Genomic DNA, 72,089 nt, shown 5'->3' on the forward strand with positions numbered 1-72,089 from the left:
AGGCTCTTTTTATACCCAATCATGTTGCCAATTGATCTAATAAGTTGCAAATTGGTCCTCCAGCTGTTCCTTATATGTACATTTAACTTTTCCGGCCTCTTATTGCTACCTGTCCCAACTTTTTTTTAAATGTGTAGCTCTCATGAAATCCAAAATGAGCCAATATTTGACATGATATTTCAAAATGTCTCACTTTCAACATTTGATATGTTATCTATATTCTATTGTGAATAAAATATAAGTTTATGAGATTTGTAAATGATTGCATTCACACAATTTGTACAGTGTCCCAACTTTTTTGGAATCGGGTTTGTATAAAGTGATCGAGTCTCTTCAGAAAAACTGGATTAACTGCTTGATTCATTTGGATTCGTTTTCCAATCTCTTTATGAACTTTATGAAGTGTCAAAGTGTGAGTTGCAAAGGCAGTCAATGGAGGAACATCTCTCAGATTTTATCAAAAAGATCTTCATATGTGTTCCGAAGATGAACGAAAGTCGTATAAGTTTGGAATAACACGAGGGTGAGTAATTAATGACATAATTTTCATTTTAGGGTGAATTAACCCTTTAACACAACCCCTCATTATATGTCGAACTTGGCTAACTTAAACTTGATATTCTTTTAAAAATAAGCAATTTGTTTTGCTCTTATTGACCCTGTCTATTCATTGTCTGCTGTTTTCTATAAATATGTTTGTATTGGCTAATGTTTATTCAGCTAATGCTTGACCTGTTTATAATGTGTAATCAAATGCAAAAACAGCACGTCACAAATATAACCCCCTTTTTTTTTCTTTGGGATTTATTATATCATATTTGGATATTGAAATAATAATTATTTTAAATTAATCACATGTACACAATGTTCCTATTTTTCCTATTTTTTACTGTTCTCTAGGGGTTTCTTAATTTTAAACTAGTTGACTAGTCATTACAAAACCTCCATTTAAACGACCATCAACTAGTCATAGCGCACATCCCTAATGTAAATACTTGAAACTGCAATATATATATACAGTGGGTACGGAATGTATTCAGACCCCCTTAAATTTTTCACTTTTTGTTATATTGCAGCCATTTGCTAAAATCATTTAATTTATTTTTTTTTCCTTATTAATGTACACACAGAACCCCATATTAACAGAAAAACATAGAATTGTTGACATTTTTGCAGATTTATTAAAAAAAGAAAAACTGAAATATCACATGGTCCTAAGTATTCAGACCTGTGACACTCATATATTTAACTCAGGTGCTATCCATTTCTTCTGATCATCCTTGAGATGGTTCTACACCTTCATTTGAGTCCAGCTGTGTTGGATTATACTGATTGGACTTGATTAGGAAAGCCACACACCTGTCTATATAAGACCTTACAGCTCACAGTGCATGTCAGAGCAAATGAGAATCATGAGGTCAAAGGAACTGCCTGAAGAGCTCAGAGACAGAATTGTGGCAAGGCACAGATCTGGCCAAGGTTACAAAAAAAAATGATGCTGCACTTAAGGTTCCTAACCGTGCATTCACACCGCCGCCGGCGAGAGCGTCAACAGTCGCCTTGGCCGCCCTACCAACAACGCTGTACTGTTCGTTCAAACCGCCGCCGTCGGGAGGATCAAAGTAAATGACAAGTCGCGTCAACCAATCGGAAGCCTCTCAAGCGAGGACCTCTACATTCCAATTGGTTGCCGCCAAACCACGTCATAGCTCATTACCATAAAGTTAACCTGATTTCAACTCTCCTCGCCGCTCTCACCGTCCAAGACGCGCCGCTCTCGCCGGAGCTCGCCGCCGGGCTCTCATTGAAAATGAATGACTTCCTGTCACTTTGACGCTCTCGCCGCCGGCGGTGTGAACACACAGTAAGAGCACAGTGGCCTCCATAATCCTTAAATGGAAGACGTTTGGGATGACCAAAACCCTTCCTACAGCTGGCTGTTCGGCCAAACTGAGCTATCGGGGAGAAGAGCCTTGGTGAGAAAGGTAAAGAAGAACCCAAAGATCACTGTGGCTGAGCTCCAGAGATGCAGTCGGGAGATGGGAGAAAGTTGTAGAAAGTCAACCATCACTGCAGCCCTCCACCAGTCGGGGCTTTATGGCAGAGTGGCCCGACGGAAGCCTCTCATGAAAGCCCGCATGGAGTTTGCTAAAAAACACCTGAAGGACTCCAAGATGGTGAGAAATAAGATTCTCTGGTCTGATGAGAACAAGATAGAACTTTTTGGCCTTAATTCTAAGCGGTATGTGTGGAGAAAACCAGGCACTGCTCATCACCTGTCCAATACAGTCCCAACAGTGAAGCATGGTGGTGGCAGCATCATGCTGTGGGGGTGTTTTCAGCTGCAGGGACAGGACAATTGGTTGCAATCGAGGAAAAGATGAATGTGGCCAAGTACAGGGATATCCTGGACGAAAACCTTCTCCAGAGTGCTCAGGACCTCAGACTGGGCAGAAGGTTTACCTTCCAACAAGACAATGACCCTAAGCGCACAGCTAAAATAATGAAGGAGTGGCTTCACAACAACTCTGTCACTGTTCTTGAATGGCCCAGCCAGAGCCCTGACTTAAACCCAATTGAGCATCTCTGAAGAGACCTAAAAATGGCTGTCCACCAATGTTTACCATCCAACCTGACAGAACTGGAGAGGATCTGCAAGGAGGAATGGCAGAGGATCCCCAAATCCAGGTGTGAAAACTTGTTGCATCTTTCCCAAAAAGACTCATGGCTGTATTAGATCAAAAGGGTGTTTCTACTAAATACTGAGCAAAGGGTGTGAATACTTCAGTTTTTCTTTTTTAATAAATCTGCAAAAATGTCAACAATTCTGTGTTTTTCTGTCAATATGGGGTGCTGTGTGTACATTAATGAGGAAACTTAAATGATTTTAGCAAATGGCTGCAATATAATAAAGAGTGAAAACTTTAAGGGGGTCTGAATACTTTCCGTACCCACTGTATATTTATATAAATAATTGAATGCAATTCACCTATCAGTATGGTTATCAGTTTATATAAGCACACATTATGCAATGCAATATTAATCATGAATTTAAAAAAAAGGTTTTTAGATGGGATGTAACTATCAGATACATCCATGCAGAAAGAGAGCTGAAGCTCAACTGATGTGAAGAAAATGCACCTTTATGTTTTAGCCTTAGATGGCAATAGTGAGTTCAGAGTTCTGTAGAGCACGTTTAATAGAATAGTTTTAATAGATTGTTGAATAATAAAATAATGTTAAAGTAGTATGTTTTATATATGATGTTAGCTGTTTACTATTTCAACATAATTTGAGGCTAGCAACTTTTTATGCTGATTTATCCTAAAGTCTAAATCCTTGCCTCAATACAATTTTCCAGATTCAAGACTCAACAGGTGCACTGCACCCTCAATCAAAGGGACCAAACCACCAAAGAAGGTACTGCCTCTGTCGTCCCGATGTCTTGTACTGGCACAGTGTAGAGACTTGTTGAATTTTTGTGGTCTGCTATCTGCAGATGGTTGTTGGTGGGAATAATGGGTGGGGTTTGGTGTGTGTGTAGTGCGGGGTTTTTGCACAGATCGCTCTTTATGCTACTGTTTATTATGGTCAGGACTAAGTCATGCCTTGTGCAGTGCACAAGAGCTGCCATATGTCAACATCTTGCTGGTGGTTCTTGGACTTCCAAACAACAGATAGGGTGCAATGAACCTGCCATGTAAACTTTGGACAACGCATTTAGCAGAACTGTAATTATTTACAAAGGCCAGTGCATGGGATTTTTCCCCCTTTTTTCTTGGTTGCTGAGGGTAGTAAAACTAATTATATTTGTTCATCTAATTCTATTTTGCACCTTCAGTGCTTTAACAGCTTGATAAATAGTTCTTACAAAATGTGATTCATCTTTCCATAGGAAGTGTTTGGCATGGGTTCTGTGTATGTGTGTGTTTGTTCGTGAGAGGTTGTTATTGGGGGGGATATTTGTGAGCACTCCTACAATGCCCCACCTGTGCCTCAGCCATACCCCCTCGGACCACCCACTTAGGGGAGAGACAGGACAGTGGGGAAGGCCTATAACCTCTCTGGGTGGGCAATAAGACCTTGAACTCAAGTAGAATATTTCAGACAACAAATCGCAGAGTTGTGATCAAGAATCTGTATGTGTCTGTGAGATAATTGAAGTTTTGATTTCATAGATAGGACGTGTTGTATGTATGTGAATAATGATAATGTAGCTGGTTTGAAGTGAGTGTAAAGACATAAGTCTGTTTCTACTTGGTGTAAACAAATTTTACATTGAAATAACCTGGTTTTCAAGGGTAAAATGTCACCTGCTTGTGGATCTCCAAAACAAACCGGCTAAAATTGTACCTCTTGGACTTTCACTTGCACACAAAAGGGTAGAGAGGGGATTAACTATTGCAAGAAGGACAGGCTCTTTAAATGGGGGAGTTAAGCTTCTGGTCAATGGTGATTAGAGTGCTGTTTGTTTCTGGATTTTAAGAGGTCATGCAGTGGAAACATTGGTCCTAGATCTGCTTCTGTATGATTTTGTTGGCTGTAATTGGAGTGATAAGGCTTGCTGTGTACTTGAGGAAGAGGAGAACAGGCAGGGTGATGAGCAGAATGGCCGAGGGTAAGAACCCCGCCACGGTGGTCTGAAGACATGCTGAACTCCCACAGCCACAGTGCACTGACTGCTAGTGACCCTGATCACTCTAGCACTGACATGGAACTGATGCTCTTGTACTCGTGCCTCTCACTTTCTCTATTTCTATGCCATCCATCCGTCCATCCATCCTTATAAAAATAATTTCTCCTTGCCGTTGCATAGCTGTGGTTTTAAAGGGATAATTCATCCCCCCCAAAAAAAAAAAAGTGATAAACAGGTATGCTTTGTTGAGTTTTGCACACAGATTTTTACTGGAATTGGTACTGTTGAAAATTATAATTCTGATTTCAACTTAAATTGTTTTACCTTGTATATTCAACTGTGGAGGAACAGTTCAGCCAAAAAATACAAATTCTGTCATTATTTACTCACCCTTGTGTTGTTCCACACCTTTTTTCTGGAACTGAAAAATATTCTAGAATATCCTGATATTCCATGTATTCTGAAGCCAAACAACATCTTTGTGTGAGGAACAGACACATTTAAGGTATTATTCAAGGCTGACATTTGTGGGTATTCATATGTAACGCTTACGTATAATGGATGTATTGACAGCATTTAGTATTTACATATACACACATCAATATGAATCCATTATATTTATATTTTGAATATACATATTTTAATAACTACATTTTATTATGTAGGTATAATAAACCTTACAACATTTCAACAAAATAAAGAACATTATAGGTAAATAAATGTATAGTGATGATTATTTCAATTTATTAGATTGTTTTTTTTTTTGTTTTGTTTTTTTACTTGGTTGACAAAAATACAGTAAAAGCAGTAGTATTGTGAAATAATATAACAATTTAGAATAATCCTTTTCTATATGTTAAAAAATGGAATTTATACCTGTGATGGCAAAGCTGAATTTTTCTGCAGCCATTATTCCATCCTTCAGTGTCACATGACTTAATATGCTGATTTGCTCCTTAAGAAATATATATGTTTAATATTTTAAAAACAGTTAGTGCCACTTTGTATTTTTGTGGACTTTTACTTTTTTCAGAATTCTTTGATGAATAGAAAGTTCAAAAGAGCATTTATTTTAAAAATAGAAATCATTTCAAGTCTTCACTGTCACTTTTGATCAATTTAATGAATTTTTGCTGAATAATGTATTAATTTCTTTAAAAAATAATCTTTCTGACCCTAAACTATTGAACAGTAGTGTTTAAACTTTTATGACACTTTTTTTTATTATTATTTTAGCTTGACAGCCCAGTGAAAATCTAAAGTATTCATGTAAAAATGTGTGTTTTGTGTTCCATGGAAGAAAGAAATGCATATGGGTGTGTGAATAATGATAAAATGTTCATTTTTGTATGAAATGTGTTGATCTATCCTTAGTTTGACCTGCAGTCCAGGCAAGAAACCGATATACAGTACATCTTTTGTTGTGGATTGGAAGATAAAACTAATTCAAGCGTACTTTTCATGCTCAAATAAACACAAATGTACTTGTGTGGAAGCATGGGACAGAGAAGAACAAAACACACATTCACCAGCAATACAGCAAATGAACCCTGACTAAATAAGACAATCAAACACTTCTACTGACCCTTGCCGTGCCCAGTTTGGTTGGTTTACACCCGGGCCACCAGCCACCCCCCTCTTTTTACCCACAGCCAATCTTTGCCTTGACTGATGGATTGTATTGTTTGGCCTTCCTTGACTATAATTGGCTGTGTTGTATAGATTAACGCTTGAGATATACTCAGCAGATCCCAAACATGCCACGCATGGCCCCTGGGTCAATAACACTTCTATCAGTCTAGGGGCCTCTAAATGATAAACAGGGTCAACTTCAGCTCCAACAGAGGTCCGCTCCACGACTCCAGTCCTCCAGGACCAAACATACAGAGCCGATGGAACAAATGACGCTTTTTCCCCCTCTCTTTTCACTGAACTGATAAATATTTAGTCAGCCCTAAGATGATGTGACAGACTGGTAGTCCAAACAATTGTCGAGACACGATCTGTATACTGTTCAGCTTCTTTGTGGTGAGTGTTGAAAATAATATTCCTAAACAGAGGGGCATTTGTATTCCCTTATCGCTAAAGGACCACCGGATTTACTCGAAATTATACATATAAAGTTATACAAATGCAATCTGAATTATAACAATGCTCCAGGTCGAACATGCAACCTATGCGGCCAGGACATTCCAGTGCAATGTGAGGTCTTTGAGCATAAATCCTTATATGGAATGTGCGGGAAAGGCCTCACCTGCCATTCAGCACAGGGCGTGACTTTGAGGTCCACTGCAATTAACATCATGTCTTACGTGGAGCTGCAATGTGACAATAATTGTCTGCGCAGACCTTTCAATGCATTCCATTCATAAAAAGGAGAAAAGGAAGCCTGGGAAGAAGAAAAGAGGCAAAAGCAGTTAGGTGTGAGGTAACTGCTTATGAGCTCACAAAACAGTTCACTCAGAGTTCGTCCGGTCTGTCTGCAACCTAACATCAAAGGAGAAAGCCATCATTTCGCAGCGACAATCCCACAATCTCATGTTAACAAAGATTACAAACTACACTGCTACAAATAGTCCTTGCTGACTGTTCCTAAACATTGGAAATCGGCATGTTAAACTATTTTCCACCATGAAATTCAAGTCAAATGATCTATATCTACATCTTATCTCCACCTATATCCTTCATCGGAGTACTATGGCATGCAATTTAAAGAGTTAATTCTCGGAAAGCTCAAGAGTGTTTGGACATGACTCGTGGGCTGCAACCGCAACAGTACACTGTCCAATTGACCATACAAATATTTGGAGTCTGCAAAGTGCTCATATTTGGCAGGCGACTCTTCCTCAAAGCGGCTTGGAAACCGCAGGTTGAGAGCGATAGAAAAAGGGCCCTCCTAAAGGAAAGACAAGTGTTGAAAGGTCTTTGAGAGTTCCTCTGCGCATAGCAGTGATTGATGATTGATCAACCGCTTTGTTGCTGCATCAAAACAGGCCGTGTGAAGCAGATTCGTTGAGAGAACTCCACAAACTTGGTGGGCCAAATGCATCCGATTGTAATGTCTCAGCTCATTAAACATTTAATAAAAAACACACCTTGTGGCCTTGTTGCTTGGCACACGGAACACCGGAGACGGCCTTGGTTTGTAAGAATCAAAGGGGCGCATGCAAATGCTACATTGATTTGGAGATTGATTAGAAACACTGGAAGGATGTGTAATATGATGCATGCACACACACAAACCAAGATCCTAAGATTAATACCTTCTGGATTAGAAATTTATGCCTCATTAGCTGATTCTCAATATTTCGTATTCAGGCCATGCATTACCATGGAAAATTCCCATCTGTGGCACACAGCACTCAAAAAGTGATGACAGCACTGAATAATAGAGTATGTTTCTTTTCTTGATCCATTTTCACATACTGTTCTCCCGATGTATTTATGTATTTGTATTTGGATTCTTCTGATATAATCTTCTGATATATTATTCTGATGTCTATGGGAACTTCCAGGAGCATTTCTGAACAACACTGTTATGCTAAGTTTCACTCAGGTACTTATGACATGTGATACTCTACGCCAATATATAACATGCACATAAATTATAGCTGCGGTTTAACAGGGTATACAGGTTTCCTTCTCTTCACATTAAGTTTCTGCTTCAAGAGAAAGAAAAGAACCAGAGGCAGCGACAGAACACTGCTCTGCTCGGGAAGCATAGACCTCACTGTCAAGTATGGGTGGGCGATATACTGATAACTGATAGAAATTTGTCAAATGGTAGAGATTTTGGACTATTGTTTCTATCGTGGTTATGCGCACGTGACGTTGCTGTGCTGTGTCTTCCTCGAAAGCTTATCATTTGCATGTGTTTTTAAGCATTGCAGTTTAAAAACAAGTGATTTTAAACCGTTGAAGTGTAATAAGCAGCAAAAGACAGGTCATTTTGCTATATTTCGCATGCACTGTTTCTGGTTTCTGAGCGTTGTATGAGAGATGCACATGAAGCCGCTGCTCATAGAGCTTATGAGTACTAAACTGAGTTCTTTTTTCCGCCTAATTGGGCTTGAACAGTTAAATACACATACTTATGTGTATAAATGCCCATCTTTGCAAACATCCTCGTAAATACTTGTCTTAAGTGAATGTAAACAGTTGAGAAAGAAAACGCATGTGTAACAGTATATCGGATCCGCACATTCAGTCTTAAAGTGACAGCAGCCTAATATACCTGCTGCTGTCATTAATGTTAATCATACAACAAAAGAGAGAAAATCTATCACTGCTCCTGACTGAATCTCTTTTGTAACTTTAATAAGACTAGATGTATATTTAACTTATGCAGTGAAGACTGTGCAGTTTTTTATACATTTGATTACTTTATACATTTCATGTATTTATGTTTGTTCTATTGTAGTTTGTTGTCCTATTGCTTGTAATTAGTGTCTTTTACCACTTGTCTTTAATAAGCTTGAGAGTTTTTTGTTGTTTGTTGTAATATTGAAATTGATGACAAAGAATTATGAAATTTCAATGGTATCAACAATTTTGATAAGAAAAACCTTATTTAAAGCAAAAATAACTATATTGTGATATATATGTATATATATACATCATTATCGTGAAATAAAATTACTCATATCGTGATATAAGTTTTTGGTCATATCGCCTAACCCTACTGTCAGGCCATAAAACGGACAGCCAATGCAGCAAAGCCCTTTATCTGAGTCTATATACATCTTAAGTCAATAAAGGGTACTTTGTGTCTTTGGTGGTCCGCTGGTGCTATCAGCATCTGGAATGCAGCAAATGTGGCATGGACCACAGCTAGCTTAAGCTACAGCCCTGTGTCTTTGCAATTAGTTTAAGATAAACCTGGGGTTTGCATTTTTCCAGATTTATACTTTGTTCTCTTGGATATTTACAGAATGGGCTTTCCAGCACAAAAGCAGCAGGACCTAGTGTCTGTTTATAGTTATTGGCACTTCTTAATTTATTGCCAGGTTGAAGTGGTCTGCAGATGACAGAAGGGGATGATGTTTGTTCAGAAACTGAGTGTATTTGTGTTTAATAATGTTTTTGTAAGAAAGAATTTTTGTGTCAGCCATTTTTATTTTATTGAATTTATGTATGTTAATTTCTGTTTCCCAAATATGATGATCCCACAGGGATCCTCTTCCTAAAATACAAAGGCACCTATATATCTTAATGTATGGAGACCCATTTATAGGGTATTATTTGTCAGATTAAATAGTTGTTTTAAATAATTTTTATTGAGCCAAAGCATATTTTTGAAAATTGTTTGGAAACCCCTGCCCTAGACTAACACATCTTACAAACCCATTTCTAGAAAAGTTGGGACATTTTGTAAAATTCAATAAAATCAAGAATATGTAATTTGTTCATTCTGTTTAACCTCTATTTAACTGACAAATGTAAAAAGAAAAGATTTCCAATGTTTTCACTGACCAACTTAATTGTATTTTGTAAATATACAGTGCTCAGCGTTAATGAGTACACCCATTTTAATATTTTAAACAATATCTCAATTAACACAAAAACAATTTCCAAAATGTTAACAAGACTAAGTTTTATATAAACATCTGTTTAACTTATAACATGAAAGTAAGTTTAATAATATAACTTAGATTACACATTTTCCAGTTTTACTCAAATTAGAGTAATGCAAATATGAGTACACCCCACTGAAAGTCTCCTGAGCAAAGCTAAATTTTAGACTACAATTGTCTAATTTAACAAGAATTCAAGGTGAGTCTAATTATTCTTTACAAAGGTGTCCAGCAGACAGCTGACTATAAAAGGGTATTAAAACCCCTTTCCCATTTCATGCTGTCAGCAATGGCACCACATGGAAGAGAAATGTCACGAGACCTGAGAAAGAAAATATTTTTTTTTACACCAGAAAGGTGAAGGCTACAAGAAGATCAGCAAAGCTTTACTTATCAGTCAGAATACTGTAGCAAAAGTGGTAGAAACATTTAAAAAAAGATGGACATCTCCATCTCACAGAGACGTCCAGGTCGTCCACAGAAGTCAACACCTCGACAGGAGCATCTTCTGATGAGAAGGGTTGAAGAAAATTGCCATGCAAGTTCACTGCAGTTATCTAAAGAACTAAAAAGCCAAACTGGGGTGATACAATATGGCGTACACTGCAGAGGAATGGCATGCATGGGTGTCGTCCACGAAAGAAGTCTCTCCTAAAGCCCAGGCACAAAAAAGCCAGCCTAGAGTTTGCTAGGGCCCATGCTGACAAAGATGAAGACTACTGGGACTCTATACTCTGGAGTGATGAGACCAAGATAAATGTTTCTGGAACTGATGGCTTCAAAACTTTATGGCGTCGCAAAAGTGAAGAATACAAAGAAAACTGCATGGTGCCTACAGTGAATCATGGTGGTGGCGGTGATTCCCTGAATCTTTTTGCATTATTATATATGATAGATGGTGTGGCACAAGGTGGTGAGCCATGACCCATCTTTGCTTGGAAAAACTGAGCCTGCTCCTTTTATACCCAAACACGATGCTCTCACCTGTTACAAGTTTACCTGCTTATCGTGGCCTGTTTCAAAACCGTTTTAACTTGGACATTCTATCATCTTTTCGTCATCTTTTATTTTGCCTCTGTCCCAACTTTTTTGAAGTGAGTTGCAGCCATCAAAATCAAAAATTTGTTTATATTTCCAAAATACAATTAAGTTGGCCAGTGAAAACATTGGAAATCTTTTCTTTGTACTTTTGTCAGTTAAATAAAGGTTAAACAGAATGTCCCAACTTTTCTGGAAATGGGGTTGTACATATAAATAAACTATAGTCAGTTGAAGGACATGAAATGATCATATGCCTGCTAAGGTTCAGCAGAACAGACTGTCCCATGGCTCTCTCTGGCTCCATGACACAGCTAAGGAATGAGAGAAGACGTGTGGTTGTTAGACAGGGTGATGACCCCACTGCTTGCGAGGGTGAAGGCCCTGCTGGGAAAAGTCTGAGGCCCCGGTCCCACTAGCGCAATCACATTGGCTCAAGCCACCGCTTGCTGGGCGGACCTGGAGGAACACCCTGACACCCGCGTCACCCGGGAGCTAATGAGAACCTTCAGGCGGGCCTCACTAACACCCATTTGTATAATAGAAATAACAGACGCATAAATAGCAAACGCTTTGGCTGTCAGCATCTTTTCGAAGTACTCAGGAAAACACTTCGGACCAAATGTAGTGAAGCAACACAGGAGGGTACAAAAGAAATTCAATGTGAATGCTTGACCTGCACTGTCTGTACAACTAAATACCCACCATCAGCAAATACAACACCAGCCACAGTTTGTGTTTTATTCAGGGTGGCAGAATGGAAAAAATACTCAGAAGCTGTTGTTCTATGGTTTCTGTTGGACTTACCTTCTGCTTTAAGGAGAAAAAAAGATGTAACAAAAACATATGGATGTAGAAAGCTGAGCTTACTAGTGGAATGAGTCATTCCTGGTAATAAGATGCACGTCAAAGGGAAGTTTTCACTTTGGTTTTTGATATAAAAGAATAGCCAGAGGGCTAAGCTGGGAAATATTATTCTGCGAATGAGACCTCAGACCCTTCCCTGGGACAATAAAACATGGTGCAGTTACAAACTCATGACCTTTTGAACTGAGATGAAAGTGAGAGCTCAGCACGGAGCACACTGGACCAATCCACCGCCTGCCCACTGTGTATCTGAGCCTCTCGGCACTATCTGATCTGGGCACCCGCTCTTACTGGAAAAAAAGGCAGACTGAGTCAACATTGTTTCCATGTCACATTTCAGATTCCCACACACATTGTAGATCAGAACCTTACAGTGTTTAAAGTGTTAGTTCACCCAAAAATTTCAATCTGCCTCTCATCCTCATGTTGTTCCAAAGCCTTAAGACTTTCGTTCATATTCGGAAAACAATTGAAGAAATTTGTAATATTATCTGAGCCTTTTTGTCCATAGAAAGTCCATCTCTATTTTTAAGCTTCAAAAAGTTCATAAAGACATTGTAATAGTAATCCATATGAATTTAGCAATTAAATCTAAGTGTTCTAAAGACAGCAACAGACAGCCAGCCTGATAAAATTGTTCATTTTAAAAGAAAATTTCAGATGCTTTTGCATCTGAAGTCTTCATATATATATATATATATATATATATATATATATATATATATATATATATATATATATATGTATATACATACCCATACACACATTGATACAATACAAATACATAAAGTACATGAAATGAGTTTTCACACTTCTTCTAAACCCGCTTTTTACCCCAGGTAAAGGAGTGTTTCATTCTTGTAATTTAGAAGTGGGCATTATACCGTTTTTACCGGGGTTATGAAGCACTGCTCTGGAGCAGGGTTAGCACTAGGGTTAGAAACGATGTGGTGTTAGAATGTTACAGTTATAGGTGCTAAGCAACAGACAGCCAATCACTTGCCTTGTGTTCTTGTGCTTTGGACAATCACGGAAACACTGCACATTGTGTATATAAACAGTCATTTCTTGACTGCAGTCAGCAAATATATAATGAGTAAACAGGTCACATGATGTGTTTGTCTAATCAGTGACACTGAAAATATGCAAATAAGAATGTTAACCCAGGGATTAGTGTAAAACGTCAGTTTATGAATTTCACTTTTTCTGCCTCTACAGACATCTGAAGACCCACAAGTAGACGACCCAACAGAGAGGACAGTCATACTCGCTTTGAGTGACTGCTGAAGATGATGATGATGACCCAGGATTAACCATTAACACTGGGTAAATTAAGCAATGTGAAACATGAAGCAAGATAACCCTGGATATTTTTTTTTTTTTTTTACCAAGAGTTAACTATTTCAAGTGTTAAAAGCCTTAAAATGTGATAAGTGGAAGCTCAACAGTACTCAACAGTTCATGCTTGATGCATGAGAACTAGTGAAGTTTGTTTTCGCATGCCACACAAGTACCATGTTTGATTTGGTTCCTTACAGAACTGCACTTCCTGTAAGGAACTGAATCCAATACCACACTGATACATTTTCTTCCCTAGATGTTTTCCTTTTACTCACCCTCTTGTTGTTACAAATGCGTTTTACTTTCTTTCATCTACAGAACACAAAAGAAGATATTATAAATAATGTTTCAACTGTATTTGTCCACATAGAGTCAATGGGGTCCTTAAAACATTGAACCCTATTGACTTTTACTGTACTGTATGGTCAAAAAAAAATTTTTTTTTCAGAACATATTGTTCCACAGAAGAAAGAAGGTGAGGTTATGGTTTTATTTTTAGAGTGCTTTAAAATATGTTGCTGTGCTAATATTGTATGTACATCTTTTATTTTTCTCATATCTGAGGAGCAGTGGACTCCCATGTCGTTTGTGTGCCACTCACTCATTTGTCACAAGCACATTGGCGGTAGATATGGTCAGCACTTGTGGAGTGTCCTGCCAGTCTGGGTTTCATAAAACAGTAGAAGTCTGATAGAGATTTGAGTAGGCCGAGTCGGAACAGATGGGCCAAGCGTGGGGCACTGGTGGGATCATGTTGAAGGACCACCATCAATGCTGCTACACACAGCACAACATGCTCGTGGCCCATTCCTCCCTTTCAACTCATTTGCAGTAAAGCCAGAGATGCAAAATCAGAATGAAGCCCCTGCTGCAATTTGCACTGACATATGGGAGGCAAATCTATGGGTCTACTTTGGGTAGTGCCGTTGGCCCCTACTGGAACCGTTTACAAATAATTAGCCTAGGGACAGGAAAAAAAGAATGAGAAAAAGAAAATCCATCTGTGTGCTAACCCTATGCTAACCTTTCAGGATGGGAAGCTTTGTGTGATCAGAATGAAATTTGGGAGGCCAAGCATAAAATGGACATAAATGATGTGGTTTATTTGACATTATCCAATCCGCTAGACCTCATAGTAAGCAGCGCAGGTTCCCTCTGGTCTGCGGAGGAATCAGAAAGAGATGGTCATGGATGATGAAAGGCATGTGTGAGTGTGCGTGTGATGGGGTGGTAGTGGTGTCGGGAGTGTGTGTGTGGTAAATGAATGCCTCTATGATGAAAAACCTGCATTACGCACAGGTCAGGGAACAGCTTTGGGTCACGCTTTGGTGGAGTCTCTAGAGAGGCCTGGTTTTGCCATACCGATCACTAATCTGTGTTCTTGATAGAACTGCGCTTCCTGTAAAGGAACCGAATCCAACACCACACTGATCCGTTTCCTTCCCTTGAGCAATGTCTACCATCTTGCTCCTAAAAAGAAGTATCACTCTTTGGCTTTAACATGAAAGAGGGGGAACATTGAAAAATCAAGTGTCGTGTTAACAGTTATTGAACTAATTCAGCATCTTGACTTGCTGCTTTCAAAAGGTTATGGTGAGGCACTTACAGCTACTTTTTGATGGACTTAAAAGCAGATGTGTGAAGCTTATAATTTTATAAAAACACTAACAGTGTTTCTTCTGTTAAAACCTGTGTAATATTTGAGCTATAAAGCTGTTTACATTTTTTACAATCGTTTTGGTGTTTACATTGTTACGTTGTCATGTTGATATTGCCTAGATGTTTTCCTTCCCTAAAACACTCATCCTCATATTGTTACAAACCAGTTTGAATTTCTGCAGAACACAGAAGAAGTGTTTCAACTGTATTTGTCCATGCGATGGAAGTCAATAGGAAGTCAAAAAATGTTTTGCAGAATATTTTGTGTTATAGAAGAAAGAAAGTGAGGGTGAGTAAATAAAGCATTTTTGAATGCTTTCAAATATGTTTGAGTGCAATATATGTGTTATTTTTGCAATCATTTTAGGGTTTACATTGTCCAAATTGTAAAATTGGATATTGGAACTTTACACAGAAATAGTACATGAAATTTTTTCATGCTAAAATTGTTAACTTGCATATTCAGTATTTTATTGTTTACAGATTGTCCATGTTACAGATTACCATTTACATCCGTTGTAAATAATTTGGTGTAACCCAGAGTTTAGCTGGGATTTAATCTGTTGTGGTAATTAATATTATGCCATTATTCTTCTATTGATCTTAACTTGAATTTCACCCAGAATATTCCTTTAACAGGAAAATAAATAAATAAATGAAAGAGAAACAGGGGACAGGAGATGCAGGAGAAAGATAGAAGGAAATTAGAGAAGAGGAGTTACGTACAGTACACAGATGCCAAGGTGAAAGATGAAATGGGAGAGAAGGATGATGTGACTAAGTTTCGGGAAAAAAAAACAGAGCGATACGAACAGAGGCAGGTAGTCAAACTGAAGCGGAGTAAAAGACGGGAATGAAGGAAACTTCGTGTGGTCCAATGGCAAAGGCCAATGATTTAGAGGTTGTTGATCCCGGGCAAGCGGCCCAGCGCAACCAATGACTCACTCACTCTCTCACACACTCGCTGGGAGCTGGCTCTCTGTCTAAGTCACCGCACTTAAAACATCCTTATGTGTTTAGAGTCATTGAAGTGGAAACCAGGGCCTGCACCCATTGCTGGAAAGAGCTACTGAATCCCTCTCTCTCCCACTCTCTCTCTCTCTCTCTCTCCCTAGAATGTTCATAAACAGATGGCAGGACCTCATTAGCCATGTCACAACTACTGAGAACATCATGAACACATTCCATTCTCTCTGAATATGAAAGCCTGTACATGAAACCGTAGACAATTACCATTAGTGCTGAAATAAGATAAAATTAGAGTAGGTTAAAGTAGCATTTTTTTTTTTATGATGCATACTCCCAAATATGATCCCCTTGCGAGGGACCCTAAAACAGAAAGACGGCTATATAGTTTCATGTACAAAGACCCATTTATACTGTGTGAGAAAAAGGTACAATATTATACACTATTAAAAAGACAGCATTTTGTTTATATTGATATACTTTATATTATTGTTGTACTAAAGCCTGGAATTTGAATAATATTTTGAATTTAAGGGATAGTCCACCCAAAAAAATTCTTAATTTTGTTCCAAAACTGTATGCATTGTTTTCTTATATACAAAATACTGTATATAAATATATTTCTTATATACAGAATAGAAAAGAAGATATTTTTGCAATTAAATGTTGTCCATGCAATGAAAGTCAGTAGGGTCATCTGATCTACTATTGTGTTTTGCAGAAAAAAGAAAGTCATACAGGTTTGGAACAACATGGTGATGAGTAAATTATGACATTACGTTACATTATGTTAAATGTATAAACCTGAAAAGAAACATTTCCAAATCAAAATGTATATAATTCTTTCACAAAATATATACTTCCAAACCATTAAGCAGCAAAAACTGTTTACAACATTGATAATAATAAGAAATGCTCATTGAGCACCAAATCAGCATTACAGTTTGAAGGATCATGTGACACTGAAGACTGGAGTAATGATGCTAAAAATTTAGCTTTGCCTTTACAGGAATAAATTAGATTTTAAAATATAGCCTATTGAGAAAAAAAAAAAAAAAAAAGTTCTTTGAAATTGTATTAATATTTCACTATATTACTGTATTTCTAATCAAGTAAACGCAGCCTGCGTTTCTCACTGTACATGCGCTTCTTGAAAAATGTACAGTAATGGAGGCAAATGGTTTGCAGTTTCCTGATAGGCACCACTTAAGAAGAACTTTGACAAATGGGTGTCAACAGGACATTGTCACCTTTTCTCATGCCTCTTACGATATTTTCTTGAGTGTGGTTTGCCACCTCTGATCTGTGAGTTCAAGGGTGTTACTGGATTCTGTGTGGTCAGGGACTATCCACCCCTTGGTGGGGAGTATTTTTCTTCGAGGGCTATTGGACCAGAGCTGAGCCTTGTTATTGCTGAATGAGACAACAGATCTAACCCAGGGACTTTCCCAAATGACAAAGCAAGAAATATCCAGCCATCTCCAACCTCAATTGACGACTATATATTAGGTTCTGGTTAGGGCATAACTTCTCGTATAAAACCAAAAGGATAGTGCATATTGTTGTTAATGTCCTCTGTACTAAATCAGAGCATATGTGAAATTGCGGTTTTGCTTGAAATTGAAACTTTAAGAGTTCTCATAACAAAAACTCATTTCACCATCTGTTGTTTGTAGAAACGGAGACCTGGAAAGGGTTACAAATTACTCAGAATGTCTAATAGAAAGCTTAAATATTACTGATGGTGTCGTAATAGTCACAGTGTCACAACAGCACTGCTGAAAATGAGAGCTTAATGCACCATTTTAGAGCTCATAAATTCTTATTGAGTCACCCAAATAAAGAACAGTTTGTTGTTCTCAGATGTGTGTGAATATATGTTGCCTTATGAAGCCATCATATTAGTGCTTTAAGAAGGCGATATGATGCCAGCGGAAGAATATTGGAGCTTCTGCACAGTGGGAAGGGTTATATCTCTCCGAGCAGATGTATTCCCAAACCACAGCTGTATCGCACATGTTTTCATGTCACTCGTCAAGGTGGCAATACTGGACTGATCACAAACAAGTCTAAGCCATCTCTCAAGGACCTTAGCTTCTCCTCTGCACCATACTGTATGTGAATCATTGTCATTTTTACCAAGCAACGAGACAGATCAAATAGGTCGGGCCCGCTTCTGAACGCAGAACAGGCCTGGCTGGATATGATGGCAGGCTGTTCAACGCTCAGGGCCATTTCCATAATTACCCAACAGTCCAATCACTGTGAATTCCTGCAACTCCTGATCTCTGCTGATAATCAGCCAGTGTTCTGGTCAGTGCTGGACCCCCAAGGATGAACAGGTGCGGTAATGCGACTGATTGCAACTAATGCAACTGAGGTCTGTTCTGAGAGGACATTCCCCTCTGGACCTGCAATCTCAAGATCTCTCTATAGATGAGAAGAAAAGAAGACTTGTCCTGCATTTGGCTCAGTCTTATCAGAAACCCTCTGAAGAGCAAGAATGCCAGACATTCTCACAACTCTGTTAACGTAAGAGTGTCAGGCACTCAGATCAACAAACTGTCCAGCTGTAGCCCCTGATCGCCAACAGAGCCGTTGGATGTTAGCATCTAATAGAAATAATTAATTGAGCAAGCGCATAAATAAATATACAGTACGGGAGAGATAATGTATTAGAGAGATACAGATTTACATTATCTCATATAGGTTATTCAGTAACCATTTTTGCGTATAAATCTTCAAAGAGCATGGCTGTGTCTATGACTTTGAACTAAAGAGCAAATGCAAAGGATGTAAATTATTTTCTTAAAGGGTTAGTTCACCCAAAAATGAAAATAATGTCATTAATTACTCAGCCGCATGTCGTTCCACACCCCTAAGACCTTCATTTATCTTCGGAACACAAATTAAGATATTTTAGTTGAAATCCCATGGCTCAGTGAGGCCTGCATAGACAGCAATGTTACTACACCTCTCAAGATCCATAAAGGTACTAAAAGCATATTTAAATCAGATCATGTGAGTACATTGGTTCAATATTAATATTATAAAGCGATGAGAATATTTCTTTTGTGCCAAAAAAACAAAATAACAACTTTTTAACAATATCTAGTGATGGCCGATTTCATAACACTGTTTCATGAAGCTTCAGAGCTTTATGAATCAAATCAGTGGATCGGAGCGCCAAAGTCACGTGATTTCAGCAGTTTGCCGGTTTGATACGTGATCCAAATCACTGATTCGACTCAAAAGATTCATAACGCTCTGAAGCAGTGTTTTGAAATCGGCCATCACTAGATTTTTGCCGCACAAAAAAATATTCTCGTCGCTTTATATTATTAATATTGAACCAATGTACTCACATGAACTGATTTAAATATGTTTTTAGTACCTTTATGGATCTCGAGAGAGGAAGTACCATTGCTGTCTACGCAGGCCTCGCTGAGCCATCGGATTTAATCAAAAATATCTTAATTTGTGTTCCGAAGATTAACGAAGGTCTTACAGGTATAGAACGACATGAGGGTGAGAAATGACAGAATTTTCATTTTTGGGTAAACTAACCCTTTAAGACTTTGTTTTTGTTGCAATAACAGTAATAAAATAGACTGGGAAAAATTTACTCACCCTCATGTTGTCTCACCCTCAAAAGAAAGAGGTTTGGAATGATATGAAGGTGAGTAAATGATGACAGAATTTTCATTTTTATAATCCCTTTAAATTTATGGTAAAAAGCAGGTATCAGTGGTTGCTATAAAACTATACTGTACTGTAGGTGACTATATTTTAGAACCATTTAAAGGTGATTGATCCTCACTTAACAACATTCTATGAAGTAATTTTAGTAATATTAATATTAAAAGAAATTGTAATATTACAATAAGAAATTGTACACCATTAGCTTCAACGTAAAAAAAAAAAAAAAAAAAACCAACAAAAAAAATGTAGTAGTACTAGAATTTCTCTTGAAAAGTGCAAGCATCCATTTAAATGCAAAGAGAGTGTGTGCCAGAGGTAGACAGAGAAAACACACAACATCTAAAGCTAAAGGTGACGTTTATTATGATAGACTTATAGATTTTTGGGGGATTTGATATTGCATGATCACAGAGCACATTGCCACACACAAAGACACAATCAGAGTGACACATGACAATTTCATAATGCTATAAACATGAAATAAATAATATAAATTGCAACATAAAACATTCCAGTGTAACTGATAACAAAAAAAAAAAAAAACAAACAAACAAATGTAATGGTCTGGTAATGTCCTTTCCGCCAAGTTATAAATAAATTCTTACAGCTAAAAAGTCAGTATTTTACAGTCAGTATAAAGCTAATTGGTTTGTATTGTTGAAATCAAACATTTTTTCTCCCCGGTAAAATTACTAACACTTTTATATTATGACGCGCGTTCCCGTACTGGATAGACGTCATCGTGCGCGTTCCCCTTCTCGCGCGCTGGTTAAAAAGAAGGTGGAAAGAGCAAAGAGAAACATGTGAGTGCACTGAAGAGCATGCAACAGACAACTTAGTGCAACTTTTGATCACACGCATCTACCTTTGTGCACCAACGGGATTTAACTTTTGGGCAAGGAGACGTACTACGATTTCTGTATATAACCTGATCACTTTTTTTTTTTTTTTTTTTTTTTTTAAATATGTAATTTCGCATTAATATACAATATCATGTTTTTCCCTTTTTAACAACATAATAACCAGCACTTGTCTTAATTTATTATCGTATTATTATTATTATTATTATTATTTTAATAGCTTAACTATTATTTAATTCAGACTACTTTATTAGCGAATAGTTGCTTAATCTAAATTAGTTATTTTATAACAACTTTCTGGGCGCGTGGGGACTGTCATACAGCACTCCTGTTTATTTCTGAACAGTCGCGTGTTTCGCTTTTGGTTTAATCCCTGTAAAATGAAGCATTTGCAATTTGTGCTCTTGTTGGCCATCGCGGCCAATTTTTGGGAATGTGGTGATGCGAAATTCGGCGAGAAAGGAGAATTAAGTCCAAGGAGGAGGAGATGTTACGATGGAAGTCTGCCGAAACGCCTGAAGAAGAAGGAGAGAAAACTGTCACTGGAGGGAAGCGGTGGAGGGGAGGTTTGTCACAGGCTCTATCCTCGCGTGTCCTGCTGTCCGTCCAGGAGGGCTCCGTATCAAATACTCCATCGGAGAGATGCTCGGGTATGTTCAGGCTTCTTGCAACCTCAAATTAGTCAAGTGATTCTCATGCGTGTTTTGTTATGGCAACTGGTTCCTAAATTGATTATAAGATGTGTGTAACAGCAGTATGCAGAAGAAGCATGGGCATTCATGTAATGAACTTATGGATACATGTAAGCAGCGCGGACACAGTAGCATGTGCATTTAACGCGTGTATGCGTTCAAAAATAGAACGCACGAGTCTCGAGACGCGTTTTTGAAAGTTGAACTTGTTTTACCTTGACACGGCGTCTTATAAACATGGCACGAGACACCGATAAACACAGCGAGACCTTTCGCAATGGCCATACATGTACGTCGCGCGAGTGTTTACATTGAAAAACAATTTTAAATAACCCAGCTCGGACGGAGGTAAGAACGCGTGCGGTGTTTCCACTCGCGAACACGAGGCGTATGAATGAAATCGCTTCATACTCTGCTGGAAAAAGATTGTTTGTGTAATCCGAATCGCTCTCAAAAGCTGTTTCTGCTGTTAAATGTTCGTATGTATACACTTGATATGTTGCGCAACTTTTCACGCTGATGTTTCAGTGACAGCATGTGCTTCTCGTAGTGATGGATATGCTTTACATAAAACAGATGGGACACAAATGTCTCTTGATCGGCAATGAATCGCACCTTTCTGAGGCTTTCAATAGACGTGAGAAGATGCATTTCAATAGTTTTATCAATGAACACATTCTATGCCGAGAAATCTCCCTCTTTTCTCATGTAAACAACCTCCGCAAATCGACATACGCGGCTGGGTGGCATCGCACGTCGGTTTGTGACAAAAAGCCATATTGCATCATTTAATTTGCTCAAGTCATGCAAATAAGAGCGAGGCTGAATGGAACAAAAAAGAGTCGACATCTCCTCCTCCCCACTACACTGCCCACACACGGAGTCTTTTTGCTTATGGCAAAAGAATAACAACAACACCATTGTGTTTGTTAGTTTCACTAATGGGTGAAGCTGGAGAACATCATTCTCCCCCAGTCCTTGGCTCTGTCCAAGTGTTAGTTAATGCCTTTGAGAGGGAGTATTTGTCCTGCTCCCCACCCCAAACTTACTTACACCAATTCCCAGAGGGCCAAAATGGTTTCACTTAAGCGGTTTAAAACAAGCTTACAGGTTTTGCGGGGAAGTTAGCTCAGTTGTGGTTTCATTTTGGGGGGGGGTTGAACTGCGAATTGTGTGAATCGTGTCAGGTGATTCATTCGTTAAATCATCTATTTGTTAACTCTTACGGTTGCGGTAACTTGGATCATCGATCACCTTTCCTGGCACCTCAGTGAGAGCTTGTGAGGGTGTAGCTGCCCTCATTGTTTGTCGCTTAATGACGAGCGATTCTTTTTCAATGAGTCTTTGTGTGTTTACGCTTGTTCTGTCAGTTTCAGTGACAAAGGATATTGTGTGGTGTGATGGATAATCCCAACATCTGCTCAGATTTCACTATATAAACATGACTATCAATAGATTAGTCATCTAACTGTAGACACATTACCATTTTCATGCAGAGAAACACCATTTCTAAGGATCTGCTATTAACAGGCCTCCCAAAATCTTTGTTGAGTAATGGACAGTTGGAGCTAAACTCATATATGCCTCTTATTTGCACTGGCAAGTTTCAACGGTAGTTACATATGGCATTAAAGGGCTGTGATGTAGACCGTGGTGTGATTTGAAGCAGCTTTGAGCAACTTTTGGCATTTTTTGGAAAACACAAAAAACAAAGGTCCTCTTGTTGCTGGTGAGGCTGATGGCAACATTGGAGCCCATCCCAGCAACATATGGGAAGAGTGCATGGTTGAGAGCACACAAATGCTTCTCTCCATGGACCATGTGCCAGTCCATGGCTCACTAAATCAATGGGCAATTTAAAGCAGGAGAGTTGCCACTCGCAGACCAGGGTAACACACCAACCACTGCAAGACTGAGACCATAGATTGAAAATTCACAAAAATCCAAACTATCTGGTTCACGTAGAGGCGTCAATACATTTTTGGACACCGTTTTATCTTCCAGGCACAAAGATGGTTTTGATTCACTCGAAAGAATTTGGAGAATCAAAATCAAAGAAATCTGCCCAAATGGTTTACTACGCAGAGCAGTGGGCCGGGAAGGAGGTAGGCTGTCTATACGCTGTCTGCTGGGTGTGTTGGGCTAATTGACTTGGACAGACTGCTAATTTGTTGATACCAGCACGGGAATGATGTGCCCGTCTATCTGTAAATTGGTGTTTACACATGGACCTCACACAGAGAGAGAGGGAGGTTTACCAGACTGCTGCAGCACAGGCATATGTCTGAGGAAGGGAGCAGATTACATTGTTGTTTTATTACAGCTAATTTGTTACATAAATAAGCCTGCTCATTTTCACTGCCCTAATCTACTGTTTACTTTTGTTTGGTGTCTTAAGAAACATTTCGAGTCTCCTCATTTCAATCCGTTTGCTCCAGCATGGGTTCAGCTGCCATGCGAGGTGCAATTTTGGCTTAGCTGTTTGTGAGCTCAAATAAACAAATCAGGAAAAATCAAGTCCACATGGATGTGTGGTGTTTGTTAAGAGAGATGTTTAGAATGCGAATTGTGTCCAATTAACGAGAAAACATTCCAAAAATGTGTGTCAAACCGCCTAGTTATTTAAAAAAAAAAAAAAAATCTCTCTCTCTCTATATATATATATATATATATATATATATATATATATATATATATATATATATATATATATATATATATATATATATATATATATATATATATATATATATATATATATAGGAACAACACTGTAGCATAAGTAAAATATGGATTCGCCATGAAGTTCTACCCTTTGCTGGATGTTTTCTCTCCTCAGATCTTCTCGACCAATAACACAGAGTGTTCTAGACTTCTGGAGGAGATTAAGTGTGCCCATTGCTCACCACATGCCCAGATGCTCTTCCACTCACCCAAACTTGAAAAAGCACCACACAGAGAACAAGACCTACCCCGCTTATGCCACGACTACTGCCAAGAGTTCTACTACACCTGCCGAGGACATGTACCAGGTAACAAACAAAATACAGAGTTTTGCATAAAGATCCTCAGAAACTTCATAAGGAACTTCTCTTCAACTCTTCTGACACATGTATTGCAATTATTCCAATTGAACAAATTACCACAGATTGATTAATGCATCAAAATGGAATAAGCTTTATGACAAACGTCACATGAACAAACAGGAAAACAGGTCTCATGGCATCCACTTGTCGAAGGAAGTGTTAACGGCAGTACGAACTGACGGCGATATCAATGGACTTTTAAGATAATCGGCTAAACTAGCTGCCGTTTTATTTGATTTAAATAACCAAAATGTTAGTGAGAAGAAGAAAAATAAAACTTTTACATATGCGATGGACATCGGTGCTCATCTTTGCTTGCTTGCTTTGAACGTTTCTTGAGTAAAACGGCTCTATTTTTAACAAAGCACTTACAAAAGAACTGAACCAGAAGAGATGGAACCTGTTTTACACACTACGGAAGTTTGTAGAGAAAAATCTGTTGCAGATATGCATGGCAAACTTACTTTGAAATAGAGAGATTGTTTAATCTGATGTTTGGCAGATACCATTCAGGAACCACTTGTTGCAGGTTCTTTCCTTTTTGTCCCTTGCAATGACTTAAGTATCAAAAATTAATCAATTTTAATATATTAAAATGGCTTAAAATTAATATATTACACAATTAATTACAAAATATATATATAAATGATAATAAACAATTTGTATTTTATTTTAAATATAAAATATTTCAAGTATTTTAAAATAAAATATAAGTTTAAATTTAGTGAAATACTAATGAACCCAATGGCAACAGAATGGAGAAGTCAAAAACAGAATCAAAAACATGCCTTACTGCAGAATCCACCTTGAAGCAGTTTCATAAGACAATCTTTATTAAATCACATGAATATAATGTAAATGAATACCTTTAATTCTTCTTTATGTTGCTTCACTGGCATTGATCATAGAGGTCAATTGAGTGCTCCCTTTTTTTGATTTCTCAAAAAATCCTGTAATAGCTTTACAAACTCTATCATAGTTGTTGAGCTCACATATAAACACACATCGGCGGACACACACCCCAAACAAAGCTCGAAAATCTGTAATGAATGAATGTAAATGAATGATTTTATGACCTGTTTCTTCCCCTCGGTCCTTTGGCAAGCATTTTATTTTAAGTCAGCACAGCCTGCCAAGATGTGTTTGGTGTTTATGTGCGTCTGTCTCTGGGTATGTGTGTGTGCGCGGTCTGACTACGGTCTAGACATGACTGACACTCACACCTCAGCTCACCAGCAGAACACACACACTTTACAGGATGCAGTGGAAAACGAGGCCTGTTCAAGGCAATGCTCACATAATCAGTTTGTTTTTCTTGGTGGCAGCCTACGTTCAATGAAAAGACAAACATTAAGGCCTCTGAAATGTAAGGGTGGTGGTGGTGGGGGGGGGAACAGATGGCAGTGGGGAGGAGTCCAAAGACCTGAAAAGCTCTAAGCCATCATGAGGTTTGTATTTTCTCCCAAACATGAATGACATCAGTAGCAAACATCCCATAGCTGCTCTATAGTGTTGCAACAGTCGCTGCACGATGCATTCCATCAGATGGAATGGTATGCAAAAGCTGGCCGCCAGACCAAACCTTCTTCCTATCAGCGCAGCCATAACAGATTAGATGGGGGCCGATTTACAAACAGAGAGAAAACGCAAGCCACACGCACATCATGCATCACACACACACACACACGGAATTGCGAATAGAGCAACAAATCAGACACTGTATACACACTTGGTCTTCCTCTACAAAACAGATAAATAAGGGTGTGCAGTCTGTTTCGACTTTTTGCTGAGGGAGGAAGCGTATGGGAAGGAGAGCAAGAGAGAAAATTGTTGTAAAGATTCTGAGAACAGGAGCCAGGGCCAAAAGACTTTACCCCCTCCCCTCTCCGCCTCCCAAATCAGCATATGTGGTGACGAATGACACATTTATTTTTCTATAAAGGTTGTGTATATGTAAAACTGCTGAAGTGCATCAAGATGTCAAGTACTTTGGGTGGCCACCCAGGTTGCTTTGGAAGATAACCAGATGGAAGTATAACTATAGCGCTGAGGATGTGGAGTCTTTTTCTCTCTGTCCTGTTTTTTCGTAGGCCAGTACAATAAAAGTAGAACGTATTGTGGAGGGGCTGAGACCATAGTTGAGGCCACACAGTGTTTTTGCCATGTTTGGGGAATTTATAAATTGTTCAAATTAGACAGTTCATGTGATTCATTCATATACATATTTTTTTAAGCATGTTTTTAGACCATGATTGCACATTGGTTTTCAACAGTAAAACAAGCCTTCATATCTTCATGATGTTTACTTTCAGTCCCCTTAGATTAAGGAAAAGCATTTCAGTTTCAAAGTATTAATTTTATAGCCATTCTGTCTTTTAAATGTATTGATCTCATTTGATTTGGTAAAGATCAATTATATGATTTGTATAACACATTTGAAGTATTCAGCAATGTTATTGCAGAACGGGATGAAAAATCTATTCAAATAGAAGTTTAAGACTTTGCCTTTTGCTCCAAAATGTTTTAAGCCTGAAACACACCAAGCCGACGGTCGGCCGTCGCCACTAGTTCATCTGCATCGGGTTGGTGTGTTCCGGGCTTTAAGAGGATATATTCCCACCCCCTCATCCACACAGACCCTTGTTTGATGACCTTAAACACTCACACTCTTAAAAAAAAAAAAAGATTCTGTAGTGATACCATAGAAGAAGCATTTTGAGTTGCCCAAAGAACCTTTCAGTTAATAGTTCTTAAAGGTGCCCTAGAACCAGTTTTTACAAGACGTAAGGTGTCACCTGAATGTGTCTGTGAAGTTTCAGCTCAAAATACCCCATAGATTTTTTTAAATTAATTTTTTTAACTGCCTATTTTGGGGCATCATTAACTATGCACCGATCCAGACTGCGGCCCCTTTAAATCACGCTCTCCTTGCCCCCGAGTTCTCGACTATAATACAGTGCATTTACAAAGTTCACACAGCTAATCTAACCCTCAAATGGATCTTTACAAAATGTTCGTCATGCATACTGCATGCATGTGTCGGATCATGCGAGTATGGTATTTACATTTGATTCTGAATGAGTTTCATAGTGCTCCGTGGTTAACATTACACACTGTTGGAGAGATTTATAAAGAATTAAGTTGTGTTTATGAATTATACAGACTGCAAGTGTTTAAAAATGAAAATAGTGACGGCTCTTGTCTCCGTGAATACAGTAAGAAACGATGGTAACTTTAACCACATTTAACAGTACATTAGCAACATGCTAACAAAACATTTAGATATTTTTATCACTAAAAATATCATGATATCATTGATTATGTCAGTTATTATCGCTCCATCTGCCATTTTCCGCTATTGTTCTTGCTTGCTTACCTAGTCTGTTGATTCGGCTGTGCGATTCCAGACGTTAATACTGACTGCCCTTGTGTAATGCCTTGAACATGAGCTGGCATATGCAAATATTGGGGTCATACATATTAATGATCCCGACTGTTGGGTAACAGTCAGTGTTATGTTGAGATTTGCCTGTTTTTCGGAGGTCTTTTAAACAAATGAGATTTACACAAGGAGGAGGAAACAATGGTGTTTGAGACTCACTGTATGTCATTTCCATGTACTGAACTCTTGTTATTCAACTATGCCAAGATTAATTCAATTTTTGATTCTAGGGCAATTTTAAAAGAAGTCTTCAATGAAATGAAGAACCCTTTTCCATTACAAGAAACATCTTGTGCATTGGAAAGATTTAATGCATGTTAAAGGTTCTTTATAGAACCATAGTTGCCAATGAAGAACCATTATTTTACCATTGCAGAGTCATGAAAAATCTGAAAACATCAGGGAATTTTAAAATGATATCCTCTAGGCCTGGAAAACAAAAAACAAAAAAAAAACATTTACAGTCTTTAGAAATAATAGACAATTTGTATTGTGAATAATATACTATTTCTATCAACAAACTCTATAGTGAATAATATACTTTTTCTACCATATTTTATCCAATTTTTGAATGAATCATTCTTTTGAATAGTTCCGTTGAATCCAAATTGGTTGAACTGGTTCATACATCAGTCTAAATTATTCATTAGTAAAAATGTCTGAATCAAACTGAATTCTAAAAATACTTATCCAGCAATCCGAAATAACCAAACTTTGAAAAGACAAGGAAAAATCATGGAAATTTAAAAGTGTGGGAACTGCATAAAGGTTCTGACCTCTCAGCTACTATTGACAACAACTCTCAAACCCTTACCTCTCACACCAGCAGGCCCAAGATAACCACTGTGGTTTGTGTGTGGGTGGCATGGCAGTGAGTGTAGGTGGTGGTGGATGTGTTTGTGTTTGATCTTACTGTTGTGTTTAGATGTTTAGGGATATCCTTTCACCTCTGTTGTTGGTGCTGCTGCCTCACTCCCACCCGTAGCCCCCTTCCTCAGACGGCATGGGGGACTCGTTGGAGATGAAAGGAAGGAGAGGAGGTTGTTTGTGTTTCTATCACTGCTGTATTTGCTCTACTCCTCCCCATGAGAGGGTTTAGCTAAGGTGGTAACCATATCAGTGTGGTTTTTAGGTCATGCTGGGGCTGCCAAACCGAGTCCTGTTCTCTCCCCTTGTCGTCGTACTACTCATTCAGCCAAAAGCAAGACGGTTCCTAGAAACTGACCACGATTTAGGTGCCACATGCTTAATATTTCAGGTTTTTCATTGCATTCCTCAACTCTAGATGTGTGAATTATGGTGAATTTATTTTGGCTACTACTGGAGAAATAAATAAGGGTGTTTTCCCTGAAAGTAAGCATGCAAACCTAATCTCTGAAATATAATCAATCAGTTTGGGTGTGTACTTATCATTTATTTGGACTTGACCTGCATGTTTCTACTGAAAAATATAACAGTGAAGGAGATATAGAGACAGACTGAACGTTTGGCATTTTTGGGTTTAATTAAACTCGCAACATACAGACCACACATGTCTGAAATGGTTTATAATACCTTACTGGGGTTCAACCAGCACATCATTGTAGCACTCAGAACTGTGTATCAATGTGGCTCTGTCAAATATGACCGTTTATAACAAATGGTTAAAGATCTGGACTGGTATGAATGACCATGACTTGCACTTGTCAGATATGAGAGGCAAAAACAAATGTCTTGATTTGAGACTCAGTACTTTATAAATGCACCATAGACAAGATTGGAATTAAGCTTGGCACCGGGATCACCACCAAAACGTCCACACAATAAGCCGTCTGATGGCTGAGGACATACTTGAATCGAGTACAGCTTTGACTGTAGGGGATTCAGTTGGTTTTGGAGGTTATTACATCATCAATGGACCCTGTGTGGTGTCTATCTCAGGCTGAGACCAGTTGTCTGTCTGTCTGTGTTTTTTAGAACTGTTCCAAGCCGACGTGGATGAGTTCTGCCAGTACTATGGAAGGAAGGACGGAGGGCTGTGCTTTCCAGATTTTCACCGAAAGCAGTTGCGCCGAGATTCCAACTACCTGTTAGATGAAAAAATAGAAGTGATTAACAGGTATATTTAATTCAGTTTTACACACATTTTTTTTTATAATTACAGTTGAAAACAATTCTGATTTCAGCTTAGTTTGTTTTATATGGTATATTCAATTTTAAAGTTTTTAAATTGTACACGAATAGTTCACCCACAATTCTGAGAAAATTAAGAGTTCATTTATGAAGAATATCCTGGCCAGTCTTTGCAATACAATGAAAGTGAAATGGGGCTGTCAAGCTCCTTCAAAATGCCAATGATCCACATGACTTGTGCGATATATACTGTATGTTGTCTTCTAAAGTCATATGATAAAAATTTTAACAAATAAAAATATTTACAAAGCTCTCAACACCTGCCCTAATGCTTTTAAGCACGTTGATGAGAGTATAGAAGAAAAGTAACAATGTCTGATTTGTGAACTAATCATTCTTTTTGATGAATCAGTTACACCAGTTTGAATGATTCATAAATTATTTGGACTGACTGGTTCTGAAATTCATCTCTGACTCAATCGTGTTGCAACAACCAATGGCATGGAAGATTATGAATGAATAACCACTTTGATTTTGTTAAGTCAAGTCAAATCAAGTCACCTTTATTTATATAGCGCTTTTTACAATGCAGATTGTGTCAAAGCAGCTTTACATTGATAACTGGTATATCATTTTGGCTGCACAGCAGCTCTTGAAGAATAGTGTCAATGCAGGCAGATCAAAGCACTGTTGAATATCAAATGTCAAGTCAAATGTCAAGTGAATGTCAATATGGTTACAAATTGTACTGTATGGCTTCAGAAGACTTGGAATCTAGTGAATCTAGTATGGGCTACTTTTACAGTAATTTTACATCCTTTTTGACACTTAAAAGCTCCAGTTCCCATATAATGTAACTGCATGGAAAAGAGGTCCAGTACATTATTCAAAATTGACATCAGGGTGATTAAATAATGATGAAATTTCCATGTTTTGGATGAACTATTCTGTGTAATGACATCTGCCTGTAACAACATTCATCATCAAGCATGAGAGAAACTTCCTTACCGTCATCCCATGTCCCATGGCCCAGTATGACTGGCCTGCTTTGACTACTAGGTCATCAGGGTAGCCTGAAAAAGGTCACTAGAGACAAGACACGCCTGACTAACCTTCCATGTCACAACATTCCTGCATGTACTCGTTGACTGGTCCACTGCCCCCTTTTCCAAACCAGAGCTTTGTGTCCAGACTGAGTTTAGCCAGCTTTAAGAACACAAAGAAAGTGCTTATACTGCAGGAGCTCCGATCCGATAGTGACAGTCAGAGGGCTTTGACCATTTGTGACAGGACACGGTGACGGATGTCAACTGAGACTGGCTCTGATGAAAATTTAGCTCATAGCTGATTATCCTGCTGATTGTAACCTCAGAATAAACATATGAGCTTGATAAAAATGCTCATTTTAGAAGAAAATTTCAGATGGCACTAGAGGCCTTTGCATCTGAAGTCTTCATATATATATATATATATATATATATATATATATATATATATATATATATATATATATATATATATATATATATATATATATATATATAATTATATACACACAGTCACCAATACCACCTGTAGGACTCAAAAGATCTGGTGTGTGTTTCCCAAAAGCATCGTTAGCCAACTATGGTCACAAGTTCAGTTGTTACTAACGTAGTTCAATGATTCTACATTTCCCAAAACCTTAGTTCCAACGTACATTCTCAAAAAGCATCGCAAATTTGGGTGGTTGGAACGACAGCTCTCGAGCTGTGCTTAGAAGCATAGTTTCGTGTTTTTATGACGTGGACTTCATGAGAGGTCATGTTTTTGGGCAAAATAAGCAAGCTAACATGTAGTACATTCTATATCTTTCATTCCATACATATATATTTATTTCAATCTATACATTTTGTTGTCAAAAAGTACCACTGTTCTTGAAGAATGCCAGTGAGAAACATAAGAACCGCATATATAGCCTATGAGAGTATGCCAATTACAAACTGCATGTAAACGTGATATAAAAAATAAATAATAATAACTGCTTTCTGTTGTTTAGTGTAAATGAACTTTAATAATGTGTCATAAATTAATTAGCAGAAGTTTTTACTCCATTATCCATATATCATTATCTAATGTCATTAACAACGGTCTGATATTGTTGAACCAACGTGGTTCAAAAGACATAAGCAACCATGTTACTATGGTTTTGAGAAACAGTCACAACTAGCTAATTAATCCCTCCAACTATACACCGTACTATGGTAGTCAAGCAGTGAGTTACGTTGTTGTAAGAGAAACACACTCCTGATCTTTTATACCACGTGTGTCAGTGTCACCCTCGGCATACCTTTACTTCACCTCAGTTATTAAAGCGATCTGATTTAATGACACCTTTCAGTGAAGTGTGCCCTTCATCTCCTTGCTGACCCCAGTTGAGTGTTAACCGTGATAAATGCCTCACTTTCATGTGACCTTCTGAGGCAAATAATCACGAGCTGTGAATCCAGCGTGTGTTTTGAGAAGGCCCTGAGCCCACAGTCATTGTAAACGAACGTCATAATTCTTCATCGGACCTCCCAGTGCGAATGGCCAGTAAAGCAACATATCTGATCGGGCAAAGTGACTGCTATCGCGTCAGACTGACGTTACTCTACAGCCCAGGCACGGGATGTCAGGCATACGTTCACTGCCAGTCCACCCCCTATTACATCAATGGAAAATCCCTCCAAGTCTGCTTGTTAACAGGAGCACCGCTGATGCCCTTGTTTTATTTAAGGCATAATGTGAGTTGGTGTGCCCCCACATCAAATGTGACTTGCGGTTAATGGAACACTTGTTTCACAGCTTGAGAGCCCCCAACGTCTGACTACGTTAAATGAACTTCCACTGTGGTTTTTTATTCAGTCTACTCCCAAACCAGTTTGTCAAGTAGAACAATTGTTTATAACAATTCCACTTACACAGTTATACTGTTAACAACAAAAATTAGACTTAAAGTTCTTGAATTTGATTGGTACAGGTAAATTACAACAGTTCTAAAGCCTGATGCATAAGCTAATCTAACTAAATTTCTAATTTTGCCATTCCCTTCGTACAGAAAACATAAACACAATTGCTACTGCGCTCAGGAGATCCTTAGTGGTCTTCGACAGCCTGTTGGTGTGGTGCATTGTGGGGATGGATCACAGCGGCTTTTTATTTTGGAGAAGGAAGGCTTTGTACGAATCCTAACACACAACATGGAGCTCCTAAAAGAGCCTTTTCTGGACATTCATAAGCTGGTCCAAAGCGGTATGAAGGTAAGTGGCACTCATCTTTTGTTTGTTGGTATTGTGGAGTTATCAGTGGGTTGGATTGACAGTAAATGTGTGTTTTATATATTTAAAAGTGTGCTCTGGGACTTTTTTTTCCTAATTAAAAAGTGTTATATGTAAATAAAGAAATAAATATGAGATGCATGTTTACAGTCATGTGCACTTATACCAGATTAAGATTACAATCTCATCTGTGGCCTGAAAATTGCATGTTATAGATAATATTGTGAACAATTAATCCATGTATGTATAATTTTTTTGGACATTGTAATGTTTAATTGAAATATCATAACTTGATCTTCTGGTAAAAATGACTTCTCTCTGGTGGTGAATGCTGAACTTCTCCAATCATTTATTCTGCTTATATCCCGCACCTTCAAAATCGACTGCAAGCTCACATTAATTTTTGAGAACATTACTACATCTCAAAATCTAATCAACAACTAACTGATAGAACCAAGTCCCTGCCCTACATATATTTTATTCTACAATAATCCCTTTCACTCTGATGTATGTCACAGTATATAACATATTATACAATGCAAATAAGTCATCAGGATTGTTTATTCCGAATCATATCCTAGTGGATTGATACATGCTTCTAATACATTCTTTCAAGTATTTTTGAAAGATAATACTAATTTTAGAAAAAAACTAATAATAAAGTTTTAGCTAAACTTAAACAGGTTTTTTTCTCCCAACATTGCTGATATATCTGCCTCTGATGAGGAACTAGCTCCTAATTGATATTCATGCAGCCTGACCTCCCACCATCAGAGAAGTCTGTCTCCCATAAATCAGGAAGCCTCGCTGAAACCTGAAAGATCTGTTGTTCATCATTTTGGTTTGGCACCTTCTCAGACAATGCCGAGGTGGGAGAAATGAAGCCCCCTAACAGAATAGAATCTTAAAGGAGCACAATAACAACTTCTATGGATTTATTTCCATTTTTCCTCTCCTCCTACCACAAATCAAAACCTGAATGGAGGGTGATACTGAAGCCAAAAATAGTGTTGGCACAACAATTATATTATTATACAAATGTATTCTGTATGTGGGCTTCTATGTGTGTGGTTTGCTTGCTGTCAACCTGACTGCCAGCAGAGGAAACCTTGTGTTTGGTTGTTGAGGATCAGCGAGAAAGGCTGAAATGTTGCCAGCTGTAGCATTTGCTTACATGCATGTCTGTCAGCAGTAGTTATGGCGTGTGTCACAACAGATGTTTATCTGCCCCCACAAGAACTGAGGCATTCTGTAATTCGAGAACATTTAATTTAGGAAGTGTCCGGAGATGTAGGAAGAGACCTGCTTTTTGACAGGAAGTTTATGTATATTGCATACCTCCTGTTGCTTCACTTATAAAGGGAGAAAGAGCAATTATAGAGTCAACATGCAATAGCCCCACAGGAAAGACCCCAAATGTGCCTTATCATCATTAAACATAATTGGCTGTGGATAAAGCAATCATTATGACAATTAGAGTAAGCTCAAGCCCCAGCGGTCCCCAAGAGTGCTATTCTGTCAAGTTTGTCCAAGTCATTCTGAGTAAGCCATGTTTACTTGGAGCATCAACAGGACATGTGCCCTTTGTGCCCGTGGAAGGCCTTGAGACCCGCTGGGACCCAACTTGGGCATGAAGGGGAATGATAGTGTTTTATCATGACTTTGATTCTAATGTTCTGTATTTCCTTCAAGCCCAATCCCCTCTCTGCCAATTAAGCCAAACTGCTTGAAAACAATGCTCTGTCTACTTGAGGGAGTCTCTCAGAGCACTGTGGGTGTTCTCTGATGAAACCATATCTCTTCACTCACTCTCTCACACACACACACACACACACACACACACACACACACACACACACACACACACACACACACACACACACACACACACACACACACACCGTGTGACATTATCAAATATTCTGTGCGACTTACGCTTTTCAGATCACTGCTAGAAGTTTTGTACTGAAAAACAAAGACACCCTCTCCTCCATGTACTGGTCATCTCCCCTCTCTCATATTTTAAAATATTAGATAATTTGACCTTTTTATGACCAGTCAAGGTTAGGTCAGGATGTAAAATGTCATGTTATATGACTTTGAAAGATTTTTTTTGTTGTTGTTGTTAATCGTAGACACTCTTATCTGTCATTGACCCAAATGTCTCAATTCTGATCTTCCAATGAAAGAGTCAAAAATCAAATACCTAATACCTTATTGGTTTTGGCCCAGCGGAGACAGCTTTGCCTTTTTGCTTCTGCTGCATTGATCTCGCAAGGTGCATTGCACTGGCTGCTGTGGAAGCATGCCATGCGATTGTGGTCCTGTTTGATTTATTTCAAACTACTTTATTACACATCTGTGGCAAGTCGTCAAACACAATCTTGCACCATCCTGACTACCATGAACTGGTTTCAGCAAAGGAAGGGTGGGTAACACTATTTTACAGTGTCCTTGTTATATTGGTTACATGTACTTACAATAATAATAACAGTAAATTATGCATAATTACATGCAACCAACCCTCATCATACCCTAACCCTATAGTAAGTACGTTGTTGTTATGTAGTAAGTACGTGTATGTTGTTAATTAATATTAATCTGTACTTAAATATATAATTACACTGTAACATTGACACCTTAAAATAAAGTGTAACCGAAAAGTGCTATAATTGGTGCTTAAATAGTTAACTATCAGTTAACTATTTTGGGATGACTTGAAAACTCGTTACCGTGTTCCAGATGCTGAAAAAGAGTCATACGGTGACAAGCAAAATCCTGAAGCTTAGGATTTCAGCGCCCTAAAGTGTTTATCTTCTAAACTATTTGTGTGAAAGAGCACTGAATCAGTCCATGTTGACATGATAGGTACACAAGTATGGTACTGCTTTGTTGTTGTCCTTGCTAGAAGTAGTGAAGAAGACATCTGCACGCAATGTGAGTGTAGTTCCATTGTGGTGTATCAACTAACTCAATGGGTCCAGCTGCAAAAAAAAACTATTTCTTGCCGAAGCAAATAGATCACAGCATGTTGTGCACTCTGTCACTTGACACGCACAGCTGTTGAGCTCTTTCAGCTAGACGAGCAGGAGGGCTCTTGACTCTGTCAAAAAATAAGTATCCTAGCTTTGACAAATGGACCTTTTCCTCTCTCGTCCTTTGACTCTTTTAACAGTTCTCTTTGAGAAACTGCCACTGCTTCGCTGTCATCTTGCATAGCTTCCTCTGAGTTCCTGGCCGAGGTTTAGACTTTGCGAGGACCCCCGAGACAGGATGAGCACCTGTGATAGAGCCATTCAGAAGATTTGTGGATTGCTCCAGAGAGCTGCCGCTGTAATGAGTGAATGTTATCCTACGATTCGATCTGCTCTTTTCACTGCTTGAAAGTGAGCGATCCTCACCCAGAACTCCAGTGCTGTCACAGGATTAATGTGTGTTAACAGGTGGAGGAGGGGGATTTGACTTGGGTCTTGGGATTCATTGTGTTGAACTAAATGGAGCTCTGAATTAGTGTGAGCATTTCAGATTGCCTTTGAGGTAGGCACACATTGTTTTTCTCCAATCAGCTCGGGTGGAATGCCTCTTTATGTAGGATTGCCTGAGCCAATAAGGATCAAAAGGTGCTCAGAAACAATGTGCAAGCCAGGCCATGCATCAAGCCCTGAAAGGCAAGCAGCTGCCGATGGGTTGGGTGGGGGGCTAGGAGGGAGGCGATAGTGCTCTGTTCCTGTCTGCAAATTCATCTGACCCTGATGTATTCTCACTAGCATTCTTCCTGAGAAGCTGTTACAACCTAATCTTTGGACTGTCAAAGCAACAGGCAATGCACAGAATGCTTACAATAACATAGCGTAGAACCTCTTTTGAAGCCACATTTCAGAGCTGAAGTGTTCCTATCGACATCAGCATGCTGCAATGTTAACCTGATTAAATGTCTATCTAAAGTTCTTGTGGCTGCTACAGTGGAACAGTGTATACTAGCTTTGCAAATAAGCTGAGGCTTGTACACATAGCCCTACATCTGCTATGATGGATTGAGGGAGGCTATCATGAAGTTTGTCTTCTCTTAATTAAGTTTTTGGTAGCACCCAGAGGAATGGGCCTGGAAAAGTAAAGTTTTTTTTGTGCCTACTTGTTGAAGGAACGATCATTAGCAAAAGCTAATATTTCAGCTAATTTACAGTTGTTCTTTGGTGGTCCCTGGCCTGAGATCATACGACTCTCTGGAATTCTTAACTTGACCTGCTCCCTCTGTGTTTGTTTTGGGATTCAGGTCAGTGCATCAGGAGTCCAACATGTTGGGAGGGAGTTTCGGGGAAAGGAAGAATGTTTCATTCGAAAATGCAGAGAAAGGATAAATTATATCAACCTGCTGTTAACTCAACCCAACCTCATTTTGTGTTTGATTAATGTAGAACAGACATTTAATGGGCACCACAAAGTTTTGCTCATGTTTTTGCTCTTTGTGGTCAACTAAAGAGGCCTCCTGAGTGTTATTATTCCTGTCCCTACAGATCCAATTCGAACTCCTCTGGAGCATTCCAGAGATGGAGCGCTAGAACTTGAAGCCTATCCGAATTGGATTACTTCAGCACAGCCCAACAGAGCCGCTCTGACCAATTTATGATCTGTATGTTTTGGCGTGTACCGTGAGCTGAACCACACCGTTAACTTCAGCAATCCACAGAAGACCTCTCTTTGCTAAATTCCTGTGAGAAATAAGAAAGGAATGCCACAGAAATGGCATAGCCAGCTAATTTCATGAAAACTCTATTTGTTTACTTATTTGACAGCCAATATCACTAAATTGTTAGTGTATGTGTTGTCATTAAACTGCTGTTATGTCTTATCCCAAAGCATTAAATCATAATCACTTTTCAGAGACTTTCCTCAAACCCATTTGTTCATTCATTGATTTGTTCCTTCATTCATGAGGCATACGCTTAGCAATCCGTTCATTCATTTGTGTTACCAGAAAGAAAACAAAGTTGGAAAGATGAAAGAGAGGAAAGCCCAACATTATTACTTTCCCCAGGAACTAAAGCGACATAGCTGCTTATTACAACAGGCTATGATGAGTGGACCACCAGAGTAGTGACAACTCATGTAGTTGCCTCCGGGATGAGAGGTTTTACCTATTACACAAGCAATTTCAATGTTTTCCAACTTGTTGCCAAGACAGTGGGAGAGTTTTTTTTTCTTTTTTTCTGTCCATTCTTTTTCTTGCCTCTCTCAAATTTTGCACGGGTTTAAAAATAAAAAAAGAGAGAGAGAGGAAAGAGGGTGAACAGGGGGGCTAAAGGAATCCTGGACTTTTGTGCTCTCTATGAACTGCGAGTGAGCTAATGAATTGTTTCAGCCACTCAGCACTGCATTCACGGATATCCCCCAAAGATTACACACACAAATCACTTGCACAATGGAGGCCACAAGGAGGGCCTGGGCATCCCAGAGGAGCCTGGCCCCAAATACAAGCGTCTATAACCAAGACAGGGTTGGTGAAAAGGTGGGTGTGGAGGGGGTTTGCTTGAAGTCAAATGTTTTATAATCATTTGTAATGCAGTAGTCAAGGAGAGGGGAGGTAAGAAAAAGCAAGGGGGCAAGAGGGCATGGGGTAACTGGCCCCCATATGGAGAGAGACTGAGATGGAGAAACACAGAGAGAAAAAGGAGAGAGAGAGAGAGGGGGGGGGACATAGGGAGGCACTGCTTTAGCATTTTGCAGCCCAGCCCAATCAAAAAAAGGGACATAATTAACTTCTGGATTCTTTGTGTACCCCATCTGACTTGCAGGGAGGAGATGAAAGAGGCTTGCTAAGCCTTGCATTCCACCCCAATTATAAGAAAAATGGAAAGCTCTACGTCTCCTACACAACCAACCAGGAGCGCTGGGCTATCGGACCACACGACCACATTCTTCGTGTAGTCGAGTACACAGTGTCCAGGTAATGGGAAACCAGTCACAGCTTGACCAAGCACAGGGGCAATATATATATAACTGTCTCAAAAAAGTACAAATTTGTTAATGACAAAACCATGCTTTATTCACACATTTGGTCCCCCGAATGTCAATATGTGGTGAGGGCCTTGGATCAAACACTTTACACATGGACTTGCATGCATAATGTTTGTTTTCTATGTGGTTTTGGATCTGTCTTTAGATGCCGAGCTCCTCATGAAATGCTTTCACTGACAGTGATGAATGTTTTATAAAGATATGTAATCACAACATATAATTATCACGAAAACTGACATCCATTCTGATTGTGTTTTGCTCCCCAGCTGCAATGCAAACACCCAGAATTAACAAAACAAGCTGAAGTGTACATTTCATCTTAATCACATTGTAAATGAGCCTTTCAAATGCCAAGCTTGCCAGTGTCATCTGGATGGGAGTTATAATCAGGCTTTGACTTTTCTTTTTTTTCGGTGTTACTGATTTTTAGGGGCAATTTATCATTTTTTTTAAAACTTTAAATATATATATATATATTTTATATAACTTGAACCACTTTTTCACTACGTGGTACTACTCTGTTCGGCTTGGCTCGCTTTACTTTCGGTTTGCTTTTCAATTGCAGTTAGTACTGCTTCAAAATGGGTGGGATTATAGACTGATCGTTATAGGTATGCTGCCTCTACTGCGGTGGATCCACTCCTTGTCTACCAACGAGTCTGCACCTCACCTACTGACCACGATACAGCCATTTTCTTTTTTCAAGTTGCGTGCGACGGTTGTTTAAAGCCAGTTGTTTTGCAAACAAATGCTACTGCGGTGGCTGTTACTGCCTATTTAAATCTAGCGGGTGTGGTGTCTCGTGTTTCAAATCCAATGACGCTGGTAGTGACGAATCTCTCTGACCAATCAATCACGTCACATTTAGTATTGGTACGGCTTGCTTGGAACCTCAACCAAGGTGGTACTATTCAAGTTTTTGCCATTTCCAGTGCAGTGGGAAAGTGGATATGCTTCAGCATCCCTGCGACCCTAAACAGGACAACAGTTTTGGAAAATGGATGGATGTAGTTTTGTGTTTAAATGTATTGTAATATTTGGTTTTAGGAAAAATCCGAACCAGGTTGACACAAGGACTACTCGGATGTTAATAGAAGTAGCTGAGCTCCACCGAAAGCATCTGGGGGGGCAGCTTCTCTTTGGGCCTGATGGGCTTCTGCACATCATTTTAGGTGATGGCATGATCACCTTGGACGATATGGAAGAGATGGATGGTCTGAGGTACAGTATTGAATGCAGTAGCTGTGATAAATCAGGCACCATTGATGAGTCAATCTATGATGCTAAATAGTGATTACAGTATTGTTTAAAATATGTTCAGTGGAGTTTTTTTCTGCCATAGTGATTTCACAGGATCTCTCCTTCGGGTAGATGTGGACTCAGATAGTTGTAGTACGCCCTACTCTATACCCAGAAACAACCCCTATTTCAACAGCACAAATCAGCCCCCTGAAATATTTGCCCATGGACTGCATGACCCAGGAAGGTAAGGTCAAATATTTCACTTACTTTCCTTTCTAAAAAAAACAAAAAACAAAACACTATAGCCAAAAGTAAGTGGATATTAAAACATCACATTGATTGTCAAGCATTTAATTCCCAAATTAGTCCTCCCTAACAGCTGCTCTATGAAGTCTTTCCATTATATGTTGTAAAATGCATGTGAGAATTTGCACCCATTCAGACTTAAGCCCAAAGTATACTTTTTTTTTTTTTACGCGCACACGCACATTTGAATGCGCAACCTTGCAAAGTATACTTCATTTGACTCACACACGAACACAGTGTGTGAGTGAGTTCGACTCATGCGCGGTTTTGAGCAATCTCTCGCCACAAGTTACAACCCATGTAAACATCTTTGTATTCTTTCATGCTAGAGTTGTACTTTCTAAGGACAGTCTCTCATCTGTGTAGCCCTCCATTGTCACTGTAGCTTGCATGCGTTCTGGTCTGTTCTGTTTACAGTTTTTTTTTTTTTTTTTTTTTTGACTACCTTGTGAATTGATGCCCCCAGGGCACGGTTGCCACCTTGTGTATAAACGAATTACTGCAACAACAAAAAAATGCGCATGTGTGACCCACAAAAATCCGGTGATGTACGTACAGTACGCACGTACTATTCTGATGATGAAATTTGCATTACGCGCATTATACGCTTACCCTCACATACGCGTAAAATGTGAAGTATATTTTGGGCTTTAAACATCAGTAAGGTCAGAAACTGATGTTGGGCGATGGGGTCTGGCTTCCAGTTCATTGGAGCTCAGGTCTGGGCTTTGTGCAGGTTGGACAAGTTCTTCTACACCAGACGCAGTAAATCATTTCTTAATGAACTTCGCTTAGAAAAAGGGCCCACCCAAACTGTTACCACAAAGGTGGAAGCACACAGTTCTCTAGAATATAATTGTGTGCCAAAGCATTAAGGTTTTTATGTAATTAAGAGACCTTGCCAAACCTATGAATTATAATTATATATCGTATAATTAAATTAATGGTAATATAACAAATATCAGTGTTGTTTAAATTGCTGCTGTCTTGAGAAATGTATTTGCAAATAATACTTTGTGTTCTAGGTGTGCAGTGGATAAGCTCCGCATGGACACCAATGGAAGTCTGTTGATCCTGTGCACAGATACTGTTGGCAAAAATACGACAACAGGCAGGATCCTACAGGTCATCAAAGGAAAAGACTACGGTATGTCTGTTAGAAGTGGCTGGTTTCTGAAAACATGATGGATTACTGTACAAGCAGAAAAGCTTTTCAACAAGCCAAGTAGTTCCAACCAGGCAACCACTCAAAAAGTTCCTGTATTGTGTTTCAGAAAGCATTAAATTATCAGTCCATGTACTGGTTATAAAATAATGTTCAGTTTTTATGCTGAGAACCAAATGTCTTCGATGGAATGAGGGTACGTTCCAAAAAAACCCAAAAAAACAATCAACGCGTTACTCAAGAATACCATTACAATACTATTGTTTCATAATGTGAAAACACACTTTAAATATAAAAATACTTTTCATTCCAGGGGGCATACAAGCACATATACAACAATATAATTTATAGCTGTCAAAGAGCATTTATATGGTCATTTATTACTTTGTTGAAACAAAGAATGACCAACATAGCAGTTCATCTCTCAGTCGTGCTGACTAAGACCCTAAATCAATACCAGAAGTGGATATTTATAATTTCCTATGGCCAAAGTAATGGATTGGCTTTCTTGTACTCCTTACACATTTACAGCAAACAAATATGGCTCTCTCCCAACCAATGCATTTAAACCCCCTAAATGATTGACTCACAAGTGTGCCAAATTACCCCAAACACCAGGCCATTTACGATGTTAAACCATCACCATGGTGAATGACTTACTTCATTAAATCACATTTTATTGTTTTACGGGGCTCTGACTGTAACATTATAATACTCGCCATTCCCTAAGCTGCTGTAATCTTTGTAGCCATACAAACTTACACAAATTTACACAAACACTCAATAGTAATTGTAGGATTACCTCACCCCTTCTCCGTTCCTCTCGCGTCCATTCCCTAATCTATTTGAGCTATAATGTGAACTTAACATTGCTCAAACTGAATGTTAATAAGGACATTTAGTGAAATGAACACAGCCCTCCATATCAAGTTTACATAGTGTTTTTATAACTGTCTGGGGAATAGCTAATTAAAACCACCCTGTGTGAAGTGCTAATGGTCTCTTGACAGATTGTGGTAAACATGGATATCCCTTACACAAACAAAGAAAACTGTTATTATGGTGATAAATCAACTTTGCAACACATGTAGGATGGTGATTGAAGACATTTAGTTTGTTAAATGTGTAAAATTGAGTTATCTAAACAATACAGATGATTAGGATTCATTTCTGTTAACGCAAATAACCCATAGAACTCATAAAATGTACAAGCACACGTCGACTTGTTGCTTGGTTTTGCTTTTCTTTCTTAATAGTGAGTTGTTGGTGTGTCTGCCCACAGAAAATGAACCATCTATGTTTGACTTCGGGTCAAACGGAGGTGCAACCCCAGTCGGTGGTTTTATCTACAGGGGATGTCAGTCAAGAAGACTTTATGGAAGTTATGTATTTGGAGACAAAAATGGGTATGTTCCCTTGTTATAGGATGTGATATTAAAATGATTAATTATGCTAAATTACTTTCTATCTTTGCACTTCTAGTACAACATGTATCTTATCTTATATCACTCCTAGTACAACTTGTATGTATCTTATATACAGATAAACACAGACAGAGATACAAAATAGTTATGTTTCCAAAAAAACATATTGAGCTCCCATTTTCATATTCCTCCTCATTGCTAGAGTTTAGTGGTAATCATTCAAATGCAAAAGGAAACTGCCATCTTTCCTGTGTTTTTTACTGTGCCAACACACGCACACTGACTTGCCACATACCCCAATGAGGAAAAAGAGCTTTTTCAGGGTAAATTGAGAACAGGTTTCCTGCCAGGTCAATTGGCCGCCAGTATATGTTTTTCACACTTTGCACTGATTTGTAATTCATCCTCCTTCACTATCAGCCTGCCTTTTTTTTGTCAACAGTGAGAGATAAACTGTAGAAAAGAAATTTTTCCTGGAAATCCAAAGCAGTAAATTATCCCTAATGTTTTGTAATGTCATTTTGTTTTTTGTAACAAGCAAGATGTTCACTCAAATATGAAGCATCATAAATGATAGACTGAAAAGAGTATTGGAGTATTTATGATTTAAACCTCTGACTGTATGATTGTTTCAGGAACTTCAGAATTCTCCAGAGGCCTTCAGAAGACAGATCGTGGCAAGAGAAGCCTCTTTGTCTTGGTACTAGCAGTTCCTGTGGTTCCTCGTTGGTAGGCCACATCCTGGGGTTTGGCGAAGATGAATTAGGTCAGTGAGCTCTCAATAAGCTTTATGTGTGTTCATTTCACCGCAAATTTTGTGCGCTTCTGTCATAACCTTTATTCATGGTTCTGAAAAACTATATTACGCAAAGCATATACATTACTGTTCAAAAGTTTTTTTTTTTTTTTTCCGTATTCAACAAGGATTCATTAAATTATTCAAAAGAAACAGAAAAGTAATTTACATAGTTAGAACAAAATATCTATATCAAATAAATGCTCTTCTATTTTTATCTAGGATAATAAGAATAAAGGAGTAATGGAGTAATAACTGTTAAAAAAAAATATACTGTGCCATGAAAGGAATACATAAATTTTTTTTTTTTTTTTTTTTTTTTTAAATAGTCACCAGTTATTTTAAATTATAATAATATTTTACAATATTAGTGTTTTTCTGTATTTTTTTCTTTCAAAAATCTTAATGACACCAGTACAGTATAAGTACAGACATTTCTCAAAAGAACTAATGCAAAAGAGCAAACAAAGGATTTGTTTAGTTTAGACAAGGTCTAATGAAGTAGTTGTTTTACATTAAAATGTGTATACCGTAGTCAAAAGAAGGAGAAAAAATGCTGCTGGAATCCAAGAATCATCTGAATCTGATCTGATCTGATACAGAACAGAAAAGAAAACCAATCCCTTGTCCTACCTCCCACTTTCAAATTTCTTTCCTCCAAGGAACATTCTGGTATGACACCATACTTCTTTAGTTTCCTGACAGATTACTTCCGCTTTTTTGCTGCTGACAGACAGTATGATTGGAAATCAAAGGTCAGCGCAGTCTGTCAGCATATAGGGTGCAATGTGCAATCTCCTGCCTTTGCCTTACCATTTAACATTGGTAACAACTGATTTTTGGCACACTAGAATAGTAATGGGGTTCATTTATGTGAACTTGATGCCAGCCCCTCTGACAGTCCATTGCTAAAGCAAAGTTATGCCCACTCACTGCTGCTAGGCTGTACTCTCTGCCACCATGTAATATCCCCACAGCTCAGTGCATCACAGGGAACATAAACTCTCGAATCCAAACACCAGGTCAAGTGTGACAGAGAATAAATCTCAAGCTTTGCCAAGAGTGGGCCTCTGTGAGGGAGAGATAGCATTTGTTGCTGATTTGTAAGAGGGATTCAGTGGAAGGCTGTACTGGAGACCCACATGGCAGTCTCCTGACACATGTTTACAATCTTTGCACAGTACTGCAAGCTTGCTCCTCATTAAATTACTTGCATGAGGATTTAATGAGCCCCTCTCGAAACCCTCTCATACCCCAGTGTCAAGTGCACCGAGTAGGAAGGAAGGAAGGTGAGAGAAGACAAATGAGATCCCTCAAAGACCTACATGTTTTTTTTCCTCTGCAGGTGAGGTCTACATCCTTGCCTCCAGCAAAAGCACGGCGTTACAGTCGCACAGTGGAAAACTCTACAAGTTGGTGGACCCCAAAAGGTGCGTTCAGCTTTGAATACACAGAGAAACATATTGTATACAATAAAGTTTATGCAACAGCCTCTCTGTTTTTCCATTTTCATTGCTCGCATGTGAAATAAGTGATGTTACTGCTGAGCAATGCTAATATTGAAACTTGCATAATTAATTCCATTTTTATTCCGCTTTGCAAAACATCCCCTGGTATTCTTCTTACATGCTATGGTTTGCACATCTGCGTGGTTAGTTTATGCCAAGAGAGAGGTTATTTTAAAGAATGTTAAAACGTGCATGTTTTGTACATGCAATGAAAGTCAAAAGCAACATTGAACTGCATTGACTTTCATTGTGTGGACAAAAACACAGACATTTTACAAAATAGCTTTTTTTGTGTTTCACGGAAAAAAATACAGGTTTGAAACGACATAAGGGTGAGTTAATAATGACAGAATATTCATTTTGGGATGAACTATCCCGTTAAAGCATTTACTCATTTTCACTCACAGACACGCACAAGAAGTCTAGCTTCCCTTAAACAAATCATCACACAACTGCCGGTCTTGGCCAACACAAACCTCAGCCATAATTGGAGAGTAAGCATACCATTTCCAAATGTTAGTGTAACGTGTTTCTAACACCAACACAGTCAAGTTGGCTTCGACAGCGCTGGTTAACTAGTGAGTCTGTGTGGTCGTTTGGGTGTTTTCCCTGCTTTGACAGGACTTAAACACCTGTCTTCAACAGAGGGAATGTTTTCCTTGAAAACCTTGAGTACGTTCATTTGTTGGTGAATCTGCGGCCGAACAAAATGCATCCAATTGACATACATGTGCACGGGTTCACGACAATTCAACAAATGTGAATGGAGTCAGTTAAAGGATTTAATCATTTCTGTATGCTCATGGGCTTTTTTTCAATATGGCTTAATTTACCCCGTGTGTTTTATACCACTAAAAGCCACTTTTATGATAGATCTTGAAAATATGTCATTTTCACCAAGCCAAGTATATATGAAAGGCATATCATCTATTAGAAATGAGCATATGAATTCCCACACAACAACTGCCAAAAGTGTTTGCATGTTTAATAGATCAGATATATCATTTCCAAAAAAAGGAACATTACAATAGGCACAGGCAGATCTGTCAAGTCTCTAATTCAAACCAATCGCTCATGAAACTTGTTTTTGTGCTTTCTATGCCATTCAAAATCCTTTTACTAGACCTTTATACACCATTAGAACTATATAAATTACCCACAATTATCAGGTGAAATAATTTATAACTTGAACAGAATCTCTTTTTATATATATTTAGGGTTGGGGGGGAATACATCTTGTTCATTAGTCAGATGTTAAATTGTGCACAAATTGTACACTGAATATTGACAGTGTCATATGACAAAGCAGTGAAATTCAAAAAAGCTGAAATTTCATGTTGTATTCAATCTCACATTTTAATAATTTGCAGATCCACATGGCAATAATACCACCTGTTAGTTTACACAGTTGTATGTTTCTAATGAGGACACAGTTGCATTTCAGTTGGTCTTGTGTAAATCCAGAAATAAAAGCATTAAAAACTTTATAATAGACATCCTTATTTAAGTGAGGACTGAAGGCTTTGAAAATTAAAACTGAAAGCATTCTAGAGAAAAGTTTAAAATAACATCCAAGTGAATATCCAAGAGGTGACTGTCAGTTCAGTTATCCGGAAGTCGAAGCAACCCAGACATTGTTCCTCTAAACTCTAAACCTCTAAACATACAAACAGGAAGCAGAAAGGCTAATGATCACTTTGAAAAAGCTACAAAGTGCAGTATCTAAGAACCATGCATAGGTGCACCAGTCAATTATAAGATAAGAGTTCTTTGTAACACTGACACGTATAGGGGACCATGACATGGCACATCTGAAGTTTTGCTTAGTAGTGGCCATGTTGCAGTTTTGGTCCAGATAAGACCTAGATTCAAAGCAATATGTGTGGCATAAATCTAACACTGCCCTCATCTTGGTGTACAGTATACCTGCAGTGAAGTATGCTGGCGAACGTATCATGGGTGGCTATGTTTCATCAGCAGGAAATGGGTATCTTAGCTGCTTTTCCACCGAAATTACCAGACCTACCATCCCCCCCCCCCCCCCTGGTTTAGACCCTGGTTCCTGCGGTCGAAACACACAGAGTACTACTCCAAAGTCCCTAGTTCATGGGCAAAGTTTGTGTGGTGGAAATGCGGATCTTGTTAAAAATAAAGAAAGATATGTATCAGTATGCAAAAACACTACAAATTACAGTAACAAAAATGCCAGTGTCCTACCCTGTCAAAGTCCAATCTTAATCCAAACATTTTTCATGTCCAAACTGAAACCTGGAGCAGGATTCTGCCTGGAAGAATGAGCCAATATCACATTTAATAAGATTGACATCACTGCAAAAAGTGACTTTTAAAAATATAAGATTTTGTATTTTGTATCATTATGCTATGAAACTATGAAATGCAGATATTGCTGAGAACATTTACATGTAGGAATTCAGCAAAAATTTGAGAGAAAATTGCTTAAAGGCATGAATATTTTTGCAAGGCACTTGTATACCCAGGTGACGACAGTGCCACCCAAGTCTAATGCTATTAATTACCACAGATGTTTCCATGAGTCTCCTAAACAAGGCCCCTCAAACGTACTTTATTTATGTTTTCTGGCATTGCTGCATTTTTCCAAAGAACAATTCTTTCCACCATTGATTGGAGTTGTTTAGTCTGTCAGACCTGTGGTGTTGGGTTCACTGTTTTATACATCTTGTCACTTTTTGTGATCTAATTACCAAATAAAAGAGGTGATATAACAATTCTGAGTGACTAGCACTGTCAAGTGGGGTGGTCCAGCATTTATTTTGAGTTTCTACATTTACATCTTTCCTGTATCCTTTAACCTTTGCGTTCTGGCTAGGGTTGAGAGTTTTAAAATAGCCACATTGTTACGATTTTAATCTGCTGCGTTGCACTTTTGGGTTGTACAACTGTGTGGTCGGGGAGAGGGCATTAAATATCATATATGAAAGTCAAGCATTTGAGATGTTGCAGTAAACCTTACCAGGATGACTGCACCCATCTGAGTTTGTTTAGCAGTCCGTTAACGTAGAATAATAAATAGGCCACCGCACATAGAAATATATGCATGTCAATGTCCAAAATGGACAAGAGAGAGACTGTAGGATTGTTTATTGGCCGGTGGCAATAACTGAGAATATGTCAGTAACTGAACTTTTTATATATATTTTTTTTGTTTTGTTTTTTTGGTAATATAAACATAAACTGACGCACATCCTCGGTCTGTTTCCATTTTTTTTTTTTTTACTAGTCCAGTGTATTCAATATTGAAATCAGTAGCAGCTCCTAACTGTGAATTTAGGTACGGCAGATTTTGGGTCCTAGCAATAGTATATAATAAATATTTTGCTTTATATTCTAATCGCTAAACACATGCAGAACACTTTTGGCAGAATTCTAATGTCCTTGTATTATTAAGCCTGATGGTTACACTCAAATGTTGATTGATAGGCTTTAAGTACACGCTCATGGAATGCCATGTTACAATTGCCTTAATGTAGTATTTATTGCCTCCAAATGTTGTTTTAGAATGTTTACAAGTTGTGGAGGAAATTAGGTGGGAAAAAGAAACTCATTTCTCAGAACAAACCTAAAACAAACACATCAGAACTATATAAAAGGCTATTCACATGAGCATGTTTAAACTAAAAGATTTAAACTTTCATTAATTTAATACGTTACTCCACATAGGAAAACAGACATGTTACTGACCTGATGCAGAATGATATACATATAGCTGAAGCTGATTGATATCGCCTTGGTCTGGAGCGAGGTTTATGTAAGGTAGTTCGAAAATAAGCTGGGCAGTCTCATATCTGCCCCAATGGCTCTCTATTAGAGCGTGCTGCAATTCCATTTTTCACCATAGATTTACATTGTAAAGCTGGGGAGGGCTCAATATCTTAATATCATGATACATGCAAGACGAAGCCATACGCTAAATTTGAATATATCCTGCTCACTTTATGACTTAAATAGCCTAGAAAATCCAAAAATATTTGTTGCAGAATGCTGAACACATTTGCAATTTATTATTGCTTCAGTTTATTTAAAATTCTATGTTTCGGATAAATATTTTGGTGGGGATCTGCCCCACCTGTCCTTACAGATGAGCCACAGCTGATTGAAATATTATCTTAAAAAAGAAAAACAAAAAAAAGTTGCTCTGTTAACAAAGTTCATCATATATAAGATACAAGAAGTGAGAACTTAATAGCAGTTTTTATTTTTTTTTTTTTTTTTAATATACAGTCTGTTCTGACATCTGTATAAGAACACACATACAGTATCACAGAAATCTAGAAATGTTTGAGGAACACATCACAGAAACACATTTCTCATTGCTTTTTCACTAAAATAGATGCAAGCATTGCAGTGTTTTGGTTGAGAGTTACTCGAGTGACTTCTTTAGTGACTTTTATTCGCATTTTCGAGCACCAGAACTGAAGATATGTCAGAAAGCAAATATAAAAATGTGTCTTCCATGACATTGGATTTTGTTGGCTGAATGTGTTGAATAGTTTCTTTAGAAGCACTTGTCTGTAGCGATATTGAGGTTGCAAATTCCTCTAGGCCTAAGTGTGTGTCAAGATATACAAACACTTTAAATAGTGCTCACATTCTCCTGGTCCCCATCTCTCACAAGTCTCCTTTATTTCATGGTCTGTACTAAATCTCTCCTGCTCACAACCATGTTCCTCCCCTTGACAAAGACCCTTAGGGGTGGTACTGAAAGGCCTACAGCTACAATACACAGTAAATTTTTTGATACAATGTATCCACAAAGAGGTACTAACAAAAGAGAGAGATTACAAAAAGGACAGAGGAGTCACACAGAGAGCCTTGATGAAGCCTTTTTTGCCATGCTCGAACACTCCTCAGCTCTTCACCCCTCTACCCGTGCGCTTGCTTTCATCAAATAACTCAACTGTTTCTTAATATCAAAGCCAACAAGTTAAGACTAGACATATTAAACTGTCTTATAAAGCAAAGCTCTGAAATTTTCATTTCGGAGATACCGGATTCATTACCTATGAGTGGCCGCACACAGAATCTGAATTCCTCAGAAAGTACTACAGATTTCCACAGAATTGAATTCATTCACCAAGTTCTACATGTCTTCCATCCCTTGCGGTTTCAGTTATGAAATATTGTGGCTTATTAATTATGCTTTCAGCTACCAATAACACATCCAAATCGATTCCACATAATTCAAAACTACTACTTCTAAAATCAGCATAAGAGGCACCAAAAAATCTACAACTTCCACAACTTCCTCAGTTTCAATGTAAATGATTTCCTCCTAGGTGGAACATGCATAACAGAGAGGAAAATTGAGGGATTATGGCTAGTCCTTAGATGGACAAAAAGAGTGGTTGGACAGCTGATGTGTTCAACCTCCCATTCAAGCTACAGGACAGTCTTAAACTAATAAGCTGGGGCGTTCTTTTAATTTATCAGTCTGTGTTTTATGCAAGTGGCCTCACAGAGTTGATACATTCCCACAGTGCCTGTTGACCCAGCTGTCTTTGTCAAGTGCCACGGCAGCAGGTGTTGTTTTCATGGCCACCCTGCCAGTAATACAAACTGTTTAGTAGCGCCGCTGACCCCGACGTCATTAACAGTGTTAGCCCAATCCTCTAGGGAGCGCTTCTTTCTCCTCTTTCCCTCCCTCCCTCTCTTTCTTTTTCACTATCCATCTCTATTTCTTTCTCTTCCTCATCTTTTCTGTCTCTCTGTTTTTAACAACGTAACAGCCTGTCACAACAACACAAAAAACAAAAAACGGGGGAAAAAAAAGTGTGGATGAAAGACAAGAGAGACCTGATATGGGTGCTGAAAGTGTTAGAGGGGAGCATGGGAACTGCTCCCCCACCAGACCCCCCAGTGCATCCTGCCAGAATTCCCTTGTTACCACCCTATTCCTGCCATCAGTCACTAAAGCTGTCAGGGAAACTCAGAGATCCAACAACCCATTCTCTCATGGACACTCCTAAGGCTGGTTCACACTGTCCTGAAGAGCACCAACATCCAAAGGTTGTTGGGTTTTGTTAAACATTTTCAGTTTGTTAAACCTGTTGGCATCTCTTGTCAACAAATTAGCATGTTCATTTGATGTTTGGAATATCACACTTCATTGTGAACTGTTGCCATGACAAGGTAAGCATCCCTGCCAGCTCCATAGAAACAAATGTGCACAGGAGTGGCAACTGCCTTGGTGGAGCTGGAGAAATAGGACTGTCAATCACAATTAATTCAAATTGTTGTAGTCTATGTGTCAAAACAATGTGTTATTGCTGGACTATGGAAATGTGTTAAAATATGTAATATATGAGCAATATCGCACTCGTAGCGGTGTGATATGGCTGTATATCAGCACGGCTGTGATTCAGCCGTAGGTAATCACAGCATGCTGATATAAAGCCATATTGCACGGCTATGAGTGTGATATTGCATTTATACAACAGTTCAATGGCACAAGTGTTTAAATAAATAGGAACAACAACTGAGTGTCTTTAAAAACCCTCTTTTGTGCAGAACTACTTCCTTCAGCAACCATTTTAGTATATCTTCTCAAGGGACAATACTATAGAAATGAAACTTGGATATATTTTAGAGTAGTCAATGTGCTGTTTGTATAGCAGTATAGATTTACTGTCCTCTGAAAATAACTCAACATACAGCCATTATTGTCTAAATAGCTGGCAACAAAACTGAGTACACCCTAAGTGATAACAGTTGTATGTTGTTTAACCATGCAAAGCCACATGTCCTATTCATCATGTTCATGTTTTTGTCTGCTTGACAGGACCATACAAATGTGTGAATCTTGTATTAGAGCAGTTAAAATTTGGTGCTTTGAGTACAATCCTCTCATACTGAACACTGGATGTTCAACATGGCACCTGATGGCAAAGAACTCTCTGAGGATTTGAGAATTAGAATTGTTGCTCTCCACAAAGATGGCCTAGGCTATAAGAAAACCGGTAACACCATGAAACTGAGTTATAGCACAGTGGCCAGGGTCATAGAGAGAGGTTTTCCAAGACAGGTTCCACTCAGAACAGGCCAAAGAAGTTGAATCAAAGAAGTTGAGACCTTGTGTTGTGCGTCAGGTGCAGAAGCTGGCTTCAAAAAACAACATTGCTTTTGAGGTTGCAGAAGTGGAAGGTCAGCTTGTCAGTGCTCAGACCATATACCGCACACTGCAACAAGTCGGTTTGCATGGCCATCATCCCAGAAGGAAGCCTCTTCTGAAGCTGGCTCACAAGAAAGCCCACAAACAGAAGACAACCTGTCCAGGAGCATGAATTACTGGAACCATGTCCTGTGGTCTGATGAGACTAAGACAAACTTGTTTGGCTCAGATGGTGTCCAGCATGTGTGGCGATGCCCTGGTGAGAAGTAACAAGAAAATTGTGTCTTACCCACAGTCAAGCATGATGGTGGTAGCATCATGGTCTGGGGCTGCATGATTGCTGCTGGTACTGGGGAGCTCTGCTTCATTGAGGGAAACATGGATTCCAACATGTACTGTGACTGACATACTGAAGCAGAACATGATGACCTCCCTTCAGAAACTGGGCTGAATGGCATGATAGCAACCCCAAACACACTGTCAAGATTACAACTGCCTTGCTGAGGAAGCTGAAGGTGATGGAGTGGCCAAGTATGTCTCCAGACCTGAAACCTATTGAGCACCTATGGGGCATCCTCAAGCGGAAGGTGGAGAAGCGCCATGTGTCTAACATCCAGCAGCTCCGTGATGTCACTACGGAGAAGTGGAAGAGCATCCCAGCAACAACCTGTGCAGCTCTGGTGAATTCCATGCCCAGGAGGATTAAGGCAGTGCTAAATAACAATGATGCTCACACAAAATATTGACACTTTGGACACAGTTTTGACATGTTCACTTAGGGTGTACTCACAGCCATTATTGTCTAAATAACTGGCAACAAAAGTATGTTGAGTTATTTTCAGAGGACAGTAAATCTATACTGCTATACAAGCTGCACATTGTCTACTCTAACGTATATCCAATTTTCATCTCTATAGTATTGTCCCTCTAGAACGGTTGCTGAAATGTGAGGAGTGTACTCACTTTTGTGAGATACTGTAAATCTCAAGTTGACAGTTTAACAGTTGTGACCAAGCCTCCATTAATAATTCTAAAACGTAACTTAGAACTAGTAACGAAGGAACATTGACGAAGTAACGAACAAAGCTTCATTGAAGCTCATTGTATTATGTAGAGTATTATGGTATTACGAGAGTGAGATCGACTAAACGAGTACCTGTATTTATTCTTCAGGTTGATGTCCATAATATTATATCCGTAACAAAATTAGTTTGAATGTCCACAGAGGAACGCAACATCTTTGTTTTTGTCCTTTTAAAAGTTCCCACAGCACTGTCTAATGGCATAATAATGTAACTTTCACTGATACTTTCTCAATACCAAATATGATGAACAACAATGAACAACAACTGCCATTATAAAAGACACAAGCAGGTTAAACACAAGCAAACAATTCAGTCAGACATTTAAAAGTATTGCTCCAGTACAGGATTTAAGTAAAATATAGCCTAAATAAAGTTATGAAATTGCATTTTCCCCTTAACCAAAATCGTTTTGCTGTGGAACAAGTAATAGGTTAAACCAAAGATTACCCGTTTGATATACCCCAAATGAATTATCTTTTTAACCACTATCTACATAAAAGTCAGCAGCAAATACCCTAATGACTGGCTGAGACGAAGCCATTCTCTGCGGGTACATGAGCGCTGAACGGCCGCTGGCGGCTTGGAACTCGTTGTGAAAGCGTCAAAAAAATTGTAACATATTGTCACATATTTGAGGTCTAAATAATTAGATTCTTGCCTAAAAAACTCTTTAAACTACATTTCGTGACATAACAACATTAGTATTTATAAAAAATATGGTAGATTTGCTTGATCGCCATGACAGTCGCCGCAAGCGGAGTAATACAAACGGTGAAACAGTACCAGTGCTGATAATGGGAGAATATTTCATGGCTCTCAGCCAATCAGATTCGAGAACCAGAAAGAACTATTGTACAAATAAATAAATATACATCTTTTATATATGTATATAAAGATATATATCCTAAATTATCCTGTATTAAAAGAGTAGCTTACCCAAAAAGTATTCTGTCATCATTTGTTTTTTTTACGTCATTCGTCATGACTTTCATTTATCTTCAAACAAATGACAAAAACATTTTTTTTTGTCCAGCCATTAATAGTCCATACAGCAAAAATGTACATGCATAAAGTACAATAAAAGTAATCCATGTGACTTAAGCAGTTTAATCCAAGTCTTCCGAAGAGATACAATCACTTTATATGATGAACAGATATAATTTTGCATTTTAATTATTTATAAGTGACCAACATACATAGAGCTCATCAAATACGGTAAACATGGAACCATGCGTGCTTGACATATGATAACCAATGAGGTATGTTGGTATGTTGGTACTGTAGCTTGATATGAGATGTGTAGCAAACTGGGGTGAAGTACTTTTAATCCTGGGCTTTCAGTCTGAACCATTAAAGGTACCTTCTGCACCAATAGTGGCATGAAATAGAACTGCAAAATATAATCATTGTTTCCCAGAGATGGGCACAAATACATCAAAACGTATTTAGTTACAAATTACGAATACTTACTCATCAAATGTATTTAAATAAAATACAAAATTAAAAAAAAAATTATCTAATTAAAATACAAGTAATTTATAATTTGAAAATACAAACAAAATCTACACACAATCATTTGAAGTGTGAGAGTAACAATGGAGTTAGGTACACGTAAGAGAGAGTTGCTCTCTTTTGCTATGTAATATCCAAACCATTTGAAATGCACTTACAATTATTTAACAGTAGCATTCAAGAAATAATAGAGAATTTGAATATATTTATAGAATACATCTATATTTATATATATAGAATTTGAATCAAATGAAAAAACACTGCACAGTCTTCACTGTATGAATTAAATATAGATTGATGATCCTTGTAAAGATACTAAAGTTATTCAGTCAGGAGCAGCAGCGAGTGATTTTCTCTTTTGCTTTTGTTGCTTGATTAACTTTAATAACAGATAGCAGCAGGTTTAATAGACTGCTGTCACTTTAAGAACGAACGTATGGATCGAATATACTGAAACACATTCAGTTTTCACTTGACCCACCCACCCGCAAATTATCCGCAGCTCCCACGGATATAATGACGATCCGCCTCTTTCACTAGACTAAGTGCGCATCACACTTTAGCTAGCAAGCCAATTCACAAGTTCTAGCTACTGTATTGGCGCTAATCTCCTGTCCTATAATGACATTCAGTGAATAGTATCTGATAGTATATTTTACTAGATACTTTACAGTTTAACTGAGCACAAAAGCAGCTTTTTTACTTGCTTCTAACCTTGTTCACAATGACCACAATCCATCCAAACAACAAAACTGTGATAGGCTATTTGGTAGTCCTTTTAAAGGCAGGGTAGGTGATTTGTTCCAGAAACATTTTTTGTTATGCTGGTTGCAAGTCTCTTCACATCCTGATAGCAATCACCTAGTGGTCTAAATATATATCGTCTGTGGAAGGCATAGGACAATAAAATGTTTGTCCAATGATTGCATTCGGTCCAAATGCAATGATACAATGTCCAACCTTCCTGTCAATGTATTCATTTTCATACTGGCTGTGCCAGGTGTTGCATAATCCCACAGTTGTGTACACTCTTCAAAAGTCAAGCTTAAAATGGCTTAGTTAGTCTATGCACATTAAACTGCATTTAGTATTTTAACATAGAAAAAATGACACACTTCACCTTTAAATACTGTGATTCTAATTCTATTCTTTCCACAACCCTTAGCGTTAAGCACAGGATCATTGGCCACCTAACTTTCCAATACACCACCTCTAGTGAGATACACAGGATGTGAACTCACCAAGAGCTCTCCAGCCTGTTTCCCATAGAGTTACTGCTTCACTGGAGTCCAATTACAGTGTGTTTGTGTGTGTGTGCTGGCCTGTTGGGTATGTCAACAGCCCTGCTGCTCACTAATAGACAGGCTTCAAGAGATTTGCCTGGCTCATTAAACAGTGTGTTTAGCTGAGTGATGCATAAGAATGTTTGGAGAGCCGAACTTCGGACAGGTTCATCACAAGCCACTTACTCTGACACTGAGGTTTTGCATTTGAAATTCATTATGCACAAAAGCCTTATTATGTCCAGACATTGCTATGCTTAGCCTGAATTTGGTTGTGGGATTGTAGGTATTGCACACAAACTGTTCGTAGTGCATTCAATTTCCACACACATTTTAGGTGATATAGGTATAGGTGAGAATAATTAATCCACAAAGATCACTAATCAAATCAATAATTCTCTATCTGACTATTCATACAAAGTAGCATCTCTTCTCACACTTACAGAACTTCTGTTTTAGACAGACTGGCAGATAAACACTAATTTCAAACTGCAATACATTTTGTCAACTTTGTCCACTACTCATTTTTTAAATAACTATGGTGAATATTTACTTGTACTCTAGTAATTGTCAATGGTTTATTTTGTTTATAGTTTCTGTGACACAACAGCATATAAAAAGATTAGCATCGACTGTATCTCACAACAACTTACTGTAAATAAATATTTATATAAATTTTTACAGCTATAAAAATCAGAGGCAACAAAAAGTGAATGGATGTCTTTGTGTTTGGGTGCACCGATATTAAAAAATATAGACGATACCAATAAGCCAATCATTTTTATTTTATAGCCGATATTGGACAAATGGCTGATATTAACATTCTACTGTTTGTCAAAAATTAAATATACACTAAAAATCACACAGGCATCACATATTATGTACTTAATGTACTTACAGTACATTTTCACATTTGATAAAGTCTTAAGATTAAACAAAAAATGTAAAAAAGAAATTCTAATGTTGATACGTTACTGATACTGTATATTGTGCATTTCTTTGTAAATAAATCACTCCATATTTTAAAAGTTAACATGACGTCCTCCTATCATAGGATGGCTCTTTTGTCTAGTTTTCCATGTATACTTATTTATGAAATGCTATGCTTTATGAAGGCATTATGAAATACTATGCGTTTGCATGTTTGTCAAGTGTTTAATTTGTGAACTGGAAGGGAAATCATGTCTGTGTGTAGGATGAGAGAAGTAGAAACAAACAAACAAAAAAACCCTAGTTGACCATCAATGCTCTGTGACTCCTGCAGGCCACAGGTCCCTAAGGAGTGCAGACGGCCGGTGGAAGATCCAGAGATGCTAAGCACCGCTTGCTCCCGTGAATGCAAGAATGGCCACTGTACACCCACTGGCAAATGCTGCTGCAGTGCTGGCTGGGAGGGCCCCTTCTGCTTACGAGGTACAGAGCCAATCAGAGCACTTTCCCTCTGTCTTTAATTTCAAGTTGCGTGAAAAATCCAACCTCTTTCAACATTTCAGCTTATTTCTGCTTTTGCTTGTCATTCGCAGCCAAATGCGAACCCGCCTGTCGCAATGGTGGGGTCTGTGTGGAGCCCAACAAGTGTCTCTGCAAGGAAGGATTCTCCGGCAGCCAGTGTGAGAAAGGAGAGCGAGGAACACGAGGGGACGGTGAGAAAGACAGCATCCTGGAGCACATCATTGACATGACGTCTTACCTGCTGGACCTCACCAGTTATATTGTATAAAAAACAGGGCAGGATGATAACGCGCTCTTCACCGGTTGGCAGACTGAACGTTACGGAGGCCTTTCAGAGTTTGCCTTCAGGACACCATCCCCAATCTCCAACTGCCCCTCACCTGATCCTCCTCTCCCACCACTGTTCATTTTCATGAGCCACAGGCTTTGATCTTCATGCTTCCCTACACCATCTGCACTCCCACCCCTATGCACAAATACACACGTGGCCAACACATAACAGGGTGGCCAATGGAACCTCAATGCGCATAGCTAAAGGGGTCGCATGTTGGAGGTACCACGCAAGGGTTCTCCGGTTTTTACTGCTGGTATGGTGTGTAAAGTCTGGTCCACTTAGTCAAGTGTCCCGGCAAGAGGACTCACAAAGCACTGGAAGCCCCACATGAGACCAACTCGGATGTTCGGTCCAACCCCAACATGGGCACCGGTTTGTACTACAGGACTAATTGGGATTTTAGGGAGTTAACAGCGCTCATTTAGGAAAGTTAAATGGACAGACAGTCTACCAAACTGAACTGTACCATAAAGTAAATCACTGCCATGGATTCACAGGTTGTTTAAAGAAGGGAGGGAAAGTAGCTGTCAGTACAGCCACAAAACCATACAGCAGACTTAGTCTTATCCAACAGGTCTGTGTATAACTGGAGAATCATTTTGATGGGACTTGATGCCAGTTTACATGCAGTTTAGAAAACCGATCTGCTAAAATGTCCATCTTCTTGATATAAATGCTGAAACGATCAATGAGGATCCTGCAAAGTCAAAACTGAATATTGGTTGTATCCCATTGATGTTTCATTTAGATGAAAACTAAAGTGAAATGTAAGTCGTTTAAGAATGTTCGGACAGTCACTTTTATTACATTAATTTAATAATTAAGATGACTGGTTTGCGGAGAAACTAACCTAAAGAGGTAACTGCTCTGGTTAAAGTTGCAGTATCAGCTATACTATTTTCCTATAGTTGTTCATGACCATGCACGCTGCTTTCATTGCAAATTGTATATCTTATCATATTTTAAAATGTTCATATATCTTTTTTCTGTGAGATATCAAGCACAGAATCTTTTTTTTGTTTGTTTGTTTTTTTGTTTTGTTTTTTTCATATAGAAAACCCTCATAAGGTGTTTTTAGCAAATACTACAGCTTTTGTCTCACTTTAAATACAAAGGTTATATGACAGTCACAATGGGAAGCTTCATTTAATGTTCTCCATATTTTTTTTTTTTCTAAACACCAAACCATATTCAGTTTTGTCACATACAAAAGGGAACAAGACTGGTGACTGGTGTACATTTCATATAGTACTGTACTGAGATAAGTACTACTTAGATTTGCCATTGTTTTAATAGAGGAGGGTTTATTTTTTTAAGGAATAATATATGGGAGAGGAGCAGTTTTGCATTAAGCCTGTAAAATCATTTTATGTATTTTACTTAGAGATACTTACACAGTTCCGTTGAAGCTACAACTTCTATAAAAATCTAATTTAAATCTATAATTGTTCTCTTACTATCAAGAGTGCTTTGACAGAAAAAAAAAAGTTAAAGTTAGATCTTTCCTTCTATGTGATTCTCTAAAGCGAGGCTCAAGCTATAATTTTAGAGCCCGTTTTTATTTTAGTCAATCTGCTCATGATTGAATAGAAGAGACTGTTAAATATGCTATATCATGTCAAGACCCCATAGTATCCCTCTAAAAACTGATTCTTTATAGAGTAAATATATATATATATATATATATATATATATATATATATATATATATATATATATATATATATATATATATATATATATATATATATATACACAAATAGAAGTTGTTGGTTGAGCTCTATCCAGTAGATGAACTAGCAAATTCACTACAACTCAAGTAGAAATACTTCATATATCCTCATCAGATCAGCTGTTTTATTTACTGCATAACTAATATGACTGAAACTAGACTAATATAAGACCACTACTACATTCTGTTCAGTTTTAGACTCATTTGTAACCAGTGAGGTCAGGAATATTTACAATGTTTCATTGAGCCCTTTTTTTGATGTGATTCTTCTCATTGAAGGTTTACAGCCCCCTCTAAAATAGGTGTATTCAATGTTTATAGTATAATCACTTATTTCTCTCAAAGACAAGTATAATTAACAACAATCCCCGTGTGTGTATTACTTTCTATTCAGTGCATTTTAGCATTCTTTGTTGCAGTATGTGTAAGGAATCCAAGCTGTAAATCTACTCTATAATTTTAGCACTTAATGTGAAACCTGCATTGGAGCTGCTGGGAAGGTGTCATGTGAATAGAGTAACCCTGTTTCTTTTATTATTTAAGTAGATACGCCTTAAAGTTATTTAAGTTGTCTACAATGTTTTTACTGTTGTATGTGAAGAAATATGGTCATTTATTGTAAATAACTAGGTTTATCTTGGGTTCTTCTCAGAAATATCAATATGTTTATTAAAGTGTATAGCATGTTTGAGAACTTAATGAATGACTCCTTTACTTTTTTTCTCTAAAATTTGATACAATTTGTTCAGAATATGTGATATGGGTGGTTTTTCATAAACATTATTATATCAGTCTGTAGGGTGTCTGCAGTATTACACACATGCATATTCTTTGTTTTATCTTGCTAAACTAAATAAAAAAAAATACAATTATTTCCTAGTTAATAAAAGCTATAAAAGCTAAAGTTTACATGTGCATCTGGTATCTGTTGTGGTTTACCACTAGGAAGTGTCTAATTTCTTGTCACCATCCAAATTTCTATTTTCTTCTGTCATCAAGGTACAGAAAGGTGCACTTAGAGGTTGTCAAAAACATTTCCCAGTGTTCATCCAGTGTAGAATGTCAAGTCGCCTTCAATGATGAAAGTAACATCATTAAATGAGGCTGTTATATGGTATGCCCACAACAACAACAAAATGCTTGCCTAAAAAAATGCCCATTCAGTGCTGTCCTCTGCAAAGCTTTCCAGAAGCAGTACATGTTGAGTGTAGGTTGATAGCGTTATTAAATTCCATTTCCAAACATCAATCAGGTTGAGTGGTCGTTATAATAATGAATGAGGACCACCCACGTCACCATAGTCACCCCAATGTATTTAGAGTAACGCAATACTAAGTTGTCTGTGCGTTGTTCGGAGCCAATCAAAATTGTGTTGGGGGAGCAGGGCCGATAGGGGTGTATTTGAGTTTATATACTATCTGTGGCATGAATCATTACTTTTCATTTGGAATGGTTTTCTTTCTCTTCCCCAAAGGGCCTTTGACTGGCTATATTTCATAAACAGTGTAACCCGGCACTCAGCATAAACATGACGAGACTGTATACTAAATATTTGCAAAACTCTGATGGTTGGAAAACTCGCTTATAATATCATATACACAGAATAAAGACTTATCGGGCAGATAATGGGTTTAGATAAGAGAATGACAAGAGATAGGTACATAATACTTTATCTATATTGTATTTGTTGATATATGTATATTGATGAACTTCCAGGAACACCATACTTAATCTATTAAACAGAACACACACATCTACTTTTATCACACCCGTGCTTTAGCGGAGTATTCTATTACCTCATATATTTATGTGATTGTGCCAGTGAGGACTACTGCTGAAGTGTGTGTGGTCATGACTGAGGAAGTCTGAGTCCCTCAGAGCCTCACTGATGAAGCTATGGATCAAAACGCACCCTCAAAATTAGAGCAAACATGCATCAGTGTTCTCCCTTGAGCCACCTCCTTAAAGGGATAGTTCATTCAAAAATGAAAACTGTCATCAATTACTTGCAATGAATTTCTTTCTTCTGTGAAACACAAAAGCAGATATTTGAAGAAGTGTCTTTGTCCATACAGTGGAAGTCAATTTCGAGCACTAAAAAGCATAAATTTAGCATAGAATAAGTAACCCATACACATCCAGTAGTGTAATCCAAGTTTTTCACACAATGCAATCTTTTTGTATGATGAACAGAGGGAGATTTAAGTGGTCGTTTACTGCCAAATCAATACAACCCTAATCAAATATGGCAAAAATAGACCTTAGTCAGGGAACCGCCATATTTTTTTTAAAGGAACGAAAATGAGGCTGTGAGGGATAGAAGTAAAGTGTGTTCAATGGATTGTACCATTGTTAAACAACATAATGATTATTCAGCTGACAAAATGTCTTTCCGAAAAAAAAACTTTCAGTAGACAAACTTCTAAAAAATTACAGCCTTGTTTTCATCTATGTTAAATTTAATATTGTGCCAATATGACTTAAGGTCTATATGGTGAAACATAGATAAGAATTAAACCTCTCTGGTTCACTCTCTTGGGTGATGACGTCATGATGTAATCACATGATCAAGTGACTGTATAGTATCGCTTCAGAAAATTAGGAATTTAAACTACTACAGGTGTTTGGATCTTGAAGTTTTTGGATCTCACGACTTTCATTGTATGGAGAAAACTGCTAATACGCTCTTCAAATAACTTATTTTATGTTGCACATAAGAAATAAAATCTTTTGAGTTTGGAACGACATGATGGTGAGTAAATAATGACATAATTTTCACTTTTGGTTGAGCTATTCCCTTTAAATTTAACAAAAAAAAAAAAAAAAAAAAAAAAAAAGAAACCAGCACACAAGGTAGTGATATACCCTACATGTCAACAGGTCCATGCTATCTTCCAGGTTTTACCTCAGCTAGTAGAACTAACCTCTCTTTGTCAAGCGCTCTAGCACATTGCATATGGCAGATTAGCTTAAAAGAGAAACTCTCTCCAAGGCCTTGGATCTCCACTCCTGACTCGCATCCATGAAATGATGCAATTATTGTTCCTACTGGGGCCCAATCTGTCATGTAAACACACACACGCCATCCAAGGACAAGGACTGGAGATTGGCAGGAGGAGACAGGTAGATGTCAGGATGAGAGAATGATAGAAAGGGGGGATGGGTGTGGAGGACTTCGTTTTGCATGCCAATTTGTTGTTTGCGTGTAGTATTTTAGATGCAGGATGTGAATGCAATGGTTGAGTGTGTGTGGTGCTTCACTCATGCAATGAGACACTTTGTCTTTTTTGTCCATCTTCCTGTACCGCGATCCTTAGCGGGGCTTAGTAAACAATTGGTATCAACAGAATGGGACCACCTAGGTAAAAGTTTCCATGTTGAGGCATTTTTTCAAACTGTGGCCGCAAAATTTCCCAAACACATTAAAACAAGCTAGGCAAATGTTTTATGATGGTACTTGCGTAGCATATTGTTATATTAACCTGTGCAAAATGGTCATTCATCTTGGCAAACTTGCTGTATTTCTGTACTTCAGATCTATGAGGCCCCTTGAGCTTACTTAACTAAAAAGTCAACAGGCTACATCAAAAGCCACAGTCAAGCCTTCTGCAGTATGATCAAAGGAGATGGATTGGCTTTAGCTTTATAGATGTGCACTAAAGACCTTGCAAGGTCATCTGTAAAAGTGGATAAGGAAATTCTCCTCACCTTTACATATTCTGGCACCAGTGAAGTGATAAAAAATTTCATGTAAGACCAGCAATGAATTGCACTGAACATTCTGTACATTTCCAATAACTCTGTCCAATATACCAACTTAAAGGCATAGTTCACCCAAAAATTACAATTCTGTCATCATTTAGGGTTCTTTTACATGACAACGATGTACTAAAAACAGAAAAGTTTTCCTTTGCATTTTTCGAGTATAGGTGACAACATTGTCAAAACGATCCCCATTTACACGGATCTGCAGAAAAAATTTAAAAACGCAGTATTATGGATGCCAGGCCAGTAGTAGTCACTTTGTGAAGAAACACTGCAAGCCTGTTGACTGAACACATAATACACATGTGCATGACATCACAAATTTGCATTTTTGTAGATTACACAGAGACGATAATGTTATCGTTTTCAAAAGCATGCATTTTGCAAACTGTTTTCAAAAGCCATTGTCATGTACATTAATGACCAAAACGCATTCAAAGTTTTTCGTTTTTAGTTGAAAAGAGCATAATGTAAATGGCCCCTTACTCGCCCTTATGTCGTATGATTTTCTCTCATTTTATTCCAATAATTAAAGTCTTAAAATGTATAAACAACCTGTAAATTGACGTCACAGCTCATATTAGTCACTAATAAACATCTTTAAGACATAATTTTATTAATGCTCCAGATGAAGAGTAATTAGTCACATGACCTTTATGGCTAATCTTCTTCAATACAGGTACTTATGCTCACCAAGGCTGCATTTTTTTGATCAAAGATACAGTAAAGACAGTAATAATGTGAAATATTATTACAACATAAAATAACTGTTTTCTACTTTAATATATTTTAAAATGGAATTTTAAGGAATCGGTGATGGCAAAGTAGAATTTTCAGCAGCAGCTATTACTCCAGTCTTCGGTGTCACATGATCCTTCAGAAATCATTTTAATATGCCGATTTTCGCTCGAGAAACGCAAAATGTTTTGCATTGCCCTAAGAAACTTTGCGTTCGCTCGCAAAATCTTTTGAATTATTTGCGAGTAAATGCAAAGTTTCTTAGGGAACATAAAACATTTGTAAGAGAATGCAAAAGCATTGACAAATGATTTTTCCTCCATCCCATATTTTGTTCCTTCAGCATGTCCCCAAGTACTTATGTTCACCAAGGCTCTGTATATTTTAAATAGAATTATTTATAACAATAAAAAAGGCTTTACTGACAAATTTATCAAATTAATGCATTCCTGCTGAATAACTCTTAATTTCTTGCAAAAAAAAATTACTGATATATTTAGACATAGACGTGGTAGTCATATAAATGTTTTTTGTGTTGTGTTCCTCGCAATAGAACTTAATCAGCACAGTATGTGCTTATGACTCAAGCACGTTGTGTTTACAATGGCTCTTTTGTGTATCGGGTGGGTTAATGAGGCCAGGCATAGCTGGACCATGATGTGCGTGATGATTTCTTGTGTTGCTGTTGTCTGTGTAAGTTGCCTTACTGTCTGTCAACTCCCTGAGAATCTGGAGTTTACAAGCTGCATTGTGAATCTGAAGGGATAACAGTCAAAACTGACAGCCCACACACGCTCCTGATAAACATATACTTGTGCATGTGGAGAAATACACAAACACACACATCCTTAATGGGAAACATCCTGATCTGACGTGGTCTTGTCCACCCTGAACCAGATGTGCATGTTAAAATTAAATTAATCATTCCAAAGTAACCTGCATGTTTTAATATCAGGTTAATATAATAAAAATCTAGATTTTCTTGTTGTCCATTGATATTATTGTCATATATACTGTATCTGTATCTGTGGTGTGTGGTGGGAGGCAATGTCAGTGGATAAGTTCCAGGCCTTTCAACAAGATAGACAGTCAATGCACTCAAAATATTTAGGCCTAAATTTAAGATCTTTGTAATTTGTGTTTGAATTACATATAAAATGTTGGTTAGACTTTATTTTAAGTTGTCCTTGTAATAGTGTAATTACACAGTTAAGTACTGACTGAGTAATATTAAATAAGTATAAAATTATAACTGTTAGGGTTAGAAATATAACTTACTATATTGTTAGGTTTGTGAATAGGGATTGGTTTATGGCTAGCTGTGTGTAATTATGCATAATTCACTGTAATTACTATAGTAAGTACATGTAATGCATGTGTTTCCAAAATTTCCAACTATTTAGATTACACAGTTTTAACATACACTAATAATCTTAAACTAATGCATATTTGTCAGTCATATATAAATTAAAAAGGTAATATAATAGTACAAATAAACTGAATGTGTTTTAAATAACCCAGTAACACAATAACCAGGTGTTACATTAATTTCTTGTTTAGTTCATAGTCATGTTCTGGGGTCTGTTCTTCGTACCTCTCTTAATATACATCTGAGATGATCTGACAGATGCCAGAATTTCTAATCGTGATAACTGAACTCTGGCTAATTTGGTTCTTCAAACGAATTTGCAGATTGGATTAAAATGTCTGGATTAAATTGTCTGATTACTGCGTGTTCTTGTGTTCCTTGAAAAGGGCAGATATATCGATACTCAAAACCAATCAGCAATGCAGAGATTGGCTGGCGTCAAGACGACAACATAGTGACGTTATATTAAAAAGACACCTTGTAACGGCCACCTAATTTGTTATGTACCTTTAAGACACCTCCTGTGATGTGATATGCGTTGTTTAGGTGGGTGTGTCTGTGTAGCTTTTGCACTGGGTGACGTCAGGGTGCCATGGATTACCTTGAAGACAAGCTGACTTCTGCACCTGTCTTGAGATTTCCAGACTTTTCCCTTCCTTTTTTCATTCATGCTGATGCATGTGATATCGGACTTGGTGCTGCCCTCATGCAAAAGGACAAAGATGACAGAGAGGTTGTGGTGGCCTGTGCGAGCCGTGCCCAAGAACACTTCAGACCGTATGTTGAGGGTCTTCATGTGACCATTGTCTTGGACCATAGCAGTCTAAAACGGTTAATGTCTCATCCAAATCTCACAGGCAGGCTGGCTAGGTGGTCCCTCCACTTACAAGATTTTGATTTTAACATTGTCCATAAGCCAGGGGTGAGTAATAAAGTTCCTGATGCCCAATCTCGCAACCCCATGCTTTCTTGTGACGCACCCATAGATATTCTGCCTGAGTACGCCGTTATAGGGGGCCTTGACCTGCATGTCTTGCCTCCTGTGAACTTTTCAGATCCTAAGAACTGCCTCACATGAGAGTATGGGCCAAAGCCCTTCCATGTTGCTATATGGACGGGAATTGGATACGCCTCTCGATCTCATTACAAAGCCAAACTCTGATGGTCTTGGTGAGCCAGGTATCCCTTATCATGAAAGCCTGATGTCATTAATTCAAAATGCACACAATCATGCAAGGGCTGTCCTGAATAGTAGCCACGCCAAAAGAAAGCATTACTATGATCGTAAACATCGTTCGGTACTGTGTAAATGACCTGGTTAGAGTAAGGACACATCCCCGATCTGATGCCCTGGCTAGCTTCACAGCCAAGCTGGTACCTTTGTATACTGGACCGTATCGTGTCACACAGAAACTGTCATATGTGAACAATAGGCTCACAGACGTGAGTACAGGGGGAGACACAGGTGTCTTTCTTGTTGTGAACCTGCAACCATTCCGTACCTGGGATTCATGTGATGGCCCGCAGCATGTGACTTCAGAGAGTTGCTTGAAAGGAGCTCCTGGTGACAGTTCATTTCATGATGAGGTGCCTGAGGACAAGGATGAAAACTTTTCTGTCACAGAGTTTGCTGGGCCTGAATCCGGGGAGGACTGCAGACAGTCAGTGATGGACAATGTTGATTGTTTTCCTGACCAGGGGGTCGACGTAACCTCTCAGACGATAATGTTTCTGTCAGCGACTGTGGCGTTGCTATAACATGAGACCTAGGCTGGTGCCAAGAATCATCTCTGGGTGGTCAACTAACAGCTGGACAAATACATACCACTCTGACACACTTGACCTTAAATGACGTAGTATGCATGCCAGTGAAAGCTCACTGTTCTCTATTCAATACTGCAGAGTTTGAAATTATACATTTTCTGTTAACACACAGTCTGTTGACATGTTACGTTTTGATGTCACAGAAGAAGTTGTAGAAACCAGAAAAGGTAACCCATTGTGCATCTGTGATGGGTTATGTGCTGTTTTCATTTAATTGAAATGTGTCGCTACAGAGTATTTTGGTTCAACTGTACTGTCATGTATGCCAGTTGGTGCCATGTCAATACATGCCCCTATGTGATCATGTATGAGGTTGTAAGGTACTGTTATTACTCAGTTGTGCACGGCTGAGGACAGCCTTTGTTTTCCTGGGGGGGATCTCTAACAGCCACCTAATTTAACTTTAAGACACCTCCCATGATGTCATGCTTTGTTTAGGTGGGTGTGTCTGTGTAGTTTTTGCGCTGGTGATATAGTGGACTGTTCTAATATACTCTGCTCCAGAAAGCATCCCGATTCTTTTTCCCTTTTTTTTGCAATTCTGCCAGAGTGTGCGTTGTATCTTTCTCCCCACTCTCTTTCATATATGCAGAAAGTGTGAGGATCCTTTGAAGCTAGGTATAAAGACGTATGGGATTACCAACTCTATCGACTATGAGTATTCTTTTCCTTCTTTTATCCCTGACATCTGGGCAAATCTAAAACACTCTGGTCGAGGTTACAACCTTATGAAAAACTTGAGAGAAATTTCTGGACCTTTAAGAAAACGGCCAAGCAACAAAAACAACATAAAAGTTATGTTGCACTGTGCACTGTTTTCTTTTTAACATGATTCCCAATTATTTAGGCTATAGCCCAGGGGTCTCAAACTCAAATTGGCGGGGGGCCGTTTCTGTGATTGACACCTCACAGGAGGGCCATATTAACATTCAAGCGCAACATTTCAGAAAATTTATTTCCTTTGCATTATTTCACATATACTTCAAATTTCATTAGTCCTACTAAAATATTTTTATACCTATACTATAAATATTTTATTTACCATACTAAATGTAAACAGCAGTGTCTCTCTCATTGTTACAGAGTGTAATATAATTATAAAATACTATTACTAATATAATACTACTAATATAATACTATTAAATGCAATAGGTGCGACTTCTCACATCCAACAAGGTGCATGGAATAAAAAAAAAAAGTAATTTAGGAACAAAACCAGCATCACTTATGGCGTGGAGGGGTCAAAAATAAACAATAAACTGGAGCTATATATATAAACTTTATTTTGCCAAAAAATAAAAATCTCTCATTTTTACATACATTATTAGTTTTAAACATTTAGTGGAAGTATTTTCCCTTACTTTATGTTAGCTTAAATAACATTAAAATCTTGCACTGTACTACAATGTACTAAACAAATACAATCCCTGAATACATTTGTACTTTCCTCTGTTTCTTGACAGACACCTGGCTGCGCTTGTGCTCACACAGCTGAGACACATTTCTCCAAGATGCTGTTTGAGCATCGATAACGTTTAATGGTTTCATCGGACGCGTTTCCGTGTTTTAAAACGACGCTCGTGACTTAAAGTCGAGTGCTTTTACTGTAATTTAGGCAAGCGCGCTCATAATAGAAGCGACGCGGTTGAGAGCGCGGCTCATGGTTGCATAGCAACGACAGACGCCACTGGAGCGAAAGCGCATTGGAAAGAAGGAGAATGCGGCGCGGCTGCTTATGTGACGCGATATGTGAATGCCCTTTAGAACGGCAACTTTTTCTTTGCATATCAGACAGGTAGCAACTAGAGAATAATAATAATTTAGCGGGCCGGATTATGTTTTATTTTTGAGATCAGTTGCGGGCCGGGTAGGAGGGGAGGGCGGGCCGTAAATGGCCCGCAGGCCGGCAGTTTGAGACCACTGCTATAGCCTATTCACGATTTCTATTATTTGCTCAGGCTTTACATTTTTATTTAAATTTTATAATTAGCAATTCATTTAATTTTACCTTTGAAGCAGATTTGCTACATGACAGCATTAATTAAGGTTCAGGTCAAGATCAAGATCAAGCATCTCCTGCGCTGCATTAAGCCACTCCCATAATAGCTGGCGCGGTTCAAATTAATGCACGCAGGGCATAGACTAACTGTAGCCTACATCATGTGTGTAAGACTCCAATAAAATTATTTACTCACGAATAAGTCTCTCAATGAGTAAAACTGGCTGTCTATATTATGATAGACAACACAACATTATAATATTATTTGTACATTTATTTTTCATTTATGTCACAGATCTGCCAGACTCACTCACCACCCAATCCCAGCGCACACCATACCCAGAATACTAATCATGCACACCTGCACCTCGTCTGCACTCTCATCACGCTGGCTTAATAAGCACACACCTCACCTCACCTCACTTCATTGTGTAGTCTCATTTGTACAAAGAGGACTCTCTCCTTGTTTCTCCAGTATTTCCAAGTGACTACTCTCCAGCATTCCTCTGTGTGCTTACTTGCTGTGCCTTCTCCAGTGTGTTCTCCAATTCTCCACGCCAGAGTCTTCTCCAGTTCCCCAGTCCAGCATCTGTCTCCCTCTCTCTGTCTCTGTGTCTACTATACTTACTAATACCATCGAGGTGTGTGTATTCATCTGTCCTCCTTCCTAAAGTCATCTGTTTTACTATATTCTTGTCTGAGTCTCCTTACGTAACAGAAGACCGGACCAAAAAGGATTAACAGCAACATGAGTTCACCCGATCCATTCCATGAGATTGTGGGTTCTCTCCAACTACAACAACACTTCCTGCCACTTCCATCACCACCACCACCACCACCACTTCTTTGTTGACAGTGGTTGGCAGTCCCATGGCCAAACCAGCGCCCTTCTCTGGTGTGGCAGAGGAGTGCAACGGATTCCTTCTACAATGCTTGTTGGCCCTGGAGATGCAGCCGCATCTAACAGAGCCAAGATCGCACTCATCATATCCCTGCTGACGGGGCGAGTGCTCCAATGGGCCGAAATTATCTGGTCATCGGACACTTCCGTGAGGTTTTTGGCAGACCAGCTGGTGATTCTTCTGTGGGTGAGCAGCTGTATCACCTCCATCAAGGTTCTATGTATGTTAATGTTTATGCTCTGAAGTTCAAGACTCTTGCAGCTGCCAGCAGATGAAATGGGCGCTCGCTCCTCACCAACTACCGGCAGAGATTGGAATCCAGAATGCGGCTGCATCTCGCTGCATACAATGCTTACTGCCTCTGAAGTCTCCATTCCAGTACACGCCCTCCTCAATTCCAGGTCAGCCAGGAATTTCATCTCTGGGAGCCTCTGCTGCCAGCTCAACCTCCCGACCTCAGCAACCAAGACCATCTACCAGGTCCAGTTGGTGACCGGAAGACCACTCAGCCGAAGACACGTGCGATACAGTGCTGGTTCTCTCCATCAACATGTTGGCCAGCTGCATGTGCAAGCTCTCCTTCTCCTGGTTCTGTAAGGGTTCCATCCCGATGTGATTCTTGGCAACCCATGGTTTGTGCAGCATAACCCAATCTTATCCTGGACAACCGGTGAGGTCCTGAAGTGGGGCAGTAAATGTTTTCCTAACTGTTTTCCTCAAATTCCTAGTTCATCATCACCTCACTCTGAGACCCTATCCATCAAAAGTCAAGTAGAGAAACAGTCAGTTGATATTCCAGCCTGTTACGCCCCCTTCAGAGATGTATTCTACCCAAAGAAAGCCTCACAGCTGCCATGGGACTGTGCCATTGATCTGATTCCGGTTGAGCCAGTGCCTCGTGGGAAAATATACCCTCTTTCACTTCCTGAAGAGAAGGCCATGGAGGAGTATATTGAAGAGGCTTTACAACAAGATTACATCTGCCCTTTGACGTCCCCTGCTGCTTCAAGTTTTTTCTTTGTGGCCAACAAGGACAAAGGCTTGCTGCCTTGTATTGATTACCGGGCACTCAACAAAATACACATGAAATTAAGTTATCCACTTCCCCTTGTCCCAGCAGCACTAGAACATCTCAGTGGAGCCCCTGGCTTCACCAAGTTGGACCTCCGCAGCACATACAACCTCATCCGTATACGTGAGGGGGACGAGTGGAAGACA

At 38.5% G+C, this 72,089-nt stretch overlaps 1 protein-coding gene across 1 annotated transcript; it reads left to right on the top strand.

Moving 5' to 3' along the window:
- The first annotated feature begins 20,566 nt into the window (after nt 1-20,566).
- hhip (hedgehog interacting protein) lies at nt 20,567-59,601 on the top strand. Its single transcript, XM_067404798.1, has 13 exons — nt 20,567-21,292; nt 24,174-24,366; nt 29,819-29,960; nt 33,054-33,255; nt 39,066-39,217; nt 40,336-40,509; nt 40,631-40,774; nt 41,862-41,983; nt 43,284-43,407; nt 44,061-44,191; nt 45,567-45,651; nt 58,021-58,169; nt 58,280-59,601. The coding sequence occupies exons 1-13, from the start codon at nt 21,023-21,025 to the stop codon at nt 58,474-58,476; spliced, it is 2,085 nt and encodes a 694-aa protein (XP_067260899.1). The 5' UTR covers nt 20,567-21,022; the 3' UTR covers nt 58,477-59,601.
- Nucleotides 59,602-72,089: the final 12,488 nt, after the last annotated feature.

Source organism: Chanodichthys erythropterus, chromosome 12, assembly GCF_024489055.1.
Source record: "Chanodichthys erythropterus isolate Z2021 chromosome 12, ASM2448905v1, whole genome shotgun sequence".
NCBI lineage: Eukaryota > Metazoa > Chordata > Actinopteri > Cypriniformes > Xenocyprididae > Chanodichthys > Chanodichthys erythropterus.

Bases quoted from the DNA above. Each gene is read 5' to 3' on its own strand.
- hhip (XM_067404798.1), top strand. From the start codon at position 21,023: ATGAAGCATTTGCAATTTGTGCTCTTGTTGGCCATCGCGGCCAATTTT. The intron at 29,961-33,053 runs GTATATTTAATT...CCCTTCGTACAG, and splicing joins AAAATAGAAGTGATTAACAG to AAAACATAAACACAATTGCT. The intron at 33,256-39,065 runs GTAAGTGGCACT...TCTGACTTGCAG, and splicing joins TGGTCCAAAGCGGTATGAAG to GGAGGAGATGAAAGAGGCTT.